A 72,089-nucleotide genomic window follows, 5' to 3' on the forward strand; every position below is an offset into this window, starting at 1 on the left:
GTGGCCTCTTTTATACATCACCCGCATGTGCTCCAGATGCTTCCTGATCTTCTTCTTAGCCTTCCAGGGCTCCATAATTGTCCAGGCGCCCCCTGCCGATGACCACGGGCCCCAACAGGGATGAGCTTCCAAGCTCTGTTCCCGTGGTCCCCAAGCAGACCAGGGCAGCTGCCCTCTCGTGGCCCGGGGACGGTATTACTCCTCTCCCAGTCCCTCCAGGCGGACCCCCAGCTGTCCTCCACAGTTATTATGAGGAACCATACAAACCAGTAAAGAACCATAAAATGCCACCAAAGTTCTGGGATTTTTGAAGAGTGCACATTAATTTAAAATACTTTGAATTGTAAAGGAAAAGCTAATTAGCCTTACTTAATGATGTGTGCTGGGTCTACTTAATTTAAACAGAAGTTAGCATAACTCAAAATGTTTCATGTAAATTGCTGTGTTATTTTAATTATTTATTTATTTATGGTTTAGCTACAGCTTTTCGTTTTAGAATAAACTGCTTTCTATGATATCCAGTGACTAAAACATCTGCCTGATGGCATTTGTATCCGTTATTATTGTTGGGTGGTGTAAGTCTCATACCTCTAAATGAACCGTGTGTTGTATGTACATTATAAGTTTAAAATCATATACTGACCTATTTAGCTTTCAATTTCAGATTCGACCTAAATGCAAACTGAAATTTAAAAACAGAATAAAACAGTTCAATTGAATGTTAAAGATGACGGAATTGTAATTGTTGGCTGCGCTCATTTTGCAGACACACACCGCGCTCAGCTCTTTACTCCTTCCTGTCAGTTTTTTGACCGCTAAATGATTGCCACCTCAGTCTTTTAACAGTTTATTTCGGGTCAAACCAATTAAAGTGCCATTAAAGAACCAGTGTTTTTACGAGCGATCGCTTATAAAGCAGAACCTTTCATTGTCTATATATGTAAGCCATATAAAAATGTCATTCTTTTCTAGTGAAGCAAATGCTTACATGAATAACATTGTCATTAGTTTACAAGGACTGGCTTTCATTTGTTATTCATAGAGTTATTATCAGCCGTTATTTTAGAGAACTTGCAGTTTCACGATTGTTAAGCACACAGCAAATCCCTGCAGGATTAGGATAAAAGACAGAGCGATGTTGATACAATGACTTGGCTCCTTCCTCATCGCTGCCTTCACTGCAAATAATCCCCAGGTGCTTTGACACAATTCCTGAATGCTCAGAACGCTTCGGATGAAAACTCTTTAATAATAAATATACGCCCACCCGTCCGTTCTACCGTATTAGCCCTTTTCTGCCGTACAAACTCGCGTTGCCTATCCCGGCACAGTGGCATCCGTCCTATAGATGTCCGAAAGCGGGAGCGCGCGCACCTGACGGCTTGTTGTTGTCACCGCGGTGATTGTAAGACTTCGGGATGAAGCAGGAAAACAGGAGTACCGGAATAAAGAACCGCGCCGATAATAAGGCGGTGAAAAATGTGAAAACAGTGACCAGTTATTAAGGACACTGATAGAAGTTCAATTTGATCACCTTGTCCTATGCCATTTGTTACTAAACAGACCCCCAGACTGATTGCCTAATCGCTGCGCAATGTTTAAAGAATGATTAACTCTCTAAGGAGCTGCATTCATCAAGTCACCCAGCGACCAGTGGGGGTCTTAATTCGGCCTTTACCGTACTGGGTGACACCAACTGGGTGCCACTGGCCAGAGGGGTTCTTCAGGGCGATGTCGTAGGGGAACCTTTTTATAGCACCCAAAAGAACCTTTCACTATCAAATCCACAGCAGGATCCAGAAAGAGGAGATGTGAAATCCCAATGGGTTCCTAATTTTAAAAGGACTCCCAACCCATCATCTAGAACACAGCGGGTAAGTGACGTTCAATATGCAATTGTTTATTACCCCCCCCCCCCCCCACACACACACACACATACACAAACACACACACACACAAACACAAACACACACCACCCAACATGACCGCGCGCGATTTTCAAGACGGGACCCGAAGACTCGCCTTGGTGGGTCACGACACCAAAAACGTTAAGGAAAAATAATATCTTAGAGCATATGACAATTGGTTTTTTTTTTATTTTTGAACATGGTAAGAATGAATTAATCTTATTTTAGAATAAGTAAGCCGGGCTTGCGATTGACTCTTACGCTATTAATTGTTGTAGGAGAGTTATATTTAAAAAGCTGAATTTTTTTTCACGTTTCTTTTCTTTTTTTCGTTCTATTGTGTGGTTGAATTTTATTTTATTTCATTTTGTGTTTTCTTTGCTTTATATTTCTTTTTTATATATTTTTTAAAATGCATGATCATATCCATCCATTATCCAACCCGCTATAGCCTAACTACAGGGTCACGGGGTCTGCTGGAGCCAATCACAGGGCGCAAGGCAGGAAACAAACCCCGGGCAGGGCGCCAGCCCACCGCAGGGCGATGATCATATCTGATATGCTATTATTATTATTTTTCGGTTGAATAACACTGAATTGGTCTGGCTTTCAGAAATCAAATTAAATATATTTTTAAAAATGCATATTGCTGCATACAACCCCACAGGCTCAGCTGAGGTGCTCTTGATCTGCGGTATCCTGCTAGGCGGCCTCATATACTTTAAAGAGTTGCTGTATCCTGACTGCCTGGAGTTTGCAAAGCGCTTTGAGTAGTGAGAATTATTATTATTATTATTATTGGGCAGCACGGTGGCGCAGTGGGTAGCGCTGCTGCCTCGCAGTTAGGAGACCCGGGTTCGCTTACCGGGTTCTCCCCGTGTCTGCGTGGGTTTCCTCCCATAGTCCAATGGCATGCAGGTTAGGTGCATTGGCGATCCTAAATTGTCCCTAGTGTGTGTTTGTGGGCTGGCACCCTGCCCGGGGTTTGTTTCCTGCCTTGCGCCCTGTGTTGGCTGGGATTGGCTCCAGCAGACCCCGTGACCCTGTAGTTAGGATATAGCGGGATGGATAATGGATGGATATTTTCATATATTTGGAACTTTTTCAATTTCTTATTCAAAGAAGCCTATATAACCAGAGTGAAAAGGCACTTTGTAAAGCATTGGTTCGGCCACCCAGCCCAGTAAGGTGACATTACAGAACCGCATGTATGAAGAGTGATGGCTTTTAAAGAAGCGGTGCTGAACACAGTCCCTAACAAATGACTCATCTTCATTTACACAAAGAGGGACCTGCATTAAATGACAGTCAGAAGCATAGTATTATTCGTTACGTACATGGCACAGTGGTAGCGCTTCTGCCTCAAGGGGCATGAGGTCTGCATGTGTCCCCCCGTGTCTATGTGGGTTTCCTTCCATGCAATCCAAAGAGGTGCAGGTTATGGGTGGGTTGGCTATGTTAGCCCAGCCATGTGAGGAGGTTCACCTTGTGATGGACTGCTGCCCTGCCCAGCGGTTATTCCTGCCTTGTATCCGATGCTGGCTGGTTGGGTTCTTGCTTCCCTGCTCTGAATATGCGGGTTTCGAAAACAGATGGATGGATATTACCCTGGCATGAAATATTTCAAATCTAACCAAAACAAACTTTTCGCTTATTAAAACAGCACTTTCAAGACGACAGCACGATATAAAACTTTAAAAAAGAACATCGCGGCGCCTGTAATTCGAGATGTTGAAAAAAACTCAACAGCATTTCGGGCGGCTCTCAGCTGTCACTCAGCCATTCTGAAGCTGACATTTGTATCTCGGGTGCACACGGAGGAGTTTCCTGGCGGACAGATTTCGGTGGTGGAACGAGAGCAGTCAAAGCTCGAACGGGGCTCCAGGTAATCGCATCTTTCAAGTCCGCAGCATCTGCAACGAAGGGGCGACATTTGTACTGCTGAAGGGGCGCGCGCTCCGGACATCGGGGTCACAGGGGACGGACCAAAAACATGTCGTCGATGTCTAATAAAACCGACTAGTCGTTAAGAACAACGAGGGGCGACGTCCATTCACCCCGCCTGGGACTCCAAATGGGCTTCGACCGGTACTGCTGTCAGTATATGCCGCTTAATATAAATTAAAACCGATCGATTAGTTAACCAATATGATAATCAACCAATCTTTGTTTAATCCCAGGGTTAACTTAGGGTTTATGATATTCATTGCATAATTAAGAAAAGTGTTTCAAGTGTCGACACTGGCGATTTAGCGCCTTTCAACGGTGTGTGCTTTGTGGAGTACTGATGTCTGCCAGGTGAATCACAAAATAACTCGTCGGGAGTACACTGAGCGGAAACAGCCGGTAAACTCACCATTCCTGGGGTTAAAAATATATCATCATCATCATCATCAAACCCTGAAGTCGGACAGGACCCGATTGATGTTGTACGATTTGAGTTGCTCATTCACGAAGTTCGCGCATTTATTGCTTATTCATGGGGGTCTGTAAATCGGAGCCCCTTTCATAAATGGAGCCCTTCAGATGACGACCGCCAATGTCGGCTCTGACACACAGATCAAGAACCCGAATTGTCTGTTATTGTATTATGGAAGTGTCCTTTTAAAATCAGGGACCAACTATTGCACACATCTGTGTATCATCTGCTTGTGCCGTTTACGGATCAGCATACAAATACAAAGGTTCTTTATGGTCGATTCGTTCTACCACAGCATCGGTCTGAAGAACCGCTTTGGCACGTTTACTTATAAGAGAGTCGTGTCTGACTTAACAGCACCTACTGAGAATCGACTCTCACGAGGCTCTCGGGGTTTACAATCAAATAAAACCCCTGCCACTGAATATTCCCAGATAGCTGTTGAGAGAAAAATGAAGCAGATTAATAAAAACAAGAAGGAAACTGACAGGAACACAAAGTAGTGAGCGCACTCTGAAAAACACCGGACCTGGAATGGCTCCTCGTGGAACCACTGCTGGACAGTGAACGTATTAACAGTCTTGGAAGGGTTCCTAGTTATGAAATTGGGACTTTAGGCTTTGAAAATGTTCCGAATATAATTGAATATCATTGGAAATGTTCCTCATACGTGGATAAGAAAAGGACATATTTAATGTGTAGTGTCGAATAAAGAACTGCGCCTGCGTTACTGTATGCCGCACAAATCGGTGATCATCTACTGCAGTGTTACGACACCTTTCTGCTGTCGCGGGCTATTTGCTCCCAAAATAAGTGTCTTGACCAAAGCCCCCCAACAAATTGAACGCGACCCACTACGTCTTACCGCGACCCCTACCATCACAGGCGATTGAGAAACACCTTCTTCTTCTTCTTCTTCCGTAGCTATTCCCATTTTTATATGGGGTAGCTATTTCTTTTACATAGACTTCCTTAATCTAGATTTCAGCAAGTTCTAGGCCTTTCCTATAACGCCACCAATTCACCATTTATCCGGGTTTAGGACCGGAATGGCATCAAAAAGATATTTATGACAATTTGCTTAGTTTCTGCAGTGGGTTGGCACCCTGCCTGGGATTGGTTCCTGCCTTGTGCCCTGTGTTGGCTGGGATTGGCTCCAGCAGACCCCCGTGACCCTGTGTTCGGATTCAGCGGGTTGGAAAATGGATGGATGGATGGATTTGCTTAGTTTGTTACTGATCGACCCAGATCTATCTGGATCCTTCATGTGGGTGGTTTGTTTGTGAACCAAAAATGGTTACCACGTGATATCGTTATAAAGAACCACTTTGGCAAAATTATTTTTAAGAGCGCTCAATAATCGAATATTGCATTTAGAAATAGATTCATAAGGATGGATGGATGGAGGGGTGAGTTTCAGATAATGAATGAGGTGTTGTTCCTCTCATGCTGTTAGACAGATAGATAGATAGATCTCATATCTATCTATCTATCTATCTATCTATCTATCTATCTATCTATCTATCTATTATATAGTGCCTTTCACATCTATCTATCTATCTATTATATAGTGCCTTTCACATCTATCTATCTATCTATCTATCTATTATATAGTGCCTTTCACATCTATCTATCTATCTATCTATTATATAGTGCCTTTCACATCTATCTATCTATCTATCTATCTATCTATCTATCTATCTATCTATCTATCTATCTATCTATATAGTGCCTTTCACATCTATCTATCTATCTATCTATCTATCTATCTATCTATCTATATAGTGCCTTTCACATCTATCTATCTATCTATCTATCTATCTATTATATAGTGCCTTTCACATCTATCTATCTATCTATCTATTATATAGTGCCTTTCACATCTATCTATCTATCTATCTATCTATCTATCTATCTATCTATCTATCTATCTATCTATCTATTATATAGTGCCTTTCACATCTATCTATCTATCTATCTATCTATCTATCTATCTATCTATCTATTATATAGTGCCTTTCACATCTATCCATCTATCTATTATATAGTGCCTTTCACATCTATCTATCTATCTATCTATCTATCTATCTATCTATCTATCTATCTATCTATTATATAGTGCCTTTCACATCTATCTATCTATCTATTATATAGTGCCTTTCACATCTATCTATCTATCTATCTATCTATCTATCTATCTATCTATCTATCTATCTATCTATCTATATAGTGCCTTTCACATCTATCTATCTATCTATCTATCTATCTATCTATTATATAGTGCCTTTCACATCTATCTATCTATCTATCTATCTATCTATCTATCTATCTATCTATCTATCTATCTAGTGCCTTTCACATCTATCTATCTATCTATCTATCTATTATATAGTGCCTTTCACATCTATCTATCTATCTATCTATATAGTGCCTTTCACATCTATCTATCTATCTATTATATAGTGCCTTTCACATCTATCTATCTATCTATCTATCTATCTATCTATCTATCTAGTGCCTTTCACATCTATCTATCTATCTATCTATCTATCTATCTATCTATCTATCTATTATATAGTGCCTTTCACATCTATCTATCTATCTATCTATCTATCTATCTATCTATCTATCTATCTATCTATCTATTATATAGTGCCTTTCACATCTATCCATCTATCTATTATATAGTGCCTTTCACATCTATCTATCTATCTATCTATCTATCTATCTATCTATCTATCTATCTATCTATCTATTATATAGTGCCTTTCACATCTATCTATCTATCTATTATATAGTGCCTTTCACATCTATCTATCTATCTATCTATCTATCTATCTATCTATCTATCTATCTATCTATCTATATAGTGCCTTTCACATCTATCTATCTATCTATCTATCTATCTATTATATAGTGCCTTTCACATCTATCTATCTATCTATCTATCTATCTATCTATCTATCTATCTATCTATCTAGTGCCTTTCACATCTATCTATCTATCTATCTATCTATTATATAGTGCCTTTCACATCTATCTATCTATCTATCTATATAGTGCCTTTCACATCTATCTATCTATCTATTATATAGTGCCTTTCACATCTATCTATTTTTTTTTTACACGGACAACTCACAGAATTAGGTATAACTGTAATTAGCGGCTCCAGACCAGCCCGCCTTAATGAAGTGCGGCTGTTTGTCCGCCGATCCCCTCGCGTTGTGCTCGGCAGTATAAGTCGGCGACCCGAAAAGCGGGTTCAGCTGGAAACGACAAACTTGGTGACCGTTTACGTTGTAATAATACATTAGTTTTAAATTCGTCCAAGCCTGATGATTATACTACTAATGACAAATAATAAAATATCCCCAAAGTACATCAATGCGATGTCATCAATTAGACGTGCTTGGTCACAACGAGGGTGTTCGCTGACAGCATCACGTTTTAATTCGAGTATAACGAGTGAGTCAGCGGCGCTCTACGCTACAACTCTTTACGTGACAATACACTGACCGCGCAAACAGACGCGTGACGCAGCATTTCATTTCGGGTCTTTTTCAAATGATATGGGTTCCCGTTTCAAACCGATACCCCACTATCTATATCGAATGTATTAACAGGTTCTTCCCTTACGGCAGAAGCGCAGGTCAAGTCTGTGTTAACTTAGCAGAGTGCGCTCTACAATGCAGGAGGAACTCCGAATTGGGGACAATGCCGTCAGTACGCGCGGGTACCGGCTCCCCATCACCCTGGCAGAGATAAGCAGGTTCTAATTTGGGGAATGCAAATGAGGTGATGCATTCAAACGCAGACGTAAAGATTTGCTCATATGATTTGCATTCACATAACACGATGGAAACAATCACCAAGGGGGTGGAGTGCGACGAGCGTATAAAGGACGATGCGTACTTCACTCCGCGGAGCGCGCAATCCCAGGACAGCAGACCTAACAAATGTTGAAAGCCAAGGTGAGTGAAGCGCTTCTTACAACGCGTGTCGTTTGTGGTCGGTGAGCTGATCCTGCGCTCTGCTGATGAAGTTGTCTTTTTCTGCGTTGTTTTCTGGTCTCTGACCTGACACTTACTTGATTTACAGTTTGACAACAGTGAGGTGACGTGACCTGACGACCGGCGCGCACCTTTAACCGACATTTTTTTTGCTTGTAGAACGGGTTTTAACGGCTTGCGGTAAGAAGTGAAATGCGACTGATTTTTATTTTTAATTTTATTTTTAATTAATTGTGTGAGTGGCTTTCTCGGAAGATGAAGAAGCTGCTAGTGAGGAAAATTCAAATATTCGGTGAACAGAAATCCCGTCTACTGCTGGACGCGAAAAGGGATGCGTTGTATCTTTTGGAAAGATAACGGGTTCTAAAAATGAATGGCAAACACATTTGCGAAATTTGATTCAAGACATTGATAGTTCATGATGCTACTGAATGCGTTTGGTTTTTACTCTTAAGGAGCGCATTTGGCAAATATATGTATTGATTTATCCTCGTCTCGTTTTATTTGTTGTAACCGCTTTCCCTGGTGGGAGTCGCGGGTCAGTTTATATATAATTTCTCATCAATGTATTCATACATGTCATTATTATTTGAACTTTAAACAATAATAATACACATATTATTTTGCCAACTTGGAGCATGTGAGATACAATGGGTTGCATTTCTTTTGTTTCTTCATTTAGGGCGCAGGCAGGTGAATTGACTTGCTCAGGGTCACACAGTGGTATTTAAACCCACAGCCTCAGGGTTTAAAGTTTAAAGTCTTATCCACTACGCAACACCGACCTTTAAGAAATATATAGCGCCTTTCCCATGCCCAAAGTGCTTAGCAAATATTCAAATGAATACAATAGGAATAAAACCAAAGATGACATTAATAACAAATGCAGGATAGGCAATACATTCAGCTCCACGTTACGGGCAGTGTGTTGTAGTGGTTAAGACTTCCAATTTTAAACTCAGAGTTTGTGGGTTCAAATCCCACTACTTGTGTGACCCTGAGGACGTCACTTCACCTGCCTGAGCTCCAACTGGAAAAGCAGAAAAAATGGAACCAGTTATGCGATCTCAGATGCTGTCAATGGTCATGAATAAAAGCGTCAGGTTAATAATAACAATAATAAGTTATAGATAAATAAAGTAAAAATTCTGACGAAATTATAAACCGAATGAAAGCTCTGAATAAATAACTCATTTCGTGTGCGCTTACGGGACTAGAATGTACAGTGGATTTAGAAAACATAAAGCTTTGTCCCCAGATTGTTCACTTTTTACGAGCCTCTGCTGTGCCCTTTGGCCGTTGTCGTCCGGTAACGCGCAGGTGACAAAAGGGACTGACGCGCTTAATCCGATGCCGTTACCCTGAAGTCATCGATCGATCGATCAGGTCGTCCACACGTCATTTAACATTTAATGATTTCCGATCATTCACATTCAGCTCTCCTGGTGTCCCGTCCAGCGCACAAACCTGAGGGCTTCTCGCAACCCTGCATGAGCTGAGCGGTAAAATGGATGGGCAGATGGATTTTCTGATTTTCGACTTCTGTGCTTTGAAAGTTCCTGTCCGTTTATGCGATCTTTCTTTTTAATTAGGCAGCTGCAGTTTTTTTTTTGTTGTGTTTTGGAGATGGTGGCTTGATTTTTATTTAAGTCTTCCGAGTCTCCATTCTTAGTAGCTGCTATAAAGAGAATGGAGACGTTTCAATATTGAAAATTAAAGCGATGCTATAGTTTGGTTCTCAAAAGAATCATCCGCAAGACGAATCTTTCTTCATGTAGAGCCAAACAATACTAGAAATAAAAGATGAATCGACCAGCGGGGTATTTTCCGTACGTCGCTTAAATCATCCGACATCAGGTGCCTCTTCTTGGATGAGTTAATGCCGGTGACACTCATCCGAGATAAGCCGGTTTTTCAAACGCAGCCGTGTTAGTCGAGCTGGATCGAATCATCCGAGATGAATGCGCGCGCCCAAATATATCGAGTCTAGAAAACATGATCAGCAAGTCTTTGATAGGCTGTAACAAAATGACGAAACAACGGGCGCATTTTTTTTTCTCACACAACCTTTTATTCGAAGGACATGAAGAATTTCAGGATTTAATAAGCACAAGGGGTAACACTGCAATAGCAGCCCAAACCAGAAAAGACGGCTGGCAAAAAGTGACCGACAAATTAAATCCTAAGTAGTGTGCATTGTACTTACTGAATGCAGCGTTTCATTTCATATGTGTCAGATTAGATGGATAGATAGATAGATAGATATGAAAGGCACTATATAACAGATAGATAGATAGATAGATATGAAAGGCACTATATAACAGATAGATAGATAGATAGATAGATATGAAAGGCACTATATAATAGATAGATAGATAGATACTTTATTAATCCCAAGGGGAAATTCACATTTAATATGTCATAATTCCAGATCAAAAGTGAGCACAAGGAGAACATGGGAACAGGTTAAAGTGAAGTATAAGAATATACTTCAATCTGGTAAATATTGGTATATAACTATTTAAAGAATTGTTGACATAAAGAATCATATCTTAATACATAATTCGCCAGCCTCCTCATTCATTCACTCACTCACATCCATCCGAAGCCGAATGCACAGTCGCCTTCTGCGCAGCTGCCCGAAAAACCTTACGAGACCGATATCGCGGCAGGGGGCGGATTTACGGCCGCGAAAATTCAAAGAGAAAGGCGACTTCGATTAAAGCTCTAGAGGCCTGAAAGGCGATTTGAACTACAGCTCGAGGTCAAATTACGCATTGTGATTTTTGTGGTTTGTGGTGCTTATACTTATTACTATTCCACTCGTGCCCGTTTCTTGTGGAAACGGGCTCTTTGTCTAGTATAATATAAAAAACATTAATTTTAAAGCTAATAAGAAGGCAGACAAGCAAAAAAACAGGTGGAGGTCCACGCGGTCCAGACCTAACCCCTGCAGAAAAGTTGGCTCTCCCGCAAAATGCCCATCGCCCTGTTTCTGAGGGCATTCCACGGTGAAGCTCCTCCTCAGAACCAGTGGCAGGATGCAGTGGTCACTTCATGTCAGGTAAAGGATGGTCATTGCATATTTGTCATCGATGTGTGTCATAGGTATGTCCCATATAGCCCTCTTTTTTGTTGGGTCGGTTGCAGGGAATGTCATATCCCTTGAACCTGTGTCTGACCAATGAGATATTGACGAAGGTCAAATATTTGATGAAGATGCTGTGTCTGATTATTCGGATCTGCGTACAATCCAGTGCCTCAATCACATTTGGAAATCCTGGGTAATGAGAATGTTAGGCTGATTGTGAGATTCTTTATGGTACTGTGGGTGTTTTAGCCTGTGTATTACCTACCTGCAATGGCATGAAACGCCTCTTTTATTGTCTGCACACACAGGCAGTGCAGGATTTACGTATAAGCTACACAAGCTATAGCTTAGGGCCCCCGCCTTCTTGGGGGCCCCCAAAACAAATTGTCCGAGTGAGCAATTGTCATATATACTTAAATATACTACAGCATTATTTGTCCCAATCAGGCCCGGCCTTAGGCATAGGCGAAGTAGGCGACCGCCTAGGGCCCTGGCGTCTGGGGGGCCCCGGATTGACTCCTTGGTCTAATTTTCACGCATTTCACAGAGCTTCCAGGGGGGCCCCTGGACCCCCCTTTCGCCTAGGGCCCCATAATACCTAAGACCGGGCCTGCACACGCAGGTGTCCAGGAAACACTATGAAAACCCGAAGGAAATATTTCAGAGCCAAACAGACTTTACGAATTGCCTGGCAAACTGCACTTTTAGTTAGATTTTCTGCATCGCCTACAGTATATAAGAAAAGCGCCACTTGCAAGAAACCTCAAAGCAATGCCTACTGTCTGTGTGGTGGTGAGAGCCCGACTTCGCCGAGTTTGACTTCGAATATAAGGTGCTAATAAATCTTTGAGGTTCAATATTCCCCCTCGGCTAAAGCGGTATCTTTCGAAAAGAATTTCCTCCGGGAGCAATAAAGGATCTTGCTGATCGCGCAAAACCCTCTCTATATGAAATTCTCTTCTTATAATTTGCTCACCGATATCAATTGGTCGCTCATTCATGAACGGTGAAGCCCTGACTGAATGAATTCCACGCACGGACACTGATTAAGTGTGTCAGCTAATCCTTGTTCACACAGAACAAACTGCTCCGAGCAGGTTTGAGGATTTGGATGTGTTGCTATGACAACACATCCAGCAACAGTTTTGAAAAACCGACAGATCCAGGATCAGGCCAAATCGTCAACAATTACATCGTGCTAAACAAGTAATCCACGTATGAAAAATACCCCCCCAGATTTGTGAAACCTCACTGGACTCCTGAGACGCTCACTGAATACAACAACTCGACCCAAGTTCAGCTATTTTTAATCCGCTTGTGTCTGTACATGAAAGATGTCTGTTTGGTCCGCGTATTCCCAAATAACCAACTTCAGATATGGAGAACTCTTTCTTCCATAAATGACATCGCCCTTTAGGAACATAAAAAGCAGTGAAGTGCCATTAAAGAGCCGCATTTCTTTCATGATGTCCATGTGACTTTTACTCCATCCCGCCTGCACTTAAAAACAAAACGACGAGGCACAACAGTACGCCCCGCCCCCTCACGCTCTCTAAGCCAATCAGGTGTAAATACTAGAAGGTTGTAACAACAAAATGGCAGGGACTGTGGCAGGCATTCTGGATTTATTATTGCAGTTCCTGGTGGTGCGGCCTTTTGGGGGGAATACAATGTCAATGAAAATGAAGATATATTAGCGAGGGCGTAGCCTCAGTCATCGATGATCCGCTTGGCCTTTTCTCAAGGTGCTCCTCTTTTTGTTCCCTCAAAGACATGCAAGCCTTGGATTAATTGGAGACTGGCGTCGAGGTGAGTATGATGGACTGATGATTCCTCCAGTTTTAGTTCCCACAAGTGCTGGCTTGCATGGGCTTCTCCGATGCTTGTTTTGGAATAAGCAGCTTCTCCATTTGGTAGATGCTATCATGATTTCTCTTTGTTACCCGTTGCACGCTTCCCCCCATTCTTCATTTGGAGGATCCTCCAGTCTTTCAATAGTCCATCCTCTTGACCTTTCTCACATTTTCTCACTTTCCATTTGGTAATTAGAAGGGCGAGTTTCATTTTCAGTTTGATCTCGGTTGCATTTCGGAGCTCTTTGTAACTACTGCTTATCTCCAATGTTCTACCACGTTTAAAAGTAAAAGTGCCGATGTGACCATTCAGAGCACAGCCACAGCAGCATGGGGCAGCTGGTTAACATGAACCCATCCTGAACTGTTCTCCGTTTTTCCGGCTCCCCTCCCTTTACTTTATGGGATTGCAGCTTCCATCTGCTTTTTCCTGACATAGAAACAAATGTCAATGGAAACTCCTGCTGATCTGCTCTTCTTGTTTCATTCACTTGATGTTGACTCAGGGCTGGATGTTAGTTTATTGTAACTGCTCCTTCGTTATGAATTTGGATGTCTGCTTTCACATTCGTTTCCATTTGCCATCGCAGTGACACCAGTGATGCATGTGACCTGGTCCAGGGCTGACGTCTGCCCAGACTGAACTAACATCACTGCCCTCTTCTGATTTAGCTCTGGCTGACGTGTTATCCTCTTATCAACACTCACCATAGGAGGTTTGACGCCAAACTCTCCTTCTTCCACAAAGCTGAGGACATCATCGATGTTATATGGAGCCCCTAACTTGGGAAAGGAAAGGCGCACCCCAGGAATAAAGGGCCAATTGATGTATTCACCACCCCCCACGAGACCCGTACGGCGTAAAATGACAGGGTGGCTGATGTAACTTCTGGAGACTCCTTCGGACCTCCCCCTGAAGAGTTTCTTGCCAGCGCTGATCTCGCCTCTGGAGGCACAACACAATTTCCTGCCCCAGGAGTTGAACTTGTTCATTGATGTGTTCTTTTATTTCCTCCTGGGAGCTGCTGAATGCGAGCCCGCAAGGCATCTTCACACTCCAGCGCACTTTCAGCAACCTCACGGACTTTCTCATCCAGCCGGGTCAGTTATTGCGTCAGATCATCCCACAGAGGTGAGACATCCTCCAGTCATTCCTCCTCAGGTCCATGGTGATCTGCAAGGAATCCACCACCTCCTGCACCGCTGAACACGCTCTGACCGCGACACAAAGCAATGGTGTCGTCTTGCTCGGCACTCACTACAGACATGTTGATCGGGGAAATGTTTAAAGGCAGACAGCGATGGTATTTTTTAAGATTCCTCAGAGAGGGCACCACTTGACTGACTCCTTCCCAGAGTCCATAGTCCAGAAACCACCAGTTACAGTAATTTATTTAAACTTGAGGAATTACAGCAGAGAATCCAACAGAGGTTGGTGAGTTCGACATCCAGACATGCCAAGTTGTACAATGCCCGGCGTAAGGAAGCGCACTGTCAGCCGGGTGATTTGGTCTGGATTAGAGCTCACCATCTCTCGGATGCCAGCAAAAGGTTCTCCGCCAAGCTAGCGCCTAAATCCACGGTTTTCAAACTTTTCCAAACTCCGTGAGGACCAGTAAACTGAAGTACCACAGTCAATGAATCGTTAATTTACACCCGTGTTGTTTTGAAGAAAAAGTCACCATAATCACTATAATGACTATAATTATGACGTTAAAGTGATATTAAACTAATTAAGGAAATGGGTGCCCGCGCTAATAAAACCTGGCTTGGAGTCTTCCACACATTTACAGTAGTATACTTATACTATATATGATTATATGCAACATATTGGCATTCTAGCAACATCGATTCGTGGAAAATAAAGGACCACACGAGTACCACTTGGCATGACTTGAAGTACCACCAGTGGTACGCGTACCACAGTTTGAAAACCGTGGGCCTAAATGGTTAGGTCCAGCCAAAGTCATTTCTCAAACAGGTCCAGTCAATTTCCAGATTCAAAGGGGTATCAGCACTAACTCCAAGCTGGACGCTATCCATGTGGCCAACATCAAGCTGCACTTCAGCCTTCCTTGTCCAAGGTTATGGATGTAGCAGGGCTACATAGTTTATAGTGTTGTCAAATGTTAGTACTACGTGCGTCTTGTTTCCATCGTCCCGTTTGCTGTTTATGTGTGTATCAGTGACGGTGAGGGGTTCAGACGATGGAAGGAGACCACAACCCCAAACCTGGAAAACACCTGTTCACTATTAATCAATTACATCTGTCACAGGACTATTTAAGCAATCAGGAGGGAATAGCTGAGAGAGAAGAGAAGAGAAGAGAAGAGAAGAGAAGGAGACCATTTTTTCAACCACAGATCCAACTTACCTGCTGTTTTCTCACATCGCGCCTTCGCACCAGTTTGTTTTTCATTCCTCCGGACTGTCTTCCATCCCTCATCTGCAGAGACCCCGGGGTCAGAACATCATCCACCACACACTGAGAAATCATGGTGAGGTTGCTCCAATTGCCGGGAAAATCAAACGACTCACTTTTCTGTAGTTCAGTCATCCGTATTCAGGACAGTTTTTACAACCGGACTCTAATTCACGATCAGACATCCCGTATATCATTCATTGTTGTTATTCGTTGTCTGTTATGTTACAGGGCCGAGGGAGGGTTTGTTGTATTTATATATGGTGGTGTCTCGTTGTTGCTGTGGTGGAGGGATATTTATATTTATATATGTGTTTATTTCTATTTTGCATTTGTCCTGTTATTTCATTTAATATAATTAATCATTTAATTTTACATATCTGCTTTTGTGTGGTTATATTTACACCGTCAATTGTGGGGGAAAAGTTTAATTTGTTAGAGGTACGGCTTGACAGTTAGATTTAACCTCAGTAAATTATCCAGGCCACAGCTCTTGGAGATGTGGCTGCCAGCTGGGTAAGGGGTCGGCCGTTACAACTGTATGGCAGCTGCTATGCCAAACCTCTGGTCAGGTTGGCACCACTTGTTTGGTCCAGGTGGCATCACTTCCTCCGTAGTCACTCTCAATGCGGGAGCCCCTCGGGGATGTGTGCTAAGTCCTCTCCCACATTAGCTCTTCACCCGTGACTGCACGGCCAGGAGCAGGTCTAACATCGCTGTAAAACTGGCAGATGGCACAGCAGTGGTGGGGCTTCTCTCCAACACGTAAAGGAGTCCTGAAGCACTGGTGACTAGAAAAGAGCCTCTCCATCAAATAGATAATAGTGGAGGAGGTGTACACTCCCCTGTCACCAATAATGGGACTACCATGGAAAGAGGGAGCAGTTGTGAATTCCTGCACATCACCAAAGACCTCACATGGACTGTTCACACCAAAACAGTGGCAAAGTAGGCACAACAACACCGTTTCTATCTCAGGCGGCTGGAAATGTTTAGTAAACTCTTCAAACCCGCACCACTGACGGCGTCCTAACTGGCATGGGAACTGCACTGCCCTCAGTAGCAAAGCCTGGCAGAAGATAAGGAGTTCTGCTCAGAAAATCATTGGAGGTGACATTCCTAACCTACAAGGCACACATGTTAGGTGGTGTCTAGAGGGGGGGGGGAAAGCCAGGAAAACCCCAGTCATCTGAGTCACAACCTGTTCACCTTACTACCTTCAGGCATCTTCTCCATTGTTGTGGAGCACAGAGAAGGCTCTTTTGTTTCTTTACGTACCGTAACACACACTTTTCATGTCGGTGATCCTCTTTGTGTTTCACTTTGTCTCTGCCACGGCTTCCTCCTTTTAACCCTTTCCTTTCTTTGCAGCAGTGTGCCACAAAGTGCCCTCTCCTGTAAACCTCATTGGATGGGTGAGGTCCAGTGAGCTCCACCCACAGTTCTTCTCAGTGGCCTTAAGTGGCAAAGGCTGAAGACCCCCAGCTGCTAATGTCTGCATCGCCAAGTGCCAACAGCAGATATTGCATATGCCCACTGCTTATAAATATATAATATAAATATATACACACACACATATATATATATACAGGGGCGGGCAGGTGTAGGCTTACAGATGTTCATGTGGAAAAAACATGCAGGTTAGGATTGTGACAATCGCTTTATTAAAAGTATGTCACAATGGCACAGGGCACTTAGGCACAATCTCGCAAGTGCTCAGTTTGTGGGCCTTACGAACTCACAGTGCATATACTCGTGCAATATACAGTATATTTATAATAGTAGCTGTGTAAGCCCGTACTGTAAAAAGCCTGAGGTCCTAGAAACTACTGAAATCGTCAGAATGTCGAGATGTCAGGAAATTGAAAGGAACTCCTCTGGGCGTCTCTGTCTCTCCTAGGAGGATTCCTTCTGCCGACGTGTTTGCCTCGCTTGTGTTATTAGTGGATAAGTGAGTTTCTGTTTCCTTTGAGGTGGACCCCTTACCCCGACTCCAGCAGACACACACACTTCGATGCGTAGACGTTTATATATAAGATAGAGACAATATATAGTGTGGCAGATGGCCGGGACCCATGCCCGGTCGGGATGCCCCTTTGACACTGGATCCGGGGGAGCAGCCATGGGATGCACACTACGTCCCCCGGAACACTTGGTGGCAGCCCCCCCTGGGTTGCATCACACCGGAGCTCATTCCTGTTGGGCTGCACGGCCTAATGAGCCTGTCTGGGCAGGAACGCAGCCGGAAGCAGGTCAACCTGGGTGGGCTAACAAAGGAGCCGACAGTCACCATTCCAGGTGCCAGAGTCGGGAGGAGGAGGACGAAGCTGCCTTGGAGGAGAAAGAAGAGTGTTTTGTGGTGATGCTTTGCTTTGTGCTTTTGTGTGTTTTGGGACTTTGTTTGGGTGGAGGGACACGGGGAAGACATGGTCCCCAGCTGAAGAAAATAAATCATTTTGGTTCATTTTTATGTGCCTCCGTTGTCAGTCTGTGTCGGGTCAACGCCTATATAGCGCCTTTGCCCCAATAGGATGAGGTCAGCACTACCACTCCATGGTGACAGTGGCTTCTGTTGCTAATGGTATTCTCTTGTTTCGCCATAGCCCAGTGAAGACACCAAGTGAGGGCGTATTCTGTATGTAGGGGGCAGCTTAAGGGCTCTAGTGAATGTAGTTACCCGTCGTGCCAGGGGTTTACGCTGTTATCTCAGCCTTTCTCTCTTTCTCCCCCTGCAAACCGGCCCTTCCGTCACTGACATCATCTCTAAACAAAATCCTGCCGACTACACCACTGTGAAATGATATAAAGAACACAGGTAAAGAGTTTGGGGGATTTCACCTTGGTAATCCCAAATAATTTGAAAGGATTTATGGAGATAAATGCAAAGTTAGTTGCGGAGATATCTTTGCAGACACAAGTCCAAAGCCGAACTGACGCAGGTAGCTGGTTTTCCAGGTTTTGAAATTAGATGGTGGGAAGGGGCGGGTCCAGGAGCATGGACACCATCAGTGATGGAAAGGTGGGTGACAATAGTCACTGGAACCTGTAAGCCATCTCCTCATGCACACACATATATATATATATATATATATATTATTGTGACCACTAGGGGGCGCAGAGCTCCCCAAACACCCAACACAACAATCACAAGCCCAAGTGTGGCACAAAATAAGACTTTTATTTTGCAGCTACTCGTGGGAAACATTTCTAAATAGTTGTTTCCCACCTGCACAAGCACAACATGACAATAAGCAAACAGCACACAGCACTTTTCTTCTTTGTCCTTCTGCCTCCACTCCTCCTCATCCTCTGGCAAGCTTCATCCCTCTTCTTCCCGACTCCTTTTATAGAGCAGCTGGAAGTGCTCTGCAGAGAAGGGCTCAGCCTTTCCCCATGCGCCCCCTGGTGGTGGCCACGGGTCTCAGCAGGGTTGAACTCCCATGCTCCAAACCCATAATAAGCCACAGGGACTGCCCTCTGTTGTCCCAGCTGGGTAAGAACTGCAGCCGTCTGTTACAATACACATAGTGTTTACTAGTATATACACACACACACACATATATATATATATTGTAGATGCTGAATGGGTATCCTGGCGAGAAGAGGGGATGATTCCTTACCCGGATGGGAGGCTCCTAGTAGGCAGATAGACATCCTGGCCGGGGAGGAGAAGCAAATCAGACCCAGAAGGAAGGACTAGAAGGGGTACACGGACAGCCCACTGAAGATGTCGCTGGGGTTTTTTTTTCCTTCCCCAGCACACTAGATGGCAACAGCCACACCTATCTGTCCCTAGTGGGAAGCCAGCAGGGCATGCTGGGAGATGTAGTACGGCAGAGCAGCCCTGCTAGGGTCACTGGGTACTGTGAGACGGCACTCTAGAGAGACAAGCTCCCTGTTATAATGGACTTCCATGTGACCCGGAAGTACTTCCATTGGCTAATCGCCCTGGCACCTGAAGTACTCCCGGGTCTGTAATAAAAGGGACTGCACTCCATTATCTAGGCCAGAGTTGGAGCTGGGAGAAAGAGAGGCAACACTCGACTGGAGGAGGGCAGTGTGGTGGTGAGAGAGAAATCTATGAGTATTGTGGTGTGATAAACAGACCTGTGTTTGAACCCGGGACTCTTTGTGTGTTCGTGTTAGGGGTTGGGGCTCGTTGACGCCCCTGGTTCCATCACTATATATATATATATGTATGAATGGAAGAGAAGGTCTGTGATACGGTTTGCATATTTGCAGCTGGAGATCCACAAAGGGAGAAAAAATGAATCACATATCATAAAGTAGTTTTTATTCCTGAGCTTTCAACCCCTGCCAGGGGTCTTCATCAGAGGATAATGCTCAGACTTACAAGAATCAAGTATATACATAAACATATATATATATGTTTGTGTGTGTATGGGTAAAAAATAATATACTGTATAATAATATATTTTATATATTGTAACAGATAGAGGGCGCTATCGCTCCCTTGAACCCTTGTTCCAGACACCAGATAAAAGTGCAATTATTATTTATTTTATAATTACAATGTGCACCAAGCACCTTCCACTCCACTATACTCATAAATAACACACAAATCACTAATCAATAACAGTCCTCCACTCCCAGACGCGTTACTACCCTTCCTCCCAGCTCAGCTCGCCGTCTGGGATATCCCATGGTCCTTTTATAGTCCCTGACCCGGAAGTGTTTCCAACCCCCCAGCCCAGGTGACTTTCCATCACTTCCGGGTCAGATAAAAAGTTCTCTTCTTCTTCATCCCGGAAGCACGTCATTCCTCCTGTCGCTGTGACTTAGACGTACTTCCGGGGCGTAGGGCACGTAGTAATCCTTAGGCCTCCCTGCAGCGTCTTCTAGCGGCCCCCATGGTATCCAGCAGGGCTGTGGATAAAAACCCCATTGTCCAGGATTCCCTGATGGCCTTTGGGGCACCTCCATGCTGCAGGGAGAGCACCACCTGGCGGCTTGGGGGTATTGGCCGGGATGAACGGCCGGCCATATTCCACTATATATATATATATATACACACACACACAGATTGTTACATTTTAACACAACACTCTCAAACCTACTTAACCCAGTTGTCAGGAGCCTATCCTGGTAGCCGTGGACAGAAGACAGGAGCTGACCCTTAGACAGAGCACCAGCATATCACAGGGCCCACTCAGATCAAATTGGGAGTCACCAGTTTACCAAACCTCTATGTCTGCTGGGAGGAAAATCAGTTTTCTCTGAAATCTCAACGTGGACACTGGCAATCCAGGAGTCAGGAACACGAAGGCAGCAGCACTAATCACTGCACGGCCTTCACACTCCTTATTACTATTGCATTACTATTATTATTATTGTCATTATTATTATTAATTTTCTTTGTGCATTAGTACAATCACTTCAGTCTTGACAGTAAATCAGCTTAGCATGCAGGAAATCAAAGGCAGTAAATAAGGAAGGACTTCAGTTTCTCAGTTGGCTGAAGGTCCTTCAAGCTGGCAGGACGTTTGTGTGGTCAGTCCTGCCGAGAGCCTCGCAGCCCCTGGTCCCAGTGCTGTCTCTGTGTAGATTTTGTATTTTCTCCTCACGTTTCTCCCAATCTGGCAGGTTTTTAAATATTAGCCTGTCTGCATTTTGAGGCTAATAATTTATTAAAAATCACTTACTGGTCCTTTCTGTATATTTTTGTTCCTTTCTTCTCCAGCTGCAGATCCTTCTGGCCCTCTTCCTTGAAGCAGATGCTTTATTGGAATGGCCCGGACAGTACACTTACCAACGTGAAGACCCAGCCAGCGGCCAGAAGCTCACCTGTGACCGCTGTCCCCCCGGGGAGTACCTGGTGCAGCACTGCACGGCCACCCACAAGAGTCAATGCGCGCCGTGTCCAGAAAAGCACTACACTCAGTACTGGAACTACATCAGCAAGTGTCAGTACTGCAACGTGTTCTGTAAGGAGAATCAACACGTCAAGGAGGAGTGCAACCGCTTCCAGAACAGGGTCTGTGAGTGCGACGAGGGCTACTACTGGGACCACGAGTTCTGCATCAAACACGTGGCGTGTCCACCCGGAAATGGCGTCAAGCACAAAGGTAAAGGCCGCTGCACTCCGTGCTCACTGAACAAATCAAAGTGCTGTTTGAGTTAAGGCCTGCGTGATAAACCAGGAGGAGTGAGAGAGTGCAGCTGGGCGGAAAAGCGAACGGTTCGACAAACTGAGGTGGTGCGCGTGTGCGGCACTTTTCGTTTTGGGCTCAGTAGCTCGTAGCAGTTGGTGATCATCTGACAGGCGCGCCCGTCCACTCATCCGTTTTCTGTGATCACACAGGGCCGCATTTAGATGAGCGCAGTTAGTGTTTTCAAAGAGACGGTTTCTGGATTTCGAGGAATAAGTGACTTTTTACGTTTCGTTTGAGTCAGATGAGGTCGATCAGGCGACATTACTTTTAGTAAATATAAAGAAACAACTACAGTGAGCTCTCGTTGATGACGACTAAGAGACGGGGGGCGAGGAAAGGAAAAGAGAAAGTGAAGGAGGAGCAGGACTGGAGGGCCGGGGCCCCGAGATCAGAGCGCTGCGGCCGAGTCCGTCACTTCTGCTTTGCTCGGGGACGCACCGCACGTTTTCAGCTCGTAATGTGCGTCAGGTGCTCGAAGGCTTCATTGTAGCCCGTGCTTTTATATAAACCGCTGTGGTTATTATAATAACACGTTATAGTTAGATAAATATATAAAACACGTACAGTTTTAACTGTACTACAGATCTACAGTGCATCGCATGTCAGTAATAGGATAATAAAAGAAGAAGTCAAACACTCTGCCATGGTGTCCGCTGCTATAGGTAGTCCCCGTTGCTGCCATACCAGATATATCGTAGTTGTATATGAGAGGCTCTATATAATAGACAGACAGATAGATAGGAGAGTCATTGTTAAATCGACAAAATGACAGTTAATTGGACATAACAGGCACTAAGTAATAGGTAGAGTGCTAGAAAGAAGGCTGTGAAACTCAGTATAAAATAGAAAAGTACTATAAACAGTATAGCTATTTGAAAGGTGCAGTGAACAACAGATAGATAGATAGATGTGAAAGGCACTATATACAGTCATAGATATGAAAAACAGTTTAAGACAGACAGATGTGCAAGGCACTGTGTAATAGACTGATATGAAAGGCACCTTATGATAGATATTATAGTATAGTTAGCAGGATTAGACAGACAGATAGCGTAGTTGGCAGGATTAGACAGACAGATAATTATTATAGTGTAATTGGCAGGATTAGATAGACATGCAGACAGATAGATAGATAGTGTAGTTGGCAGGATTAGACAGATAGATATTATAGTGTAATTGGCAGGATTAGATAGAGAGATAGTGTAGTTGGCAGGATTAGATAGATAGATAGACAGACAGATAGATAGATAGTGTAGTTGGCAGGATTAGATAGATAGATAGATAGCGTAGTTGGCAGGATTAGACAGACGGACAGACAGGCAGACAGATAGATATTATAGTGTAGTTGGCAGGATTAGATAGACATACAGACAGATAGATAGATAGATAGTGTAGTTGACAGGATTAGATAGATAGATAGCGTAGTTGGCAGGATTAGACGGACGGACAGACAGGCAGACAGATAGATATTATAGTGTAGTTGGCAGGATTAGATATACAGACAGACAGACAGACAGACGGATAGATAGATAGCATAGTTGGCAGGATTAGACAGACAGACATAAATATTATAGTGTAGTTGGCAGGATTAGGTAGACATACAGACAGATTGATAGATAGATAGATAGCGTAGTTGGCAGGATTAGACAGCCAGCCAGACAGATACATATTATAGTGTAGTTGGCAGGATTAGATAGACATACAGACAGATAGATAGATAGATAGATAGATAGATAGCGTAGTTGGCAGGATTAGACAGATGGACAGACAGACACTATATATATATATATAGAAAGGCACTATATGATAAGTAACGCAGGCAGTAGCATTTAGCTAAAACACCTAATGCATTGAGAGGCTCTTTTCTGATGACTGTTCCAGACTCTGCCATGGCCTTACTGCATATTATGAAGATGGAGGGCCCCGACTAACACTGACTCTTTCAACAGGCACACCGCACACCAACACCGTCTGTGAGAAATGCCCGCCTGGATATTTTTCTTCAGTAAGTTCGAGCCAAGAGGCCTGTGAAAAGCACACAGACTGCAAATCTCAACTGCAGATTTTGAATGGAACGACGTGGCACGACAATCTCTGCATTTCTTGTGAGAATCTCAGATCAACAGGTAATTTGTTCCCCATATTTTGCCAGTGACTCCCACCATGTGCCGTGCCATCTTTCAGGATGATTAGCCCCTCAAAGTAAGATTAAGCAGCAGTAGAAGTGGAGTGCTGGCTGCTGAAGTGCATGGTGGCAGAGGTGGGATGCGAACATGCAATGTGAATGTGGAGCTGTGTGTTTAAATCCATACACCGCTAGTTTGTTAACCTCATCTAATTTATTGAATTTGCTGTTTTTCTTTTAATTATACAAATGTGAGCGTCCTGAGAATGCCAAAGCCCTTTTCGTAGTGAATTTGCTGGGTTAGCCAGTGACTTCATTTTTCCCAGAAAATTTGCAAATTTAGACAATTTTTTTTTTCCACCAGTGCCCCATGATGCTTTGCAAGGCTAGCGTGACACCTCAGAGCTGTAGCAGCCATGTTGGATGGAGATGTCACTACCCAAATTGCGTCACCATGGCCCAATCTGCTTTGCACATCCATGAATAATTTATAATGAATAAATGCATGCATGATGTCAGCACCAGATTGGTACTCCAGCCTGTCTTGCAACCCGTGTGTGTTTAAAAAAAAACAAAAAAAAAAAAAAAAACTGGAAGTGTTTCCATATGAGGGGTACATTAGCTGACGATAACGAGAATATTCCGGAAATACTTTTTGGTCGTACATAAATTCATTGCATGTTGTGTCTTCACTTCTGGATTAAGCCCGTTGTGCTCCTTGCTATGTAGCACAGTTTGGGTAGTGACAGGGAAGCCCACCCTGAGTATCTAACACTGACCCCTTGCATCACAGGCTCTGTGGGTGTCCATTAGTCGTAGTGATAGCAGCTCAGAAGACGCAGACCGGGAGAGACAAAGTTGTCTCGGAGAATTGTACCCTCGGAGTGTAATTTGATCGGGTGGTGTAAAGGTTGGCACTGCTGCCTCTCAGCTCAGGCCACAACCATCAGTCCAGCATAGTTGGCAGATGCTTCTCTAAGCCCCCAGGAACACTTAAAAGACCACTGCACCATTATAACCCACTCGGAACGACTTCAGCTTCTCCTTCCTCTCTGACTTTAATAACGCATTTCGCAGAGTTCACTGAAACTTTCCAACATTTCAGTGTTTTCGTAAAATTCGAAGAAAAAATGAATTCAGCGGGGGTCACTCATTACTATTGAAGAGTATCCGGCCTGAAAATTGAATTCATCTTTCATCTTGAAACTGTACATCACAACGGATAAAAATAAGAACGTAGTTAACGTTTAATTATTGAAGTTCCCCGAAACTTCATTGAAAATTCACCACAGTTCTCTTCGCTCCATCTCCCTTACACTAGAAATCATTTCTCTCGTTCATCCTTTGTCTTCAATGCATTGTAAAACTGACAGATAATCATCTAGAGATTGTTAAGGAGTAACGTTTGACATCTTTGAGAGCGAGATCAGAGCTCCGTGTGTTTTAGCTGCTGATTGCCATGTGCTTTTCTTCCCACGTGGGGAACGCTCTCCCATCAGAGCTGAACACGATCAGATACAATGCCAACGTCTATTGATTTGTAAAGATTGTCCTGTTTTATTACTATGTGGGTTCAGAATATATATATAGTGCATCTGGAAAGTATTCCCAGCGCTTCATCACTTTTTCCACATTTTGTTATGTTACAGCCTTATTCCAAAATGGATTAAATTCATTTTTTTCCTCAGAATTCTGCACACAACACCCCATAATGACAACGTGAAAAAAGTTTACTTGAGGTTTTTGCAAATTTATTAAAAATAATAAAACGGAGAAATCCCATGTCCATAAATATCCACAGCCTTTGCTCAATACTTTGTCGATGCCCCTTTGGCAGCAATTCCAGCCTCAAGTCTTTTTGAATATGATGCCACGAGCTTGGCACACCTATCCTTGGCCAGTTTCGCCCATTCCTCTTTGCAGCACCTCTCAAGCTCCATCAGGTTGGATGGGAAGCGTCAGTGCACAGCCATTTTAAGATCTCTCCAGAGATGTTCAATCAGATTCAAGTCTGGGCTCTGGCTGGGCCACTCAAGGACATTCACAGAGTTGTCCTGAAGCCACTCCTTGGATATCTTGGCTGTGTGCTTAGGGTCGTTGTCCTGCTGAAAGATGAACCGTCGCCCCAGTCTGAGGTCAAGAGCGCTCTGGAGCAGGTTTTCATCCAGGATGTCTCTGTACATTGCTGCAGTCATCTTTCCCTTTATCCTGACTAGTCTCCCAGTCCCTGCCGCTGTTAAACATCCCCACAGCATGATGCTGCCACCACCATGCTTCACTGTAGGGATGGTATTGGCCTGGTGATGAATGGTGTCTGGTTTCCTCCAAACGTGACACCTGGCATTCACACCAAATAGTTCAATCTTTGTCTCATCAGACCAGAGAATTTTCTTTCTCATGGTCTGAGAGTCCTTCAGGTGCCTTTTGGCAAACTCCAGGTGGGCTGCCATGTGCCTTTTACTAAGGAGTGGCTTCCGTCTGGCCACTCTACCATACAGGCCTGATTGGTGGATTGCTGCAGAGATGGTTGTCCTTCTGGAAGGTTCTCCTCTCTCCACAGAGGACCTCTGGAGCTTTGACAGAGTGACCATCGGGTTCTTGGTCACCTCCCTGACTAAGGCCCTTCTCCCCTGATCACTCAGTTTAGATGGCCGGCCAGCTCTAGGAAGAGTCCTGGTGGTTTCGAACTTCTTCCACTTACGGATGATGGAGGCTACTGTGCTCATTGGGACCTTCAAAGCAGCAGAAATTTTTCTGTAACCTTCCCCAGATTTGTGCCTTGAGACAATCCTGTCTCGGAGGTCTACAGACAATTCCTTTGACTTCATGCTTGGTTTGTGCTCTGACATGAACTGTCAACTGTGGGACCTTCTATAGACAGGTGTGTGCCTTTCCAAATCAGGTCCAGTCAACTGAATTTACCACAGGTGGACTCCAATGAAGCTGCAGAAACATCTCAAGGATGATCAGGGGAAACAGGAGGCACCTGAGCTCAATTTTGAGCTTCATGGCAAAGGCTGTGAATACTTATGTACATGTGCTTTCTCAATTTTTTATTTTTAATAAATTTGCAAAAACCTCAAGTAAACTTTTTTCACGTTGTCATTATGGGGTGTTGTGTGTAGAATTCTGAGGAAAAAAATGAATTTAATCCATTTTGGAATAAGGCTGTAACATGACAAAATGTGGAAAAAGTGATGAAGCGCTGTGAATACTTTCCAGATGCACTGTATTTATATACAGATTATCCATACGTCATATTGCAGTGTCCAGTGTCATGAAATAACGGGACCGCCGCAGTGCAACATCAACATAAACACAGGAGAAGTGCAAAGCAGGTGACAAATTACACTATGCTATTAATATATTCATCAATCAATCAATCAACCAATCAATCAATTAATTGATTGATTAATTATAGGTAAGTGAATAATTTGAAATGGATAGTAATTCTTCTTTTTTCGGCTGCTCCCATTGGGGTTGACACAGCGGATCATCTTTTTGTATTGTTGTCCGCATGTTGATTTGGCAAATTTTTACACCGGATGCCCTTCCTGACGTAACCCCCCCCCCCCATTTATCCAGGCTTGGGACCAGCATGAAGAAACACACTGGTTTGTGCATCCCCTGTGGCTGGGTTCAAAGGGATAGTAATTATAATTTACTTTATATGCCTTGTATACAGAATTTATTTTTCGCATACCCCAACTTACTCAGAGTTTTAGGGTCAGCTAATTGAACAGGACCCCTGGAGCAAATGCACGTTTTAATTGCCTTGCTCAAGTGGCCCACCGGGGTGGGATCCCTTCTGGCAGTAATGGGATTCAAACCAGCAGCCTTTGAGTTACCAGCCCGGATCCTTCAGCCACAGAGAAACAAATCCATAAATAATAAGAAGAACAGCTAATAATAAAATAACAACAGTGTAACAGAGGTAAGGTCCACGATGGAGTGTTTTAGTGGTCTTTGTGTGGCAAACACGCAGTACGTCACATTTTTAAAAAACGCACTGCCCTCCTCTGTGGTGAGGTGAGCGACTCGCATTAGGAGAGGAGTGACGGTTGACAGATTATATGGCATACGTCATGCAGCTTCAATAGTGAACACGGTGAGCAGCACGGACAACACCCCTCATTGTCCATCTATAGTGGGCACTTGGCATTGTCGGAGGTGGGGGGGTTGGGGGTCCACCTCAGTGTCCAGAGAGCATGTGCCCCTTCAGTACCACAAAGAGCGTGCACATGTCCCTCAGTGTATGAAGCGTGTGCAGTTTAACTTTCATAAACGGTGCCCAGTGGGTAACGGTGCCCACTTGGTATCATCAGACATCCCTGTCGGTGCCCCCTTACCTTTCATTAACGGTGCCCCTTCAGACGATGACACCCTAAGCTGCTGCCTAAGTCACCTGAAGGATTCACCGGCTGTGGGGGGGCACCTCACATATTCTCGTGTTACCCTGGTGGACTGTAGAGGAATAAAAGTGGAGGACCCCTGATTGACAGTAAGTCAAAGTAAAGTAAAAATTTATTTATAAAGCGCCCATCACAGACAAAAGCCACAAAGTGCTGAATAGTAAAACTGAGAATTAAAATTAAATATTAAAACAAAATACATAGAGATTAATGACAATACAAAGACCACCCCACCCCCCACAGATGACAGCGCTACCCATAAACAACGTGTCCCAAGTTGACACCCGAACATTTCAACAGACACTGCTGATCTCCATGACAGTGGAAGGCTGATCCATAACCTTGGAATATTCAGGCTCCAGAGACCACCAAGAAGCAAAATGGCGACGATCCGATCATCACTTGGCCAACACAAAGCCTGATGAAATCCAATTCTCACCACCCAGACCACTGTGCTTTCCCTGCGTCAGATAAGCCGCAGCCAGCCTGGCAGCCGTAACACACTGCCAGGGATCAGGAATGGTGCACAGCCGGCCCCCCCTATACCTGTGGCGTGTTCCTTAGACTGGCGTACCACCACGCTGCCCAATCACCAAGAGACACGGAAACCTGATTTTTTAAATTTTTCTTCAATAAAGGTGACACATTTATCTTTTAAGATTTCTAATTGAAAAACAAAACACAGCAAACAATGCCCTAAATATGCCAGTTTGAGGCACCATGTGCTGGAGGTCACCTACAGATGTCAGATATTAACATAAATAATGCTTGCGTTCCCAGGTGTCCTTTCCCAATATGAAGATATCCTGTCAGAGTTTTTGGCCCGTCAGAAGCTCGATCAAAAGAAGCTATTGAAGCTCGGCCGGACCCTCCTCAAAGAGCAGGGGGAGAACGTGGTGTACAGAGAACAGCACGACTCACCGAAGGAGCTGATAAGGTCCTACGTCAAGAAGTGGTCGGCTCTACAAACCGCTTACAGGCTCATCCCGGACGAGCTCGTATCAAGGCTGGAAGAAGCAAATCTGCATACGGTCGCCCGGAGGCTGAAGAGGAAATTCCTTAAGATCCGACTGAATGAAACTCTGAAGCTCAGTTACTGTTTAAATGCTGGCACTGACAGAAACTGACCGTGGCTGCCGGGCACTGCCATTCTTGGAAAAAGCGCTTCCAGTGTAACCAACTTCTTAATCAACTCAGTGTGGGATTCTGTTGCACGCCATCGTCTGCACTTTAGGACTTGGGCTCAGAAGGTGCCCCCCTGATAATGATTTTATTATTTTTATTATTTTACTGATTGTAACAATTGCTTCAATATGGTTGTTAGTGTGCTGGTCATATAAAGTGGGTGGCACAGTGGGTAATACTGTACCGAGGCCTGATAGGTGAAGGCTCCAGCATTTGAATTCTGTGCCCCCCGTCCCTCCCGAGTCTGTCTGCGTTGGCTACTCCCATTCACACAAGTCAGGTGGATTAGACCATCCATACTGTGATGGGCTGGCGGGTCTGTTTCCACCACCATAGATTAGATTAAGCATTAAGGATTTTAAGAGAAATGACAAGACTTGTATGAGCTTGGAAGGATTTCTTTTTGAACTGTAAGCCCCCTTTAGCCACATAACAGCTGGTTTGTATCCAGTGAGTGGCGGTGGGATGTCCCGTGTGCTCGCAGTCAGAGGCCTCTTCCCTCTCCCGGGACATTGACAGTTATAACTGAGGATGGTCTACGGCAAAGGAGGACACAGCATATAACAAAGACATTGCATTTGTCATTTCAACACGTGGCTCATCAGAAACGTTCATAGTCATCAAATGCATTGCTTTTTGTCATTCCTAGAAATTGAACATGGCATTCATTAATACTACTTTTATGAATCCAAGGGTACATACCAGAGACATATGCATAGCATTTTCCATTCCAACAGATGGCACATCACATACATTAAAACTGCAATGATGAATCCATGGGTACATAACAGAGACAGTTGAATTGGATTTGTCATTCCAACAGACGGTGCATCACAAATATGTTTAATAAGAAAATGCATTGCATTTGTTTTTCCAACAGATGGCACATCACATGCATTAATACTCCTTTTACGAATCTAAGGGTATATCACAGAGACAGTTGCATTGCATTTTTCATTCTAACAGATGGTGCATCACCTGCATTAACACTGTTTTTTTAATCCATTACACAAGGTATATAGCAGAGACATACAGTATGTACTGCATTTGACATTCCAACAGGTGGCACATCACAAACATTTGGAGTCATAAAATGCATTGCATTTGTCATTCCAGCAGATGGTGCATCACCTACATTAACACTGTTTTTTTAATCCATTACCCAAGGCACATAGCAGAGACATACAGTATGTACTGCATTTGACATTCCAACAGGTGGCACATCACAAACATTTGGAGTCATACAATGCATTGCATTTGTCATTCTAACAGATGGTGCATCACCTACATTAACACTGTTTTTTTTAATCCATTACCCAAGGCATATAGCAGAGACATACAGTATGTACTGCATTTGACATTCCAACAGGTGGCACATCACAAACATTTGGAGTCATACAATGCATTGCATTTGTCATTCTAACAGATGGTGCATCACCTACATTAACACTGTTTTTTTTAATCCATTACCCAAGGCATATAGCAGAGACATACAGTATGTACTGCATTTGACATTCCAACAGGTGGCACATCACAAACATTTGGAGTCATAAAAGGCATTGCATTTGTCATTCTAACAGATGGTGCATCACCTACATTAACACTGTTTTTTAATCCATTAACCAAGGCATATAGCAGAGACATACAGTATGTACTGCATTTGACATTCCAACAGGTGGCACATCACAAACATTTGGAGCCATAAAAGGCATTGCATTTGTCATTCTAACAGATGGTGCATCACCTACATTAACACTGTTTTTTAATCCATTAACCAAGGCATATAGCAGAGACATACATTATGTACTGCATTTGACATTCCAACAGGTGGCACATCACAAACATTTGGAGTCATACAATGCATTGCATTTTTCATTCTAACAGATGGTGCATCACCTACATTAACAGTTTTTTCAATCCATTACCCAAGGTATATAGCAGAGACATACAGTATGTACTGCATTTGACATTCCAACAGGTGGCACATCACAAACATTTGGAGTCATAAAATGCATTGCATTTGTCATTCCAGCAGATGGTGCATCACCTACATTAACACTGTTTTTTTAATCCATTACCCAAGGCATATAGCAGAGACATATGATAATATATTTGCCAGCACATCACAAACATTTGTAGTAATTCATTGCATTTATCATTCCATCAGAAAGCACATCACATATATTACGAATCGAAGGGCATACAACAGAGACAAATGTATTACATTTGCCATTCCAACAGCTTGCACATCACAAACATTTGTAGTATTAAAAAGTTTTATCACAAGTATTTGTAATGCATTGTATTAGTACATACTTTACAAAATACATTCTGATAGATGGTGCACTGCAAATGCTGAAAACGTCCAACAAAGAGTAAGTGCTGGAAGGACAAAAATTAGCTTATTAGATTTCAACGCATCTTACATGGCTAGCAGAGCGAGACTTAAATAATAGAAGTGATCAGTTTATAAAATGTATCATTTATCGATTATTTATTCATCTGGAGTACTGTATGCAATTCTGGTCTCCGGACTACAAAAAAGGACATAGCAGCACTAGAAAAAGTCCCGAGGAGAGCGACTAGGCTGATTCCTGAACCACAGGGGATGAGTTATGAGGAAAGATTAAAAAGAGCTGAGCCTTTACAGAGATGAAGAGGAGACCTGACTGAAGTGCTTAAAATGATGAAGGGTATTAGTCCAGTGGGTCGAGACGGTGACTTTAAAATGAGTTCAACGAGAACACGGGGACACAGCCTGAAACTTGTTAAAGGTGAATTCTGCACAAATGTTAGAACGTTTTTCTTTACATAGAGACACATGGAATAAGTGAGCAAGTAGTGTGGTAGACAGTAGGATTTTGGGGACCTTCAAACCTCACTATGATGTCACTTTGAAGGATTTCAGTGGGCAGGACTGGCGAGTTTTGTTGGCCTAAACGGCTTGTTCTCGTCTAGATTGTTCTAATGCTCTAATGTTATCAAATGTGACATCATGGCTCCCAAACAGTGATTCAATGTACAGATTCAAATTAGTAAAAAAAAATTATGTTGGTGTGAGTGGAGGGGCCAAAAAGCGATGACTTCAGTGTCCGAAGGAACTGCAGTGCCCCCCAGCATTCAGTAGCTTTGAAAGTGGTGAAGAAGAAGCCACCATCAGTGGACAGGCAGGCCATTCCGATGGTAGGAGAGGTGACACGGTGGCCGATCACAGCTTTGAATTTAGTGCAATGGGATTGATCCCTTGAGGGGGGGCCTTTTGAAAGGAGCAGCATTTACATAAAGGGGTGGCCCGGAGGGGTACAGGTTTACCCCCCAACTTTTATTTTACTTTAAAACAGGGGGGCTTGGTCTTCAGTGTGTCTCTTCTTACTACTCAGCCTGTCTGGCGTCCTCATCACAGGACATCACTGGATTTCGGAGAGCTCTGGTCTGTCTGCTGGCATTGATTCTTTTTCTGAATGTTATCTTATTTAACATCCATTCCATTCTTTTCCTCCTGAAATGTTTATTGTTGTTGTTATTTATTGTTATTTTATTTGTTAACATTTAGCATTGTCTTGTGTACTGTCTTTTAAGATTAGTGTATTAAATACAATTTTGCAGAAAAGGCCAAGATGACCCAAAGAGATCCATCCATTTTCCAACCCACTGAATCCGAACACAGGGTCACGGGGGTCTGCTGGAGCCAATCACAGCCAACACAGGGCACAAGGCAGGAACTAATCCTGGGCAGGGTGCCAACCCACCGCAGGACCCCAAAGAGATTCTTTCAGTATTTTAGTAGCAAACAGAGTATCATCGAGGAGGTGAAAGGGCATCAGGAATAGTAAAGGGGGGGGGGGCTTAAAATGTCATATAATAAAGACATACAGACGGGGAAAGAGCAAAGGCTTTGATCATTTTATTAAAGTTTTGTACGTGTGAAGAGGTCAATGAACTCCAAAAGTAAGAGGGACTGCTTAAGCACACCCCAGGGGATTTTTTTTTTTTGTGACCACACATCCACCCTGGCGTCCTCAAGACCCGCCTCTTCCTGTGCCACCTTTATTGAAGTCCCAAAGTGGTCGCTCACTCCCAGACCTGCAGACCACTCTCTGGGGAGCACCTTGAGGTTTAATACAGTGGCCGCTTATTGATGGCCTAAATTCACCAGCCCAATTAAACGGGTCATCCCTCGGGGACCCCCAACTCTTTAACTGCGTTTGTTCTTCAAAATGGAACCCTTTGGATTATACACTGGCTGAGGTAATTCTTAGGACCACCTGTACACCTGCTTATCCATGCAATTATCTAATATGTGGCAGCAGCACAATGTGTCAAATCCTGCAGAGCCAGGTCAGGAGCTTCAGTTTATGTTTACATCCAACACCATCCTGGGGGGAAAAAATGAGATCTCAGGATTTGAGCTGTAACCACCAGGGGGTGCCACTGAGCCCCAAACCTTAGACAAAGTCGGATTGGCTGGCTCAGCACTGACTCAATTGTTGAATGGCCAATAGGGGGAGACAGCTTGATGACCGGGGTCTCTCTTTGAACTGCCTTTCCGGAGGTTTCTTTCATTTTTTCCCCTACAATGGTTTTTTTTTTTGGTGTTTTTCCTTGTCTTCTTAGAGAGTCAAGGCTGGGGGGGGGCTATCAAAAGGTAGGGCCTGATAAAGCCCACTGCGGCACTTCTTGTGTGATTTTGGGCTCTACAAAAATAAATTGTATTTTACTTGTACCCCCGTGCAGTCTGCTCTGCTGGAGACTAAAAAGGTTTAATTACAGAAGAACGTAAGAAATTTGACAAACGAGAGGAGGCCCTTCAGCCCATCAAGCTCGTATGTTTAGCTAACAGCTCAGCTGTCCCAACATCTCATTCAATTTCTTCTTAAAGATGGTCAAGGTTTCTGCTTTAACACCAGGGGGGTATTTTTCGTACGTGGATTACTTGTTTAGCCGGATGTAATTGTTGACGATTTGGCCTGATCCTGATCTGTCGGTTTTTCGAAACTCTTGCTGGATGTGTTGTCATAGCAACACATCCAAATCCTCAAACCTGCTCGAAGCAGTTTGTTCTGTGTGAACAAGGATTAGCTGACACACTTAATCAGTGTCCGTGCGTTGAAGTCATCCAGTCAGGGCTTCACCGTTCATGAATGAGCGACCAATTGATATCGGTGCGCAAATTATAAGAAGAGAATTTCATATAGAGAGGGTTTTGCGCAGGGGTCCTCAATCACAGTCCTGGAGGGCCACAATGGCTGCAGGTTTTTGCTCCAACCCAATTGCTTAATAAGAAGCACTTATTGTTCAATTAACAGTTCTGCTTCACTTTAGTGGTCTTACTCATTAAGATTTTGAACCCTTATTGCTTATTTTAGTCTTAAACAGCTGTATTCTTGGTTTTTAATTGCTCCTAATTAGCAATAACATGCAAATGACAAAAGAGACCAGCATTTCTCCATTTAATTTGTTACCATTTACACCTGTGTGTATTTATCATGCATTATTGGGTTTAATTAAATACTTGGAAGGAAAGTGAAGTACTGAGAATAACTCATTAATTTGAGCCTTCAAATCATTTGGATGATATCCTTAGAAAAGGGAAGAAAATCTAGGATATGAGAATTACCTGACATAGCAGTGTTAAAGCACTAACAAGCCATGAAATTAAATTATTGGCAAGAATTGCTTTCTAATTAAGCAACAAGGTTAGAACAAAAACCTGCAGCCACTGCGGCCCTCCAGGACTGGGATTGAGGACCCCTGGTTTTGCGCAATCAGCAAGATCCTTTATTGCTCCCGGAGGAAATTCTTTTCGAAAGCTACCGCTTTAGCTGAGAGGGAATATTGTACCTCAAAGTTTTATTAGCACCTTATATTCGAAGTCAAACTCGGCGAAGTCGGGCTCTCACAACCACACAGACAGCAGGCATTGCTTTGAGGTTTTTTGCAAGCGGCACTTTTTAATATACTGTAGGCGATGCGGAAAATCTATCTAAAAGTGCAGTTTGACAGGCAATTCGTAAAGTCTGTTTGGCTCTGAAATATTTCCTTCGGGTTTTCGTAGTATTTCCTGGACACCTGCGTGTGCAGACAATAAAAGAGGCGTTTCATGCCATTGCAGGTAGGTAATACACCGGCTAAAACACCCACAGTACCATAAAGAATTTCACAATCAGCCTAACATTCTCATTACCCAGGATTTCCAAATATGATTGGGGCACTGGATTGTACGCAGAGCCGAATAATCAGACACAGCATCTTCATCAAATATTTAACCTTTGTCAATATCTCGTTGGTCAGACACAGGTTCAAGGGATATGACATTCCCTGCAACTGACCCAACAAAAAAGAGGGCTATATGGGACATACCTGTGGCACACATGGAGGACAAATATATACAATGACCATCCTTTACCTGACATGAAGTGACCACTGCATCCTGCCACTGGTTCTGAGGTGGAGCTTCCCCCTGGAATGCCCTCAGAAACAGGGCGATGGGCATTTTGCTGGAGAGCCACCTCTTCTGCAGGGGTTAGGTCTGGACCGCGTGGACCTCCACCTGTTTTTTGCTTGTCTGCCTCCTTATTAGCTTTAAAATTAATGTTCTTTACATTATATATGATTCTTTATGTCATCAATTCTTTAAATAGTTATAAACCAATATTTACCAGTTTGAAGTATATTCTTGTACTTCACTTTAACCTGTTCCCATGTTCTCCTTGTGCTCACGTTTGATCTGGAATTATGACATATTAAATAATAATTAATCTGACACATAGGAAATGAAACGCTGCTTTCAGTAAGTACAATGCACACTACTTAGCGTTTAATTTGTCAGTCACTTTTTGCCAGCCGTCTTTTCTGGTCTGGGCTGCTTTTGCAGTTACCCCTTGTGCATATTAAATCTTGAAATTCTTCATGTCCTTCGATTAAAAGGTCTTGTGCCGCTTGTGTGAAAAAAAATGCGCCCGTTGTTTCGTCATTTTGTTACAGCCTATCAAAGACTTGCTGATCATTTTTTCTAGACTCAATATATATGGGCTTTTCAGTCAGCGCGGGCACGCGCATTCATCTCAGATGATTAGATCCAGCTACACTAATCTACTACACGGCTGCGTTTGAAAAATCGACTTATCTGGATGAGTTTCACTGGCATTAACTTATCTAAGATGAGGCATCTGATCTCAGATGATTTAAGCGACGTATGAAAAATACCCCCAGGTCTCCGTAGTGTGTTCATTCATCTAGCCCCACCTAATTGGCTGCCACTCAATCATTTAGTCACACCCAGCCTGCTGCCACACAAGAATTTAGCCACACCCAGCCACCTGATACATAAGTGACTTGCCACGCCCAGCCTGCGGCCACTCAAGCATTTAGCCACACCCAGTCCTGACTCTCTGTGCTCATTAATGATCCTTGGACATTTTTCATAAAGAGTTGGGTGCATCCTGATGTCCTAGCTAAATTGCCCGCCACAGACTACTCTCGTTCTGGCCCCCTAGTCATCTCTGGTCTCTAATTGGCTATCTTTCTCTCTCTCTCTCTCACCACTTCACCTTCTAACAGCTAATGTTTGGTGGGCCTACTGGCGCAAAACTGTCTGCTGTTGCATCATCCAGGTGGCCACTGCACATTAGTGATTGCAACTATATAAATGTAGAATTATTATCATTATTATTATTATTATTATTTTAACTAAAACAACATTAACATAAATAAATGGCACAAAAATTAGCAAAAAAGGACGTGAAAGAAGACTTTGAATCTGAGCCACGGGTGGGTGGGGGGCCTAATCTGCCTCACTTGTTGTTGTATTTCTGCACATGTCGTAACGATTTCTTGTCCTCAATTTACTCTTCTGGGACTTATTTTTATTGGATTTTTTTTTCTTTGGGCCAGTTGGAGTGGGTGTGCGAAATGGACTGGTCTGAGTTAAGACCCCTGGATCCCCTCCAAATTCACAATGGCGTAAATCACAGGCTTACCCTTTGAGGATCTCGGTGGGTGCTGTCCAGAGCCGCAATGAGGGCTTTGATCCAGTTGACTCAGATGTGCTCCTTGAAGCCATCTGCAAGTCGCACCCACCACTCCCCCCCCCTTATAGAGGGCTGGGGTGGGGCTAAGAATAAGCTTCCCATTGTATTTGTACAATAGCAGTGATTTATTAATTTTTTTTTTTTTTCCCAAGAGGACTGCCAGACCCCTTTAACACGCAGACCCCCACAAACAGAGACACACCACTCTGAGGAATAAAAGTGCAAACACATAAACTGAGGTGATCCACTTACAAAGTGTCAAATCTTTACAAAACCGGCACAAGACCATGACACACCGACGGGGTCCATCACAACAACCAGCTTACCGCGTGTTGAATGCGTTGCGTTAAGTTAAAGTTTCTCCCCTGGCTTACTGTATGTTTAAATTCCTTTTTTGTGTCTTTTTCAATTAGTTTTAATTATTTGATTATAAATGATTTAAACAGAACAGTTAAAGTGCAGGAAAAGTGTTGTACTTGTATTGTTTTCATTTTGGAACTGAGAGAAAAATGAGGAGTAAGTGGTCGCTAGTGTGAGGTCTTCAAAAACAAGTGGTGTGAGGCAGCATCGGTCAAGCTGACCAGGTTTGCCAGCCGGGTTTCCTTAAAAATCCAAGATCCCACACTTAAATAGACCCCGATTCTACATAACATGCAACAAAATAGTTTTAAATGTAACTGTTTGACTACTGTCATGCATCTGATGAGGTAAGCAGTTCCCTGCCAGGACATGAGGGGGCGCCGACTCCCACGGTGTCTTCACCTTTCTCTTCAGTAACGAGCAGCACAAGGAGGACTCCTAGTAACCCCGGAAATCCAGAGAAGGCTCCGCCCCTTCCCATCCCGCCACTATAAGGATGAGACACTCCCAGAAGGAAGGTGGCATCTCATACCGACCTCACCGATGCTTGTCAGGGCAGAACACACCTCCCTTTTTGTTATTGGTTATTTTTGCTGGTGGGTTGTCTTTTTGCTTGTTTCTTAGTAAACGGAGTGACCCTGTTTTTTTACTTTCTCGTATACAAAGTACAGTGGAACCTCGGTTCACGACCATAATTCGTTCCAAAACTCTGGTCATAAACCAAGTTGGTTGTGAACACAAGCAATTTCCCCCATAAGATTGTATGTAAATACAATTACAGTAATCCCTCACCTATCGCAGGGTTCAGGTTCCAGAGCCCCCCGCGATAGGTGAAAATCCGCGAAGTAGCGACCTATATTTATTTTATTATTTATACATATTTTAAGGCTTTATAAACCCTTCCCACACTCTTATAAACCTTTCTCACTCTCTTGTTAACCTTTCCCACGCTCTTATAAATACTTCCTATGCTCTTAAACACTTTCTACATTCTTAAACACCTCAGACCAACACTGCACACTGCGATGAGACGTCGATGTGTCTGCACTCGCTTTGTGAAGGGGGGCAGCTGAACTCACGCTGAGCAGAAATGGACTTTGTGCTGCTTCTGCCAAAATGCCTGCTTGTCGCTCAGCGGGTTCGGAAGAAGGAGAAGTGTGTGTGTGGGTGTGTGAGGGCTGAACGCACCTTCGCTCAAACCCCCCTCCCCGGAGGCGCAGTACGCTCCTGCCACTTCGCATTGTCAAGGGGGTGGGGAGCTGAATGAACGCTAAGGAGAAGTGGACTTTGTGCTGGCTTTGTGCTGCTTGTCGCTCTGCGTGTCAATAATTTAAAAGCCTGTACATCACCTATTTTCCTGTCTCACTGTCTTGTCTTGCGTGAAGTTAAAATGTTTTATAATAGTGAGATGTTACTCATATCCTTAGCCCGACATCCACATATCATATGTGTTAACAAAGTGTGTTTTATAAGTTTACATGTGTTTAAAGCGTGTGGGATGGGTATTTTAAGGCTTAAACTATAAAAATGTTTATTTATATGGTCTTTCTATATCGCGGATTTTCTCCTGTTGCTGATGGGTCTAGAACAGGGGTTGGCAACCCGCGGCTCTGGAGCCGCATGCGGCTCTTCAGCCTCCTTGTAATGGCTCCTTTTGGCCTTGACAAAAAAAAAAAAAACATGAAAATGAATAACGGCAATTTCTTAATTTAATTTGTATATAATATATGTAATATATATAATGTTTATTTACTACTACTACTGTTATACACTTTAACATCTAATTTTTATTTTTATTTATAATTTGTCAACTAAAATATGCGTCACATCTACGTCTATAGCCCTCGCCTTTACCTGCAGGTGGCTTCTGGAGTGTGCGACCCCTGCACTAACCATGAATAAATCCCAAAAATGAAAAATCCCAGAAGAGAACAGAGTTTAATTCTGCGTGGACAGAAGCATTTGCCTTCACCGCCAACGACGCTGGCTTACCGGTGTGCTTAATATGTGGCGATAAATTATCGAACAACAAAAAATGTAACGTTGAAAGACATTTTCGAAACAAGCACTCAGCATTCACTGAAAAATACCCAAGTGAAGATGAGCGAAAGAGAGCAATTTCGGAACTGCAACGGAAAGCTGAACAGAGGAAACAAAAAAAGTGGATCACTTCTCCACAATCAACTACAGCTGCTAGTTTTGTGGCAGCTCAAGAGATCGTAAGGAGGGGTAAGCCGTTCACAGACGGAGAATACATGAAAGAATCGTTCATAAAAATATCAGAGCATCTATTCTCTGACTTTAAATGTTTTGGTGTTTGAGCGCATGATGACAGTGTTTGCCAGAGATGTACAGAAAGGTACACTCTCTCACTTCCCCTCCCTGAGAGAGTTCAAAGCAGTGAACATTCACATAAATTGTGATTATTTCCCCCGTACAATTATTGCAATGCAAGCTGCATTTAGAGAAAGATTCAGTGAGTTCAGAAAGAAAAAAAACACTCTCTCCTTCCCTGGACATCGACCCATCCCTGCTGAACACATCCGCATTCACAGGAGTAAGTAAGCCCGATCTAGAAATTGAACTGGCCGCATAGCGGATAAAGATTTATGGGTGTCCAAGTTCAAATGCCTGACAGCGGATCTTGAAGAAGTCGCCCGTCAGAAGGCTACTCTCGCTAAAGAGCACAAATGGACTGATATTGAAAACCTCCCCAAACCCGACAAACTTGTTTTCAATACATGGAGTGCCATTCCCGAAACATATATGAACATGAAAAAATATGCATTTGGAGTCCTGTCCATCTTTGGCTCAACATACTTATGTGAGCAAGTTTTCTCAAGCATGAACTTCATAAAGTCCAAATATCTCTCCCACCTCACACATGAGCCTGCAGTCCTGTGTGAAGGTCAAAGTCACATCGTATAGCCCCGACATAGAACAACAACAACATTTATTTATATAGCACATTTTCATACAAAAAGTAGCTCAAAGTGCTAGAGATGATCTGCGGCGAACTTCAGAAACAGAAGTCACATTAAACAGGTGAGAACAATAGCATTTAATAGGCTAATATTTAAAAAAAAAAAAAAAACACATTTATTTCAGACCCGGAGCTGATGTCGGTTTTTTTTGTATGTTCAGGTGCTTCAGTTGATTGCTGGCTGAGAGGGAAACCTGAAGAGGATGAGAGCACACTGAAATGGAATTTTATGTTTACTTTTTTAAAGCTGCTAAGCTACAGCTAAATGTTTTATTTATATTAAAGAGGGCTAGTTTTTATTTTAATTTTATACAGGTATAGGAAGGACTCAAATAGGCCTGCAGAGTTCAGTTAAATTTATTTCAAAGTAGGCCTACACATGCACACTGCACTTCTGTTTGTTGTATTCCGTGATTGTAACATGTAAAATCTAAAAAAAGATTAAAACTTTTAAAAGTTTATAAGCTGTGTTATGTTTTGCGGCTCCAGACTATTTTTCTTTGGAGGAAGAGGGAGCAAAATGGCTCTTTTGATAGTGAAGGTTGCAGACCCCTGGTCTAGAACATAACTTCCGCGATAGGCGGGCAATCACTTGTATTTAAAAAACCCGCGAAGTCATGAATCCGCGAAAAGTGAACCGCGAAGTAGCGAGGGATTACTGTAATCCGTTCCAGACCGTATGAACTGTATGTATATATATATACATATATATATTTTAGTTTTTAAGCACAAATATAGTTAATTATACCATAGAATGCACAGCGTAATAGTAAACTAAATGTAAAAACATTGAATAACACTGAGAAAACCTAAACAACAGAGAATACTAACACTGCAATAGTTCGTGCTATAGTGCTAGGAACCGCTCGCTAAAATCACTTTTTTTTTTTAACGAGTTTTAAGCACAGGGAAAACAATGAACATTTGAAAAATCCGTAATTTAATAAACCACCAAGAAAATTAACATTGCAACAATGCAGGCTATGAACCGATTGCTGTAAATAGAACTGAAAACAAAAACAAGCCTTCTCTACCTTATGCATCCAGTCCTCGCTCGCTCACTCTCTCGCTCTCACTCTCTCTCTCTCTCGTGCCTGTGTGTGTGTCTCTCTAGTGCACTGCTGTGTACGCTCGACCGCTCCTGTGTGTGTGCGTCTGTCTCTCGCGCTGCCTGTGTGTGTGTGTGTGTCGCGCTCTCTCACTCTCTCTCTTGCTTGCTGCACAGGGAGAGACTGAACATGTACAAACCGAAAGGGTAACTGGCTTGTTCGTATACCGAGTGTGTGGTCGTGAACTGAGGCAAAAGTTTGTCGAACTTTTTGGTCGTAAACCGATTTGCACGTGTACCGAAACATTCGTGAACCGAGGTTCCACTGTATAGGGAAATGATTGTAATGGTCCAAAGATTCAATGTCGAGATTTTGATGAATCTCGATGTTTTAGACCTCCCTGACTTTCACGTATAGGGAAAGTATTGGAATCCTTCAAAAATTCTGTTTTCGAGGTTTTGATGAATCTCGATGTTTTAGACCTCCCGGAGTCTGAAAATACCATTTTTGGAATGTGTGTGTGTGTGTGTAAACACAATAACTTGAGGACACTTTCACATTTTGCATACAAGTATTCGGTACAAAACGTAGATCAATGTTTGGGCTATTTCTACTAAACCAGAAGTGGTGCTTTACCTTTTATTCCTGCAGCAGCAGAGTCCGATTTGTTCATCTTTACTTTTGTAATAATTGTTCAATGTATTATTCATTGATTTGATTTGTTATTGATGGTTCTTTAATGTACATAATATACAAATAGAATCATTTTCTTGCGACTTACTCCTCAAATATCCATCCCCGTATCTGAGATGCTTATGAACTGCTTGTGCTTCTACTTCAGCCTACCACAGAGACATCTGACCAAAAGATCTAAAAACACGGAGGCAGCAAACTTGGTGAAAACCAACACTGGTGTCATTCTCCAAACTTTTGGCTCCGACTGTAGTTTGGCAGCACAGCCCTGGTGGGGTCGGTGGGTGCCACAAGGGGGCGCTGCAGGGAGATGTGCTCCCCAAAATATGGGACTTCCATCGTGCGGTGGCCCTGGCACTGGAAGTGCTCCTGGGTCCTCAATAAAAGGGACCGCACTCCCTTATCCAGGCAAGTCAGAGCTGGGAGGACATGGAGCAGCACTCCGAATTGTGGTTTGTGGAAAGAGATAACTGGTGCTTGTGCTACTGTGAAGGTATTGTGGAATACCACTTCCTCTATTTGAACCCGAGACTCTCTGTGTATTCGTGCTTGGGGGTGAGTTGATAGCCCTGGTTCTATCACAGGGGTTATTTTGGACAGTCAAGGATGAATGTTCTGGTCTCGTCACAATTCTTCTGCTGTTTTAATGAGCGACTCTAGCACAAGGCTGCAGCCTGACAAGAAGTGAAGGCTCTGAAGACGACGTGATATGCAGCAGCACAACACGAGGACGCTATATAAGATATATGAGCCTTTTCTCCTGCATGTTATCTAAGTTACGTCAAATTGCTGCTAACACGTGGCTCACATCTTTCCCCTTCTCACTAAAGAGGCGGATTTCCTTTTACCTCATTGCCGAGTTAGAGGACAAAACTCTCCATTGTGTTGAAAATGAATACAAACAAACCACGAAAGTCCCCGGTATACTTTTGCAATGCAGGAATTGGGCTAATTTCTGAATAAATGTCCTTGTTTTGTTTTAAAACAAAAAAAAAATTAGGTAAATAAACATTAAGTAAAGGGTAAGCTGGGAACATTTTGTTACACATCAGTTTTATCATAACACGTACAAAACAGGAACCTGAATTAGCATCCTTGAATAAACATTAAGGAGGACAGCTAATCGCCAAATTATCCAGCCAGAACTCCCCTTACGTTTTAGGAATGAAAAGTAAAACTGTTTACGACCAAAGGGGGGCTTTTTTAGTAAGTCAGGGTTGATTTATGAAGCACAGGAGGTTATTCTGGGTCATATATTAGTGAATTAGATGTTGTAATGCGGCCCAGGGAAAGCAGACTAGGATAGGCAGGGAAAAGGTTGGGATACCAGCCGGGTCACCAATTTAAATTTTAATAAAAAGAAATTATGGCTGGTGTCAGCCTGTCACCAGGTCCGAGCACCGAGCTTCTCGAGTTGTGGGTCAGACCCTGCTGTTACCTTCCCTGGGTGGTTCCTTTTTATACTGTTGGCACAGGAAGGGGCGGAGTCTCCTTGGAGCATTGTGGGTGGAGCCAGATGTTATCCTTGGGCAGCTTTTCACTGCTCCCGGGGAAAAAGAAGACACTGTTAGTGCCAGCGCTCCCTCTTGTCCAGATCTGGAACTGCTTACCTCAGCAGAGCGACAGACACACATGCACGACAACGGGTGTACAATGGAGTTTGTCGCTTTAAATTTCTGCAGGAGGACCCGTACTGTAAATCACAAGGCTTGATCTTCCTGCACTGGGATGATGTTCAGTAAGAAGAGGGGCTACATGAAGGAAAACGGCTTCCCGGTTCAGGTTTTCACACCTCCACCCCTCCGTGTCTGTAAATCGCTCACTTAATCAGGTCGGAGCCACACTGTCATTTCATTAGATTCGATTATCTATACTAATAAAAGGCAAAGCCCTCACTGACTGACTCATCACTAATTCTCCAACTTCCCATGTAGGTGGAAGGCTGAAATTTGGCAGGCTCATTCCTTACAGCTTACTTACAAAAGTTAGGCAGGTTTCATTTCAAAATTCAAAGCGTAACGGTCATAACTGGAACCTCTTTTTTGTCCATATACTGTAATGGAGGCGGCGGAGTCGCGTATCGCGTCATCGCGCCTCCTACGTAATCACGTGAACTGAAAACAAGGAAGAGCCCCAAAGAGCGCTGAAGAAAACATTCTCCGTCAACCCCCACACTCCCCCTGCCCTTCCGCACATCACGGCATTTTCGTTAACGAAGTGATGTAATACTCCAGCTCCACCTTCTTCACAAGTTCATTCACATATATATATATATGTAGATATGTATATATATGTTTACATAACCTCTTTAACACACTACTTCTCCGCTGCGAAGCGCGGGTATTTTGCTAGTTTATTTATAAAAGCACTAGGGGGCTTTGCGCCAGCCTCTTTGTGGCTCTGCCGCTCAAGTATGGGGATGCGGATGTACAATTAAACAGATTGTTATTTTCATTTGAATTGTTAAATTTGCATCCAAGCGACGTGTAACTGCACGTGATTGAATTTTGTTTCTTTCCCTCTATTAAATAAAACGACTTTTTTGAATGTTTGGCTCTATGATTTGTTAATTGTCTTTGTAAAAGCTATTCTAATAGGAAACTGTTAATGTGTTAATACGAATGGCATATCAAGCTCTCCTTTGGTGTCTAAAGTTTTACTTTTGTTTGATTGTAAGTAATTTTGTGCCATCCAATATTTAATATCCTCAAAGCATTTCAACAGCTGTTTTACAGACGAAGTGATGTCAGGACTAACTTTGAAGTACAGCTGCGTATCATCAGCATAACAATGAGATGCGACATTGTGTTTGTGAAAGATGGCCCTGAAGGGGAGCAGATAAAGGGAGAATAGAAGGGGAGCCGGGATAGAACCTTGTGGGACGCCCTGTGTGAGAGGAGCTGGCTGAGAGAAGTTCCCATCTACAGTATGTTAACAGACACAAATCTAACTTTAAGGAAGGACTCAGACCACTTCAATGCACAGCCTGCTTCATCCTCAAGCCGTTTTAACAGAACCCCCTGTTAATGCCGCACTGAGATCCAATAAGACTACGACTGCAGAAAAGCCTGAATCCAAAGTTAGTAGAATATCATTGGTCACCTTTAGCAAAGCATTCAAAGTGGAGATGGGATTACGTCAGGGATCGGCTCTGAGCCCGTTCTTATTTGCAATGCTGATGGACAGGTTGACAGACGAGATTAGACAGGAGTCCCCATGGACTGTGATGTTTGCTGATGACATTGTGATCTGTAGCGATAGTAGGGAGCAGGTTGAGGAGACCCTGGAGAGGTGGAGATCTGCTCTAGAGAGGAGAGGAATGAAGGTCAGTAGGAACAAAACAGAATACATGTGTGTGAATTAGAGGGAGGTCAGTGGAATGGTGAGGATGAGGGGAGTAGAATTGGCGAAGGTGGATGAGTTTAAATACTTGGGATCAACAGTACAGAGTGATGGGGATTGTGGAAGAGAAGTGAAGAAGAGAGTGCAGGCAGGGTGGAGTGGGTGGAGAAGAGTGTCAGGAGTGATTTGTGACAGACGGATATCAGCAAGAGTGAAAGGGAAGGTCGACAGGATGGTACTGAGACCAGCTGTGTTATATGGGCTGGAGACGGTGGCACAGGAGACAGAGCTGGAGGTGACAGAGTTAAAGATGTTAAGATTTGCATTGGGTGTGACGAGGATGGACAGGATTAGAAATGAGGACACTTAGAGGGTCAGCTCAGGTTGGACGGTTGGGAGACAAAGTCAGAGAGGCGAGATTGCGTTGGTTTGGACATGTGCAGAAGAGAGATGAGGGGTACAATGAGAGAAGGGTACTAAGGATAGAGCTGTGAGATAGGTGAGGAGAGGAAGGCCTAAGAGGAGGTTTATGGATGTGGTGAGAGAGGACATGCAGGTGATGGGTGTGACAGAACAAGATGGTGAGGACAGGACGATATGAAAGAAGGTGATCCGCTGTGGCAACCCCTAATGGGAGTAGCTGAAAGAAGAAGAAGAAGCAAAGCAGTACTATGGAGTTTTCTAAAACCTGAAGTTTTAGGCTCAAATAAAGGTTGAGAGGTTCAAAATGTAACTGTCATGTACACATACGGTGCCTAAAGGACATAATCAGATCCCTTCCACTTTCTGTTCACTTTATGGTGTTGTAGATGTAGTTTTAAATGGAGAAATGTGCCATAACAACAACATCATTAATTTCTATAGCACATTTTCATACAAATAATGGAGCTCAAAGTGCTTTACATAATGAAGAAAGTGAAAAAAGACAAAATAAATAAGATTTAAAATAAGGGAACACTAATTAACACAGAATAAAAGTAAGGTGGTCTGAAGGCCAGGGAGGACAGAAAAAACAAAAAAAAAAACTCCAGATGGCTGGAGAAAAAAAAAAAAAAATCTGCAGGGGCCACGAGACCACCTGCCCAGCCCCCTCTAGGCATTCTACCTAACATCAATGATCTGACAAACAGTCCTCATGGTATTCAGGGTTCACATGGAAGGACTTGATGATGACAGTCACGTAGACTTCTGGCCTTTAATCCATCAATGGAGGGACATCCCGGTGCCCTGATCAGGTGGTGGAGGTGCAGATCGCCAAGACAGAAAACCGGAAAAAGAACAAAAGAGAAAGTAGGGGCGAGTATGGAGTGTGCTGCCACCATGAATAATAATGATAATTAATTGAATATACAGAGCATCAGGATTAAACTAAGATGAAGCTCTGAGAAAGCCATGTTAAAGTAACAAGTTTTCAGCAGTGTTTTAAAGTGCTCCACTGTATTAGCCTGGCAAATTCCTATTGGCAAGCTTAATAGATAGATAGATAGATAGATAGATAGATAGATAGATAGATAGATAGATAGATACTTTATTAATCCCAAGGGGAAATCCACATACTCCAGCACCAGCATATTGATAAAGAACAATATTAAATTAAAGAGTGATAACAATGCAGGTATACAGACAATAACTTTGTATAATGTTAACGTTTACCCCCCGGGTGGAATTGAAGAGTCGCATAGTGTGGTGGAGGAACGATCTCCTCAGTCTATCGGTGGAGCAGGATGGTGACAGCAGTCTGTCTCTGAAGCTGCTCCTCTGTCTGGAGATGATCCTGTTCAGTGGATGCAATGGATTCTCCATGATTGACCGGAGTCTGCTCAGCGCCCATCGCTCTGCCACGGATGTCAAACTGTCCAGCTCCATGCCTACAATAGAGCCTGCCTTCCTCACCAGTTTGTCCAGGCGTGAGGTGTCCTTCTTCTTAATGCTGCCTCCCCAGCACACCACCGTGTAGAAGAGGGCGCTCGCCACAACCGTCTGATAGAACATCTGCAGCATCTTATTGCAGATGTTGAAGGATGCCAGCCTTCTAAGGAAGTATAGTCAGCTCTGTCCTTTCTTACACAGCGCATCAGTATAGGCAGTCCAGTCCAATTTATCATCCAGCTGCACTCCCAGGTATATTTATAGGTCTGCACCATCTGCACACAGTCACATCTGACGATCACGGGGTCCATTTGGGGTCTGGGCCTCCTAAAATCCACCACCAGCTCCTTGGTTTTGCTGGTGTTCAGGTGTAGGTGGTTTGAGACACACCATTTAACAAAGTCCTTGATGAGGTTCCTATATTCCTCTTCCTGCCCATTCCTGATGCAGCCCACCATTGCAGTGTCGTCAGTGAACTTTTGCACATGGCAGGACTCCGAGTTGTATTGGACGTCTGATGTATATAGGCTGAACAGGACCGGAGAAAGTCCCCTGTGGCGCTCCTGTGTTGCTGACCACAATATCAGACCTGCAGTTCCCAAGACGCACATACTGAGGTCTGTCTTTAAGATAGTCCACGATCCATGCCACCAGGTATGAATCTACTCCCACCTCTATCAACTAATAATAATAATATAAAAAAGTGCAAATGTGGTTCAGATTAGATTCGATAAATGTTATTTATCCCAAGGAGAAGTTTAGATAGATAGATAGATAGATAGATAGATAGATACTTTATTAATCCCAAGGGGAAATTTAGATGCATACAGCAGCAAAAACATAAAAAAACAAAGGCAGACTCACAGGAGGAAAATGCAATCCATCAATCAATAGACAAACCAGTCTACAGACCAGTGGCACCAGCTGGGGGCCTATGCCAGCTAGCACTGGGTGTAAGGCAGGAACACTCCCTAGACGGGGCGCCAGTCTGTCCAAGAGGGATCCTATAAATTCGACCCAATATTATATACAGCAATGTGTTTCTATCGGTCTATCCTATAGATTTTCTACATATCTATCTAGTATACAGTACCTTATTTATCCATTATTTAGTGCCTTCCCTATCTATTCATATCTGTATGTTAGCTAGTTAGTTAGTGCCTTTCACATTTACCTGTCGATCATAATTCTGCTCACTAATCATCGCATCAGACACTGGTGACGTGTTGCTCGTCGCTAAACACAAGTGTTTCAGTCAGCAGATTTTCTCTGTTGTCGAATCGTGAGGTCTTGCCTTTGAGGGCCGATGAGGGGTTGATTACATCTGCCTGCTATGACGCCCTTAAAAGCTGCTATCGCTGTCTTTCTATCCGTCTATCCCTGGAGCGCTGCTGTGGCTGCAGGTTTTTGTTCCAACCCAGTTTCTTACTGAGAAGTCAATTATTGCTAATGAAACATCTGTTGCTCAAGTGACATTTTGATGCTTCATTTTAGTGGTTTCGCATGTTAAGGTTCTCCACTCTTAATTGCTAATTTCAGTCTTAAAGAGTTGCATTCACTCATAATAACCAGTGATAATAATCTATAACAACTGATCTCATTTAATTAGCCGGTCTTTTTTTTACTCTTCTCTTATTCTGTATTCAGAATGATTTTTACAATTGTAAGAATTTTTGCAATATTTCTATTTTTTTTCTAAAGCTATAAAAGCTTAACCCTCTTTTTTTTGGTTTTCCTATTATTTTCCCTTTTTCCAGTGTAGTTTGCTTCCTTCATTTAACCCTAACAATGACAATTACCAACCAGCATAGCAGACACCCGGAATGATGAAAGCAGCAACAACTTCAGTGTCATAACTCACTAATTAGTAAATAATGAATTAAATAACCAGAACACCTGGAAAAGCAGAATTAAAATTAGGTTGAAAATACTGTTAACGACTTAAATAAAAACTACATATTCCCCATATAACTGCTTGTTACATTTTAATAAAAATCTACCAAACTTAGTTTGTAATTTCTACATTGACTCCAAAACACAGAAACTGGGAAATAATGCCTTGCTTAATTAGGCTAAGGGTCCAATGAAAAATGGAAGTTGGTTGGAACAAAAACCTGCAGCCTCAGTGGGTCTCCAGGATCGAGTTTGGGAACCACTTCTATACAGTGTGGTCCACATCTAATTATGCAATTATTGCAATGCATTAAAAGTTGCATAGTTAGATCGGGACCACCCTATAGATAATTTCCTACATACTGTATCTGTGTAGTAAACAGTGCCTTTCCAGCCTATCGTATAGTGCCTTAATTATCCATTATTTAGCGCCATTCATATATCTTATGTCAGTTATCGAGTGCCTTTCACATTTATGTATCGATCATAGTTATAGACACTAATCTATAGTGTGCATCCGGCGCCGCCGTGAGTGGCAGCCTTTTCAGCAGCTTGTGAATTTCCCATTGGGATTAATAAAGTATCTATCTATCTATCTATCTATCTATCTATCTATCTATCTATCTATCTATCTATCTATCTATCTATCTATCTAATCATCGCACCGGACAGTGCCGACGTATTGCTCATCGCAGGTAAAACACAAGAGTTTCAGTCGGCAAGACTTTCTCTGTTATCGAATCGTGAGGTCTTGCCTTTGAGAGTCGATGAGGGTTTGATTACTTTTGCCTGCTACGGCGCCTTTAGAAGCATCTCCCGCTTTTTTCCCCCTTCCCATTCGCGGTGAGGACGCAGAGAGGGTTCAACGCCGTGGAGTGTTTCATTTACTTATTTATCTCATCTGCTCGAAAGGTAAGCCGCTAAACCTTTTAAAAATGTATGTATATTATTAGATTGTTATTTTCTGAAAGTTTATTTGGACAAATCTTAGTGTTATTTCTTCGTCTTTATTATTTACTTGTAAGTTTGAGAGTGTGAAGCAGGGAGCGGGGCTACCGGCGGTGGTTCGCTCGAATTCGAGTGTGTTGTGTGGTTATAATATCAGGAAAGGTGTAAATGCTCATCTGAAGACAAAGTTTAATATCGGTGCGTTTGAAAATGGATAATAACGTATTTAAGGCGCACATCTGTTATAACTCCGCCACAAGCAAGAGAAAAACTTCAAACTTCATCTCTTTTTACGTGCGTTTATTTACAAGACAAAAACAAGAATACATCAAATGTGATTTTTAATTACTTTTGAAGCATTACTTCTGTTGCGAAATTTCTGATGTTAAGTGTTCGCCGTTGGAGAAGCGCTATCTGGGTTGTGACACTCGAGTGCCGTATCCACAGGTTGTGATTTTTTTGTCTGACGTTTAGTAGACTTAACGTTACTGCTAATTCTGTAACAGTTGTGTATACTGCGACAAACAGACACTCTGTTGTCAAGAAAGTTTTACTCTTTTTCTTTATAATGGTAACGTTTTACATACAGCGAATGCATGCAATCCCGATATATTCAGATGAGGTCTCTCATCACACAAGTAGAACCGCAGTGGACTTTAACAGACCCTGCCTCTTGATAGCCCCCCAGCCTTGACTCTCTAAGATGACAAAGAAGAACTCCCAAAAAAAAACTCCAAGTAGGGAAAAAATAAAAGAAGAAACCTTGGGAAACGCAGTTCAAAAAAGAGAAACCCCATACCAGGTAGGTTGGGTGTGCAGTGGGTGTCAAGAGAAATCAACACAAATCAACACAGTACACAAAACAAAACGCAATGCAAGTAATCCTCCATACAGTATAATAGTAAAATAAAAATAACAGTTTATGATTTGGATTTGTTTTGAGTCCTGGAGACCTCACCCATCAAGCTGCCTCCTCCTATTGGCCATTCCACAGCTGAGTCAGCTCTGGGCCAGCCAATCCGATGAAAGGACCCCTCTACCCGAAGATTCCTGCGATCCTCCATCAGAGATGACTTTACCTTAGGCAGGCAAAACAACTTGGCAGGTGGGCTGTGGGACCAAGTACCACATTTGAGTACCGGGAAGAGAAACCGAATAGGTGAGGGTGAGTAACAAATTATGACTTATGTTTTCATGCTAAATCTTTACACCAGGTGGCATCACTTAGTGGTGACTGGCAAAACCAACTTTAGTACCACCCACTCATTACCAAATATTTAAAAAATGTTTAAAGCTGAACATCAAAGAAATTATAATTCAAAGTCATTTTTTTAGATGCAGTGCCGCACAGCATCCTGGGATGTCGCCACAATACTTTTATAAATTGCTGTGAATTCAATGTGTAAATAATACAGTGCTTTGCGTTATACAACAACTTGATTTTGTTAATGGATTTTCGCATTTTGCATTGATTTGTGATAAAGATGCTGACTGGGTTAAACCTTACAGTGTGTTAAAGTAATGTATTTAGTTTCCTCTTCAGGGTCCTTACTGGACATCTGGACCCTGGTTCTGTATTTTCTGAGCAGTCACATATTTCTTGTCCAGTTTTGGTGTTGTGGTTTATTAAAATCTGTTCCTGTATTTTAAACACGATACATTTCTCAGTTCATCGGTTGAGCAGAATGCTGGTTGTTGAATAAAGAGCACTTTGACACGTACATCCTTCAAAGCGTTAAAATCACCAGTTATACTAATTAGATTAAAAACTGGCTTTAATGAATGTATTAATGAAGTGAAGCTGAGGAACTGGGAACTAGCACAAGTGTGTTATCAAGGTGCCTTCTTATCAGACGGGTCTGTGCTTCAAGAAGTATGATTTACAGGGGTGGGCAAAAGTAGATTTACAGTTGTTTGTATGGAAGAAGATGTGATGGTTATGATCACTACAATAGCTTTATTAACTCAATAGCTTTCTTAACTTTATTAACTCAAAAGAATGGCACAGTGCCCTTAGGTACAATCTTGTAAGCGATCAGATTGCCAGCCTTGTGTACTCACAACTGTAAGCCTACTTTAGCCCTTCCTGTATATTTTTTAAATGTAACTCGGATACAATGAAGGGAGCAGACTCCACAAAATAATGAAAAATAATAGGAAAACAGTTAAAAAAGGGTTGAGAATTTAGAACTATAGCACAAAATAGAAATATTTCTAAATATCTTATCAAGTAAAAATCATACTGCTGCTGTGTGTTTTTCTTTTTTTTTTTTTTTTTGCAGAATAAGAGGAGAGATCAGTTAACTAGCTAATTATTATCACTTATAATAAAATTATTGTGAATTTGGTTAAAATAAAGCCTGGAACCACAGGGGTTTCCCAGGACAGAGTTTGGGAATGATTTCTTTAATCTCTTTAATCAGTTAATCAGTGAAGTTAACTTACTGGGTCATAAATAAATAAATGGGATCCACGATTTACACTCCTTTTTCCTAAATGAGTTTTCAAATGATTGAATATGTTTTTCATTTAACAATTCAATAAACTGAGTACATAAAATTGCAAAACCATTCCTAAAAATATATTTTGTATTTTATTTATTTATTTATTTATTATAGTTTGTATTTATTTTGGTTACAGCATAAGTCTTGAGAAAAAATTGGTGAAATGTGTATTTTATTTTTTTGGTTTATTGCTACTGATTGACATTGTGCTGAATGTCTGCATCTTATCACAACATCTGGGATTCTTACAGTTCTCAGTGCTCCCACAAACATGTCCTTCACATTAGCAATAGACTGATATTTATCGAGCCACTTTAAACACTTTTATATAGAGTTCTTCCTCACATAAAACTTAATGCAAATATTCTTTACACCTCTGCTACAGATTTAGTTTCAATATATGTCATTACAGCTATGAAGGAGAAGGTCTCCTTGTTCTGTGCAGCTTCCACTTGATCCAGATGTGCTTCAGTCATGCAGTGTCATAGCATCAGAAGTACTGCTGGGTCCTAAATAAAAGGAGCTATCTCCTCTCACTTGGGCAGTCAGAGTCAGGAGGAAGAGGACAAGACTCACCAAGGAGTAATAAAGGGCAATGGAAATAACCTTTATTATACTATCTGATTGGAAAGGCCAGTTAAGGTACTGTTAGAAACTAAAATAACTTTATTTTAACCTGTGTAATGGACAGCCGGGTCCCATGCCCGGCAGGGACACCCCTGCTGCATCTGTTCTGGGGGAGCAGCCATTGACAGTTTAATACCTCCCTCCCCCAGCCCCCCGCTTGGTGGCTGCCTCCCTGGCAGACGATGATTCCCCAACCTGGCGCATGGCTCCATGGGAGATGGAGTCCTCCACAACCTGGTTGGTGGCTCGGATGGCTGCTAGGGGGAGCTGCATGGAGTCTGCAGCCCGGCTGGTCGAATCTTCAGCCCCACCCGGAAGTGCAATTAGAACCAGGTGGTCAAGCACCTGGAATGCTTCCGGGTGGGTTATAAAAAGGGCCAGCCACCACCACTCAGAGGGTGAGAGTTGGGAGGAAGGAGACGAAGCTTGAGGAGGAGGAGTGGTGGTAAAAGGGAGAAACTGTTGGTATTGTGTGGTGTGGAAAAGAGTGCTTTTGGGACTGTGTATTGCCTGTGGGTCAAGGGGAAGACGTGCGCCCACGGGTGAAGGGAAAAATAAAAGTCCTTGTGCTTTATACGTGCCTCTGTGTCGGGTCGGGCGCCTATATAGCGCCTTTTCTACACCTGGGACTATGTCTGTGGCAGTGACTGATGTTTAGGGCTCTGATACAACTCTCTTCCCCCAGCCCCCCAGGTGTTCACAAACGGAACATGCAATGAAACCCAACCGGTTGTCCATGGCCACTGAAACTGCTTTTGTTATAAAACATATACAGCATTCCAAACCCTATTTACTTTTCCTTCACCCCACCCCAATAATCATCACATTCTTGTGCCACATTTGTTCTTTTCATTTCGACATTTCAATCTAGTGTTGCAGTCCTTTTTATCTGTGTGTCATTTCCTCATCTCACTCTTTCTTGTACATGTCTTTGCCTGTCAGTCATGTTTATCTGATTGTTTTACTGATTGTGAGAGGGTTGACGGTGTCATGGGGAATATTTTTGTGCCATAGAAACTAACACTTGCTGTGGTGCGTCAACAGTATTGTTTCACACACTGCCATAATAAATAATATGGTAAATAGAGTGAGGTGAATCACTCGACACAAAATTAGCAATTGGATAAGCTCCACTAATTAATTGTCCTACAAATTCATGTGACAACCCATCCACAGCTTTGTCCACAAAGTAATTTTGGTTGTGGGCCATAGTTTAAGAAATACTGATTTACCGCATTGTAAAACTGATATTCCAGTCCTCTCTCCTCAGTAACCCCACTGCTTCCCTAGAGGGGCCATCCTGTATTCATTTGGGGACATTTAGTCACCCCATTACACATTCATCTGGACTCTAAACATATGACAGTAATGACCCCATAAAACTGTATGGATAATCCGATGCAACAGATTCTATTTTTGTCTGTGGTGCAGCTCCTTTTGAAAAGAAAAATGAAAGTAAAAAACAAAATATACCAAAAATTACTTATGAGGAAAGGAAAGTTTCTAACTTTCTGCCAAGCTTTAGACATGCCAGATATGATTTCTTGTTATTTTCTTTACAGGTGGTTTTTAACCGCTCTTGGTGAGGTCACTAATCGGCTCAACTTGTGATCAAAACAAGCCCTATATGAGTGACGTCACATGCACACTTTACTCAAGTCATTCAGTGAATTCAATTTCATTTTACAGATAAACTCACTGTAATACAAAATACAGGATTTCATCTCTGGTTCACATCTGCTTTTTTAGAACAATCATATGTCTGTCTAAACCATGACTGTGCATTTATTTAATTTTCCTCCTGAGAATAAATTCATTTATTTTCTTTCTTTAGAAATTCAACCTGGGATTTGGTATTTAAAAATGACAACAGACTTCTCAATAACGGTTAAAAAAAATCCCGTATCAGTTGGGCTTAATCAGCTCTTCTATTTCAGGCTCTCCTTGTCTTTTATTACAATGAATAGTATACCTCACTTTAACCTTAAGTTCATGGGCCTTCTCACCTCCAGAACTTTCAGAAGGAGGTCATTCATTTCCTACGTTTAACGTTTCATGTTAACTGTACTAGTGAGCAAAGGGAAGCAATTAGGAGATTTTTGAGTAGATTTGATTTGATACACATTATAAATGCTGGAGGGGAAATCATCATTAAAAGGAAAAGGCAGTCTCAAGAACTGGGAGACAGGCAAAGATAAAAGGAGGAATTGAAAATAACAAAAGCGGAGGGAGCCAAAACAAACACCCATACAGGCAAAGGGGGTCTGAACACTACAGACTTCATGGAAGTGACACTTGGTTTCCTCCAAACCAGGGGTTTTCAAGTTTAGTCCAGAGCTACAAACTAAATGCTGGTGTCCATGTGAGGATGACGAGGAGTGCACGGTGCTAACCTCTGCTGATTACTGCCACACAGGTAATATCATGTACTGTGTACTCCTAGTCATCCTCGCGTGGTAAAACTGTTGTAACTGACTCCAGTGACAATCTTTAGGAAACAGAAATGGTGTCACAAAGGAACATGGTTATCCACGGTTGTGGACACAAACAAACCCTAATCATGCATCCATTTGTATTTGATTATCTGGCTCAAGAAAACTTTTGCCTTTGACTTTTTTGACTGTGTCTCACCATCTGATCTCTAATTCATTTCCCTGCCAAACATCATTCTTTTGGCAGAACAGTGATGATGATGATGCAAAAAGTAACAATATGAATAAATGAGAACTAAAATAATAGCAATAATGCACGCAAAAATGGTTTGAAGAGAAACAACCTGTTATGAACGGCCAGGCTCTTGAAAATCGGGGCTGTGGCTTTACCCTCAAACTAGGCCTCAAGGTTTCACTGAGGCCTAAAATCGCAAGAACAAGGTTTTCTCCCCAAACTCAAGAAGCAGACGTCCAGCCTGCACAGACTATGAATGGGATAAAACTTAAGATCATTAGAAAGGTATTTTTTTTAATAGGTATACTGGCCCAAAGTGAGACTGTAATGTTTTTAATGCAGAGGACTCTAGAGATAAGCATAGCTGAAAGGCAAACTAATGTTGGAACCAAAAGTCAATCCTATCTTTCAAGCAAACTGGAAACCTAATCGTAAAATCCGCAGTGAGAAAGTGTGTAAGAGATCAAGAAAAAGGGTAGTCAAAGATTTGAGTGGAAATTCTTTCCATAAAGCCTGAATACTGTAGAGTAAACGTTGCCTTATAATACTAAATGATTGCTCCAATGACATCAGAGGCAGCTTACATCCTGTGAAATTGTGGTAGGATTACTATGACAACTGGAGACGCCAAAAACCTCAAAGCAAATAAAGATGGTGGTGTTGCATAATTGGGAAAAATCTTGAACTTGTTCAGTTTACACTGAACACAAAAACTAAAGAGAAATCGTAATCCTTGAGTTCAAAAAAACCCCGAGGTGAATGATTAGATTGTGTAAATCCATCTAGGAAATCAAATAAAAAGTAATAAAGGTATAGATCAGAACAGAAGGATTAGGGAACCATCGAAAAAAACCCTGGCACAAATGACAAAAACAAAGTTCCTTAATTAGTAAAGAATTTATGAACAAATTTTTCAAAGTGAAGAACAAAGAGGGGCAATAAAGTTTACCTAACAGAGGCATTCCAAAGATTAACAAAGCCAAATCAGGAAACAAGTAATTGAATCTAAAATGCAGAACCAAAGCCTATAAATCAGAGGTTCATAAAAAACAGTACTTGCATCGAAGAAATACAAACTAAAAAAAGCAAAACAGAAGTGGAGCCAAAGAGCATTGGAGAACTGATTGCCTACAGCAACGCAGGCCTAACTGTATATAGGTCTGAGGGCACCCTGGCTGCAGCGCATGCCAATGGGCTAAATATATAGGAGACCTGGAATAGTTAGTCTAGTTTACAGAATAACCCCACATAAATACAGACCCAAACCAAAAATACAATAAATGAAAGTAACAAACATCAAGAATTGACAAGACCATTCAAAAAAATAGCCAAAAGTAATTAAAAAAAAAAAAAAAAAAAAGCAGTAAAATAAATCAATTTAAAAGAGACTATGAAAAAAACTAGAGACTAGAGAAAACAGACAGAATTCTAGTTGAACCATAACACAGCAAGAGACTCGGCCTTTTCAGTAGGTGGGCCTGCACTTTTATGAGTCCGTCTAGTCAGCAATGTACCAGACTGCCAATTGGCAGGAGACCAAAGATTCATGAAAGTAGGCCAAGAGTGTCAACAGGCTATGTTTGCTTTTTTTATTCCCATCTTTGTGCTTTGTTTGTTTTATAAACAGCTTTTTATTGTGCATTTCTATGTCCTTGACTTTAATCTGTTGTATGGATGCTTTTGCCTTTCACAGTTGTTACATTGTTTTAAGGCATGGGACAGTTGTCTCTGTAGAAGGTTGCTTATCTTGTATAATTGTGGGGGAATCAGCTACTAGGAAAAGAAAGTGGCCAAGCAAACTGCTGCAGAAAAGATGCTTTTACTTCCCTTCAGAGCAAGAGGTAGTGGAGTCCTCTGTTAGGTTAGAAAGGTAATACAGTAAACCTCGATTATCTGTTACTTGATTCACAGTCCGTCTCAGTTAACTGTCGGGGCAAAAGAAAATTTGAGCATGTCTGCGCCTACTTATTACTACTAAAACTACTATTACCGTGTAGTACAGTACCAGCTATGCCCATAGGAACAACCCTTCCTTGTGCTAAAGTGTAATGTGATGCTTCTTCCACAGCATCACATGTCATACTGCATTTTGAAATCCGTGTCCATTACATGCCTTCAGTTTTAATAGTGTTTCGTAGTTTTTCTCATTATAATTCATCAACTTTTCATTATGACTTATAAATGTGTGTGGGGTTGAGATTGTAACAAAAAATTGAAATTATTAAATGTTTACAAAATGGCGAAAGTACTTCAAGTACTGCTTCAGTTTACAGAGTAGGAAGAACAACAGTGAACAATATAAAGAGGGATGTTGACAAAACAGAAAAACATGTCAAATGGAAACCATCGACGGTAATGTTAAAAGTCGCAAAACAATGAAAGATGCCAAAAATGAACAATTGGATATTGTCACGTATCAATAGTTTTTTTGAAAAACAAAGCCAAGGAATTCTACTTTTGAGACCTATAATAACTGTAAAAACTATATTGTTTGTTTTTTTTTTGTTTCTTTTGCTTGCTTCTGTATTGTATTTTCTTTTTAAATTCTGTTATGTTTTTTAATACACTTTAGCATCCTGGCTGGGGTGAAGCCTTGAGGAAAAAAAGACTTGAGTCTAACAGGGAGGGTGGGGAGCGACGTGAAGGACTGTCATCGGGGATATGATTGACAATGAGAGAGAGAAGGGGAGGTGCCCCGAGTGGAGGGAGGGTAGGAGGGATTTCTGGACAGTTTGGCAGATTCTGGGGGAGGAACTAAAGTTTTTATTTATTTTTTTTCCTTCTTGGTCATTGATGGCGTCTCTCGGGGCCATGACACTGAGGGGTGTAAAGATAATTGTAAATAGTCATAGTTCAACTTTGTTCATTTGTTTTAGTCGTGTATTCTTTTTTGATGTGTACAAGTAGTGTTTTACAAATATTTGTCCTACATGTCTTCCTTTTCAAACCAGTTACGGTGAGGTTACTACAATATTATATGGATTAATTAATTTTGTTAATACTACATTATATTTTGTTCATATAGTTTTGTTTTGTAAAATAAATACGGCTATTTGCGAATCTACTGTGTGGCCATTCTGTTAGGTGTCTTTTCTCTTATTTGTCATGGCCTTATTCCCGCCCCCTGATGGGTAATCCTGGTTTTGCAGTACCCTCTGGAATGCTCCGCCCCACTTGAAGGGAGTGGCTAGGGGGTGGAGCCAAGCACAAGCCTAACAGAACTTGAGAGACTGAGCAGGTGCAGTCTGACACTGGCAGGCACCATGGCTTAGTGGCACCTCCAGGGGTTGAATTGTGAATCCCAGGGACATTTTTTGCATACACTTTGTAAGTAAATGTTAGTCTAAAAAAATGGGTATTTGTGTTTTCGTCCTGGTTTAGAGGTTTTGGATAATATTACATATGCACTTGTTTAGCATTTATTTTTTCATTATTAGCCGTTTTGTTACCCTGGGTGCCAACGTGGTATTTTTTTCATAACCGGTGGGTATATTGCTGTCTGTGGTGCTCTGTTGCCATCAAGTGACAACAGGAAGTTGCATCACATGACGTTAGCAACCAATCAGTATATAATATGGGAGTGTGCAACTACTGCTGTCCAAGATTTTGGATTCAATGAAGAAACCTTTTGCCCCAGTACTGTTTCATTAGAAACCACCTAGAAGTAGCCTTCATGTTATTTTATTTAGTTTTTCTTTTTCTGTTTATAGAAACATTAGAAAAAAAACTTTGACTAGAACAGGCTCTTCATCTATTTAATGTCATTTTCTTTCCAGTCTTTAGGGATTTTTGTAGTGTGCAGTGACTTTTGAAAAATAAATGTGTCAAAGATTTACAGATGTACTCCCTAACTTCCTTAAGCACTTAAGGATAAATATTATTTGGTCCTGGTGATTTGTTAGATTTCAGCTTATTTAATCTAAGCAGTATTTTTTCCTCTACAATTTCAATTTGTATGTTCTATTAGAGATTTTTATTAGTTTGTTTTACAGTTACAGTGATGTGGAAATAAATTCAGTAACTAAGAGTGGCATTAGGTAAATAAAAAATAAACATCATAAATAAATAATGCAGTAAAAAAAATGGAAATGTACTGACATGCAGTTAGACATAAACCAGCAGGTGGGTGGGTACAGTACACAGTGCAGGGCAGGTAGCGTCTGGGAGTTCAGTGGCATTATGGCCTGGAGCCGTAGCTGTTCCTAAGGCAGGTAGAGCGAGTGGTGAGGCTGCTGCAACGCTTCCTAGAAGTCAGAAGTGAAAATGGGATGAGTTGGATGGCTGTCATCAGAAATTATGGATTTGGATCTCCTCAGACGTATGAGTGGATTGTATGAAGCTGTGGAAGGTCACCCCTAATGATTTTAGAAGGTGTATGGACAGTCCTTTGGAGGAATTTGTGATTCTGGCAAGTCCAGTTATCAAATCACACTATAATGCATCCAGTTAGAATACTTTCAATAGCGCAGCAGTAAAAGTTCACTAATATTAAGTGGCTTGAACATGGGAAAGGCTTTGTATACATAAAATGTAGTATTATTATAATATTTTGGTTCCCACCAAAAGGCTGTTTAGTCTCTTCAGGAAAAGAACCATTTTGGTTACGCAGAGGCTGTTGACTGACCAAGAAAGGCAGTTGGTGATGTGGATACCCATGAACCTGAATCTAACCATCTGGACAGGGAAGCTGTTGATGTGGAGTGCACTGTGACTGTTTTTTTCTTTCTGAAGTCAACAGTGATCACCTTTGTTTTGTTGACATTCATGGAGAGGCTGTTGTTATGGCACAATGCACTCAAGTCTTTTACCTTCCTCCTGTAGATAATCTCATTATTGTCACTGAGGCCAGTCACAGGGGTGTCATCCGTAAACGTGATGATACTGTCGCCCTCATGCTTTGCTATGCAGTCATAGCTGAATAGACTGTATAGCAATGGACTGAGGCAGCAGCCTTGCAGAACACCAATGTTGGTGAATAAAATGGAGTTATTTTTGCCAATCCTGACTGACTGGGGTTTGTTAAGTTAAATGCCAAGCCACAGATGATGCTGCTTAGACCTAGGTCTCCAAGGCTTGACCAGGCTGGAGGGTACGGTGGTGTTGAAGGCAGAGCTATATTCAATGAACAGCATCTTGACATTCATGTTTGTCCTTTCTAGATTTCATACAGAATGGTGCAGGATGGGTCGAGCTGGCATCCACCGATCTTTTATGCTGGTATGCAAACTGTAGTGGATCCAAAGTAGCAGGAATGTCGTAGTTAATATGGATCATGACCAGTTTCTTCAGACACTTCATTACCATGGAGGTTAATGTGATGGGCTGATAGTCATTCAGCCAGAAAACAGCAGATTGTTGTTTTATTTTTATTTATTTTAAACACTGTGGCACTATACATAAGGACCGGGACAAGTTGAAGATAGTAGTGTACCACCATGACAGCTGGGTCACACATGCCTTCAGGACGTGGGGCGGGATGCTATCTGGGCTTTGTCAGTTTTATCCCATATGAAGGTTTTGTTCACATCAGCCTCTGTCATCTGCAGGAAAGGTTTGCTTGACAGAAGCACTGGAAACATTGGGACACTCTCCAAGCCTGAGCTTTTAAAGCTCAAAACGAGCCAAGAAGTTATTCATCTCATTCATAAGCAAGGCAGGGGTCTCCATGGGCACAGCTGTCGAGGTTTTGTAGTCTGTGATCGCCTGTAGACTTTTTCCAAAGTCAACATGGATCACTGCCACAAAAATTATTTTCTAGCCTGCATCTGTACCGAGTCTTTGCTGATTTGACCACCCTTGTAGCACTCTACATCAGTTGAATTAAAAGTCCTCTCCCACAGACACATGCAAACAGCGCTGTTCCCCTAGGGCTTCTGGTAAGGGTAGGAGTGCGCAGTACGGATAGGCACAGACAAGTCCACCCAGAACCTGACATAAACTGTGTCCCAGTCAGCATAATCATCCAGATTCTTCAAAGATGGACCAGTCAGTCAAATCCAAAGAATTCTGTAGTTTGTTTTGGAGTCCAGCATTGTACTTCCCTCACACTTAAGTGCGTGTTTGTAATTTAGGCAGTAGAAGCACAGAGGTCTGGTCAGCCTTGCCAAAGTGACGACACAGGATAGACTTGTGGGTATAGATATGTATTTATGAATACTTTGTGTATTAATTATATAATTTCTTGTCCTTTAAATCATGTTCCTTGTAGCCTATATATTGAGCCTAGGGGTTGCGACCAACTAATGGAATGGTGTTCCATTGCCTTCACGTGATAACGAGACATTACATCACATGATGTCAACAACTAACCAATATTTAATACGCTGACACTATTTTGAGTGCCAAGTTCCTGAGCTGTTGGATTGGTTTAGTAATGTGACACTCCGTGAGCGGTCTAATTGTCCCCACCCACTTTTATGCAAAATGTGCTCATGGATACCTCCAGATGTAGCCTGTATATCATTCTTCTGGCTCTGTAAGACCAACCCAACTTGACATGTTCCTTACAACAAGAAAGAGGTGCACATTTCTGCTTGGAAGCGCTTAAGAAGGTTCTAACGGGAGAGAAGGACACTTAAGTGCCAGTGAGGCTAAAAGGGGTGGAGCTTGAGCACACCATAGCCACACCCCTATGCATTTCCTTATAGCTCCACAATATAGCAGAACCGCGAAGTAGAACTGCTGTTTCTTGTGAGTGAGTGGTGCTAGTTAAGGTGCTTTAGGAATGTATTTATTAAGCCACATTGTGCACCAGGCAGGACCCTGTGGGAAAAGACCAAGGGATCTCAAAGTGGAGATGCTGCTTTTTTGAATCTACAGGAGCCAGTCATAGTTCTGTTATACCCCAGTGTGCTACTAGCATGAAGAGGAGTAAGCAGCAGAGTCTGGGCACGCCAGAGTCATTATCTCTCAACTGACATGGCACATCTGGGGATTACAGAGGGAAAAATTTGGAGTTTACGGGGGATAAGGTGGCCTGGTCATGGTGTCATTGCAAAGTAGAATGAAAATGAGAGCTTGGTGTGATCAGAATGTTTATTATGTATTTTGTATAAATGAACTCACTACTAAACTATTTTTATTTCTGTTTCGGCTGAATCACTCTGGTAGTACAGTGTAACTATTTGTGGAAACTGTAACACTCATTTGAGATATGGTTGATGCGCATGATATTCGAGATGACTATTTCAGTTCTGCTTTCTTTTGTCATTTGTTCACTGGCTCTGATAACAGTACAGTATACATCACTTTTCCCACACATTTTACATCATGTGATGAGCAAAGGAGTTCATTGACTCTGGAGAATTTCCAACACTAAATTTGTACTTATAAGGAGTTAGTTGATGCACAAGTGTTGTCTGACTTTTTCTAAACCAAATGAATTTTTTATTCATTCATATTTACAGTACTGCACAACAGTCTTGGGCTGCAAAATGTGAATACTTTACAAAAGAATGCCATGAATAGTTTTAATAAACTTCCTAGAAAGTGCAGTACACAGAAAAAAATTCCTACAACTAATATTTGCTGTGACCAGCCTTTGCCTTCTCATAGCTCCACTATCATGCAGTTCCTGAGGACCTCCGCGTTCTTCTTGTTCACTTGCCCCAGTTCCACTGTGGACTTTAGCTGTCTTACCTACAGTCTTAGACTGCCATGAAGATGTGGAGATGAGGGCACCGAGGCAGTCATAACTTCTGTTTATCCTTTTATGATTTCGGCCTTGTGTCATGCTGCAGAATGAAGCCAGCACCTTTCACACGCCTCCCTTATGGTATTGCATTATAGATAAGAATCTGCCTGTACTTCTCAACAGTGAATGAACCATCAGTTTTGATCAAATCACTCCATATGCATAAAAGCAGCTCTAGACCTGCCGGAAACCAATGTGGTGCTTCACTGTTATCTGCAGACTTTCATCCATGTTTCGTTCTCTAGCTCTTTGGCGGACAAACTACCTCCTGTAAGAGCCAAATTTTAGGTCATTGGTCAGGAACATTTTCTTGCACTCCAGTCCTAGGTTAGTCTTTTTGGCTTTATTTCCACCTTGGAGGACTGGTGTTTTGGTTGCAACTCATCTATGAAGACCACTTCTGATGAGGCTTCTCCAGACTGTAGTTCCAGAGAGTTCTGCCAGTTCTGAGCTGATATCGGTGTTGGACCTTATCCTTTTTCTAAGAGAAGTAAGCTTTATGTATTGTTTGCTGCACTCAGATTCCATGGCCAACCACTGCGTTTCTGGTTTTAAATTTCACCTGTTGTTTTTGTGCTTCCACAGATGGGCTTGAACAGCACATCTAAAAATGGCTGTCTGCCTGGAGAGACCTTGATGATGTAGGAGGACAACCTTATGTCTCATCGATTTGCTCACTTTTGCCATGGTGTCAACTGGCCCATCTACCACAGCCTCCCCTTTACACTCTGGCTGTCCCTTGCCCAGCTTTGTCTCTTTTACACAGCTGCTTCTGTTTCACTTCATCTGTGTGGTTCATTGACCTCTGGCACCTTAACACTAGAATCCCTGAAGCCTACCAAAAAAAGTCATAATTCCGGGCCACCTTAAATTCCTTCACACCTCTCCATTAGCGTCTTTTTTTTTTTTTTTTTGGCACACGTGTCGATCAGCGCAAGCAGCCTGCTATCCCATCTCCCCACCGCTGCAGCTCAAGTCGGGCAAAAAGTTCTCCCAGCTCAAGCCTGTTTATCAGGGTGTGAGGTGCCTGGAGTTGTAGAGGGTACATAATACAGTGGAACCTCGGTTTGCGAGCATAATTCGTTCCGGAAACGTGCTCGTAGTCCAAAGCACTCTTATATCAAAGTGAATTTCCCCATAAGAAATAATGAAAACTCAGATGATTTGTTCCACAACCCAAAACTATTCATATAAAAATGATTAATACAAAATATAAAAGTAAAAATACATAAAACAAATTAACTTGCACTTTACCTTTGAAAAGAATCATGGCTGGTGTGAGTGAGTTTCTAAACTCTTGTGGGATTGCACCCAACGGGACGACACGTGGAAGAGCATCCCAAAACAATCGCAGTCTCCCAGCGCTGTAGCAGTTCTCTGTAAAAGCGAATCCGAAAAGATCGCGGACATGCTATAAGCGCCTGTCGTCAATGGGTGATACAAGGAACGTTAAAAATGTGCAGGGCCCTGCCTGACTGCTGTGTCTGTGTATAAATAACCGCGCTATTGCTATTTCAAGCTGAATAAAGCTTGTGTTGCTAAAGTACTGAGACTCAGCTTCGTGTTTTAGGGTGCAAGACAGGGACTTGCATGTCACGGCACAGACGCGCGCTCGAGCACACATACATACATACATACACACATACATACACACACACACACACACACACACGATTGTGCGCGCGCACACAGTCACAATGCTAATGCTGTAGTAAACACTATACGCTCATACGGATGTTAACTATATGTGTGAGGCACGCCGACTCAGACAGAGAATAGGAGACAATTGCCCACAATCCCGCAGTGAGAGAGAGAGAAGAACCATCAGCTCAGTTGTGATCACATGACGCTCAGCAGACAAACTACTTGTACTGCAAGACCTCGCTCGTTTATCAAGTGAAAATTTATTAAAAACTAGCAAAATACCCGCGCTTCGCAGCGGAGAAGTAGTGTGTTAAAGAGGTTATGAAAAAAAAGGAAACATTTTAAAAATAACGTAACATGATTGTCAATGTAATTGTGTTGTCATTGTTATGAGTGTTGCTGTCTTTTATATTTATATATATATATATATATATATATATATATATATATATATATATATATAACATTTATATACATATATATATATATAACATTTATATACATATATATATATATATATATATATACACACATACATAAACACACACATAAGACTTACTGACTGAAACGGGCTTTCATTGACAATCATGTTACGTTATTTTTAAAATGTCCAGGATTTTAAATGACCTGTAGCTCGCAAACCGTTTCACCTATACACTTGAAATGTGGTACACACATAGTACGTCACGTCTACTATCCGCTTTATGGGTGATGATTGTTTTACTCTTTTTATCTTTATTTTATTTTATTGTAGAATCAACTCCTATCTGCGCACAGCAGGGCAGCCGTGGGCGGATGTGTATGGTGTATTCACTCCATGTTATCGTGCATTGCGCTGTCAGTGGTATTTTGATAAAAGAATTTGAACAACATATAAGAAGCGTATAAATTATTAAACAGTAAAACATTAACATTTAAGAAGTAAACTTACATTAAGTACTACTGCTGTGCCTTCGGGTATACCTCATTTTTTGTTTGCCCATTACATGCTTAAATGTATACATTTTTTGGTGCACCTACCCGAGAACACGCGACATATAACCGAGCGTGGGAGAAGCATGGATTTTAAACACGCGTTGAGTTGATCTGCTGGTCTCCCTCGTGGAATAACTGGTAATGTTTGACTAAAATCTACAGCGAGTAAAACGACATTACCACCTCTTTTTTTTTTTTTTACGATCTCTGAGATCTTGCTTTTTTCGGTTCAAGGCTTCATAAGCTCTTTTATGTTGTATGGTGTACTTATCCCAAACCATCATCTTTGAATGTTGCAAGACTTTCGCCTTGTATGTAGATCGGGGTAATTACATTCATTGCATTCCTAGTCTGAATCACAATGTGATTGTATGGGTGGTTACCTGGCACTGTAGGGTTGCCACCCGTCCTTTAAAATATGGAATCGTGCCGCGTTTGAGAATGAAATTGCGCGTCCCGTTTTGAATCAATACTGGACGGGATTTATCCCGTATTTTTTGTATAATTTTTTTTTGAAAGCAGCGTCTCATGCAAATCATCCCACACGCATTTTATGAAGATGCCTCCTTTCCTACTTTTGATTGGGTAATACTTGATGTCATCGTTAGTTTGATTGGTCTTTTTAACTGTCCAGTGAGGAGGGCGTGTCTTTTAAGTAGAGTCTGCAAAGTGTTGGCACTGAGATGTGGCGTCAGCGCCATAGTTGAAGCCCCTAACGTTGCGGTCAGCAAGTCGGCTAACATCCGCCATGTGCCGTCTTTCAGTTGCGAGAAGCAGATCATAGAATGGTTGAAACTGTTGCCCCTAACGTTGCGCCACGGCGTGTGGTTCGTTTATACCTCGTGTCTTCTCATTAAAGTTTTATCTTGCGAATATGTTATTGCAATCCGCAGCGGGAGCGTTTCTATAAACTTAATTTAAACTTACGTTTTACACCGTGCTTTGTTTCCCTTATGAACATGCTTGTATGCTTAACTCGCTCCGTTCTCAATTGTTTAATTAATTTTTTGCTGTTCGCTGTTTGCGGCTCTTCCTCCATTTCCCCCTACTTCGTTCTTTTATCTCGCGAATATGTTATTGCAATCCTTAACGGGAGCGTTTCAATAAACTGATTGAAAATAGTTTTGCATTTACCTTTTTAGTAAAAGGCGAGCTTTTAAGCCTGAGAAATCACCCCGTAAATGCACACGTTTAATTGCACATGTGTTAATATGTATGGTTACACAGTATTAAAAGACCGTGAACAACGTCAGTTACCTTTGTTCCCGCGTTTGATAAAAGGTGAGCTTTTAAGCCTGAGAAATCACCCCGTAAATGCACACGTTTAATTGCACATGTGTTAATATGTATGCTTACACAGTATTAAAAGACAGTCAAAAATTAACGTCATTTACCTTCGTTCCCGCGTGTGACTCGTGCTGTAAATCTCTTCCTTGTTTTTAGTTCACGTGATTACGTAGGAGGCGTGATGACGCGATACGTGACTCCGCCTCCTCCACTACAGTGTATGGACAAAAAATATGTTCCAGTTATGACCATTACGCTTTGAATTTCGAAATGACACCTGCCTAACTTTTGTAAGTAAGCTGTAAGGAATGAGCCTGCCAAATTTCAGCCTTCCACCTACACGGGAAGTTGGAGAATTAGTGATGAGTCAGTCAGTCAGTCAGTGAGGGCTTTGCCTTTTATTATTATAGATTTTTGCTCGTCTTGCAAAACACTCGTAAACCAAGTTACTCGCAAACCGAGGTTCCACTGTATATCGTTATTTGGAACACATGCATTCCATGTGTGTTCTGTGTCTACAACAAACTGGGTAAATGTAGGATGACAGGAAATGCAAGGCAGGAAATGTTGAACACATAACTAAACCTTTTTTCAGGTTAGTACTAATGACAAAATTTTGACATGAAGTGTATAATGTGTGAAGACTGAAGTCCAAATGTCGAATAAACACTTTCACAAAAGGTACAAGTATAACAAAACAAGTGTGCTTTTATTCAAGAATATATAATCAAAGAAAAAGAAATTGGGTTAGGGTATGAGCTGACACGACTGGTGCAGAGGTAAGAATGGCTGACTCATAATGAGGTTGCTGGTTCGATTCCGGGATCTTCCTAGATTTACCGTTTTGAGTAGTGAGCTGCTCTTATTGTTACTATTATGGAATAAAAACATAAAACATACATTTGATTTGAGTCTAACACAGCCGGTGTAAATTTATGGTACTTGTAAAGGTTAGCATTTTTTTAAATTCACTTTATTTCTCTGTCACGTTCTGACACTGCTGTTTTTAAATAAAGACATGCTATAACAAAGGTGAACTCGGTTGAGGAGAAGGGTTCTACATCGGAGAAAGAGAACAGAAGCCCTTCCCACAAGAAATGTCCACTCACACATAAGAACAACGCATCTGCACTGGGCGCACTTGTTTTGTTATACTTGTACCTATTATGAAAGTGTATTTGATATTTGGACTTCAGTCTTCACACATTATACACTTCATGTCAAAATTTTGTCATAAATACTGTAACATGTGAAACGTTTGTTGTAGTTATGTGTTCAACATTTCTTGCCTAGCATTTCCTGTCGTCCTACATTTACCCAGATAGTTGTAGACACAGAACACACATGAAATGCATGTGTTCCAAATAACGATATATTATTTATCCAATACAACTCCAGGCACCTCACGCCCAGATAAACAGACTTGAGCTGTGGTGATAGGGGGACGGGATAGCGGGCTGCTTGTGCTGATCGACACATTTATAAAACAAAAGATGCTAATGGAGAGGTGTGAAGGAATTTAAGGTGGCCTGGGATTTTGACTTTTCTGTAGGCTACAGGGATTCTAGTGTTAATCAAACATTGAATTGTATAATTACAAATAGCTCACATATCGAGCTGTAGTGGAAGTGCTCTTTTATTGTATTTAATTTCTTTCATTAATGAACATTGGTGCTTCACTTTTTGCAAGAGGAATGTTTGGAACTCTACTCTTTTTCTATTGAAACATTTATCCAAAAGACATCAAATAACCGTTCAAGACAAACTTTTTATGAACTATCTTTAGTGCCTAAGATTCTTGACCAATGTATATTGGGCACTGTATATACCGGACATATTTTCTTGTCCTGGAGATTTCCACCCGGGATCACAGATTTCAGCCCAAAGCAGAGACCAACTCCGAATAGGATGTCAGGTCTTCTCAAGGCATCTTCACTCGGACCAAATGCATGCATAGGCTTCTTTGGTGGCTTTTTGTATGCAGTTAAATGACAAGCTTACCCACGCATCCCTCCTGTCCACCAACTCTTAAGTGAAGAATGCTTTATGCCACATATACAGTATTGGCTTTCAGGACATATGAGATCCTTATTGTCCCATGTACAAAATACAGGGCAATTCGTTTTTGTAGGCGCTAATAAACATTCAACACATCGCCGTCTCTGATGACACGAGTGGGTAGATCTACTTTACAAAGAAAAATTTTGCTACTTTCTAGCAGCACCAACAATATGCTGCAATTTACTCGGTGGGTCTCACCTTTTATTGTAAAACTAGCACTAACCCTTATTGGAAAATAAACTTAAAGCCAAACATCTAGTTTACTATATTATTTGAACTTTACTACAACATTTATGCATGATTAATCAATCTGCTATACTTTTGCTGTGGGTGTTCCATCTATTGTATGGTCTGACCTATCCAACATCCTTTAGCCATTTTGTTTCTCAAAAATATTCTTTCCTTATTGTCATCTTCTTCCAGTTTTGTCTTTCGTTTACTCTGTTGATTGTCAGTGCCTAAATTCTTGTCACCAAGATTACATTTTAATTTCTCATGTTGTCCTGATACTTAACCTAGAACCTCCATTTTCCTTTCCCTTCAGTATTTATTCTGCTTTCTTTGAATCACTGCCAGTACTTCCACCTAACTGTCTTCCCACTTCAGTGACCTTTTCTTTAGTTCAATTTTTTTTTAAAACATTACACTTTGCTCTTCCTTTGATAGAGTTTTCCTTTGTTCATTGTTTCCTACATCAACCAGCACTCAATTACAAAGCAGATTTAATATAAATAAACTCTGATGTCCCATTGACACAAGTATTTGGGAAATTTACTATGACACTTGAAATCTGGCTCAGGTACATCCCATTCTTTTGATCTTTGCTGTGATGTTTTTTTTGGAGTCCACCTGTGTTGCATTCAGTTGAATGCACATGATTAGGAAAGGCGCACACCTGTCTGTAAAAGGACCCACAGGTGAGCAAAACCATGAGGTCAATGGAATTGCCTGTAGAGCTTAGAGACAGGATTGTGTCAAGACTCAGATCTGGGGAAAGCTACAAAAATGTCTGCAGAATTGAAGGTTCCCAAGAGCACAGTCCCCACCATAATTATGAAATGGACTCTTCGTAGAGCTGGCCACCCAGCTAAACTGAGCAATCATGGAATGAGAGTCCATAATAGGAGAGGCAGCCAAGAACCTGATGGTTACTCTGGATGAGCTCCAGAGAACCTGTGTAGAAATGGAAGAAACTTCTAGAAAGGTAACCATCATGGCAACACTCCACTAATATGAGCTTAGTGAAACAATGGCCAGACAGATGCCTCTCCTCATTAAAAGTGAGCTCATTTGTGGTTTGCAAAAAGGCAATTGAAGGACTCTGAGACTGTAAGAGACAAGATTATCTGGTCCGAAGAAATCAAAATTAGTGTCATGTCAGGAGGAAACAAGGCACTGTCTTTACAATACAATAACAATGGTGAAGAATGGTGGTGGTAGCATTGTGCAATGGGGATGTTTTTCAGTGACAGGGTCTGGAAGACTAGACAGGATTAAGGGAAAGCTGAATGGATCAAAGTACAGAGATATCCTTAATGGAAACCTGCTGCAGAGCACTGTGGACCTCAGACTGGAACAAAGGTTTACCTTCATAACAATGACCTTAAGCACAAAGCAAGGGCTTAGGGACTACTCTGTCAATGTCCTTGAGTGGCTCAATCAGAGCCCAGACTTGAACCAAATCTAACATCTCTGGAGAGACCCTTGAATAGCTAGCTGCCCACCGAGTCCATCATATCTGACAGAGCTTGAGAGGATCTGCAGAGAGGAATGGCAGAAAATTCCCAAATCCAGGTGCGTGAAGCTTTTCAGATCTAACCCAAGAAGAATCCAGGCTTTAATCTCCACCAGAGGTGCTTTAACTAAG

The 72,089-nt window shown here is 42.1% G+C and overlaps 1 protein-coding gene across 7 annotated transcripts; it reads left to right on the plus strand.

The window, feature by feature from the left end:
• Nucleotides 1-8,195: 8,195 nt before the first annotated feature.
• LOC114663661 (tumor necrosis factor receptor superfamily member 11B-like) lies at nt 8,196-33,207 on the plus strand. Of its 7 annotated transcripts, none has more exons than XM_051935989.1 (6): nt 8,196-8,297; nt 21,404-21,788; nt 23,825-24,001; nt 29,193-29,753; nt 29,934-31,120; nt 31,425-33,207. In XM_051935989.1, the coding sequence occupies exons 1-4, from the start codon at nt 8,283-8,285 to the stop codon at nt 29,537-29,539; spliced, it is 924 nt and encodes a 307-aa protein (XP_051791949.1). In that variant the 5' UTR covers nt 8,196-8,282; the 3' UTR covers nt 29,540-29,753; nt 29,934-31,120; nt 31,425-33,207. The 7 variants fall into 7 exon arrangements, with proteins under 7 accessions (XP_051791949.1, XP_051791955.1, XP_051791953.1 ...); XM_051935995.1 differs by lacking the exon at nt 31,425-33,207 and adding an exon at nt 31,225-31,313 and having other exon boundaries at nt 29,934-30,611; XM_051935993.1 differs by lacking the exon at nt 31,425-33,207 and adding an exon at nt 31,121-31,209 and having other exon boundaries at nt 29,934-30,659.
• The last annotated feature ends 38,882 nt before the right edge of the window (nt 33,208-72,089 follow it).

Source organism: Erpetoichthys calabaricus, chromosome 13 (assembly GCF_900747795.2).
Source record: "Erpetoichthys calabaricus chromosome 13, fErpCal1.3, whole genome shotgun sequence".
NCBI lineage: Eukaryota > Metazoa > Chordata > Cladistia > Polypteriformes > Polypteridae > Erpetoichthys > Erpetoichthys calabaricus.

Coding starts and splice junctions, on each gene's coding strand:
- LOC114663661 (XM_051935989.1), top strand. Junction 21,789..23,824: donor AAATGGCGTCAAGCACAAAG/GTAAAGGCCGCT, acceptor CTCTTTCAACAG/GCACACCGCACACCAACACC. Junction 24,002..29,192: donor TGAGAATCTCAGATCAACAG/GTAATTTGTTCC, acceptor TTGCGTTCCCAG/GTGTCCTTTCCCAATATGAA.